The following is a 71,501-nucleotide window of genomic DNA, read 5'->3' as shown; positions in this document are numbered from 1 at the left end:
TGAGGAATAGCTTTGACATGACAGATGACATTCATATCATGTAATCTTAATTCACAGACCACTGGGTCTTTTTCCCAAAATTTCTGAGGGTCTACATTGATATTTTGTTCGAGTAGTTTCTTGATTTTATCAAGAGTAGGAATTTTCTGAGACTCAAACTTATTCTGAAAGTGCTTGAGGTTATGCTCATGGATGAAACCAGCTTCTTCATCTTCACTAGTTTCTTCTTCTTCTTCCGAAGATTCCTCAACAAGTAATTCTTCTTCTTGTTTGATTTGGAGTATCGGTTCGAATTTGGGCTTGTAGGGGGTAAGATCACCACTATTCTGTTACGATCTCTGATATTGAGTAGTGAAGTTTGGACCTACTACACTTTTTGCTTGTGTAAGTCGGTCTGCCCAGAACACCCGTTCTCCTTTTCTGAAGCCTATCGCTTCTTCATCTTGAATATATCTTTGTTGGAGAATAAAATCATTTCCCAACAAGAAATCAGACCCTTGGCCTTCTGATTGCCAAAGAGTGTTGATAACAAATGTTCCTCCACGGCTCCACCAATGGTGATATGAACATTGTTGGCGTGAGTCATACTTACCTTATTTATGTAGATATTCTGTAATATTATGTGATCTGTAATATTCTGTAATATATGTAGTATTATTAGATTTACTACTTGCCTTAGGAGTAGTACTTGTCTTATTAGGCACAATTGTAATTTGTATATAATTCCTTCTTGTAAGGTGAATGAAATATCAAAAAAGTAATTCAGCCAAAATTGTCTCTTGTTTCTTGTTATATTTTGACTTGGTATCAGAGCAGAGATCTGATCCTGGACTCTGACTCATTGTCCTTTGATCCTTGACTCTTGTTCTTTGTGCTTGGATTTGTTCGTTGTCCTTTGATCCTTTCATCACCGTTGCCTTCTTATATTTCCAAGTACTTTATTGTTTTTCCTTCCGTTGCATATTCACCATGGTGAAAGCTCCTTCTTCCCCCGTGTTCTCCTCAAGTCTGACTTGTAACTACTGCAAGAATCCAGGCCACATCAAAGCAAACTGTTACAGGTTGGTTGGTTTTCCAGTAGGCTACTTTGATAGGCCACTACCTCAGGACAACAAACCTAAGGGAAAGGCTGCTGGTCGTCTTGTTCAAGACCAAGATTACTATGCGGTGACAAAATCAGATCACACCAACTTTGCTGGTAAGGATACCACATCCGTAAGTTGCGGTGGTAATGGTAAGATTGGAGTTGCTTTAAAAATTTCTGGCTTTACTGGTGGCAATACTTGGATAATTGATTCTGGAGCATCTGACCATATGACCTATGATCGTAGTTTCTTTCTTTTTCTCAATCCACCCTCTATTTCCTCTGTTGTCAATGCCAATGGTGATTCTTTTCCTGTTTTAGGAATAGGGTCTGTTCGTCTCACCCCTTCTTTGACACTACATGATGTTCTTTATGTCCCTGATCTCTCTCATCATCTTATATCTGTGCCTCAGCTTAATACTCAATCTCGGTGTTCTGTAACATTTTTTCCTTTGTATGTGATTTTTCAGGACCTCCTCACCAGGGAAATAATCGGCAGGGGTTATCTGAGGGGTTGACTATTCCATCTGGATTGCATGTTTGCCGGAATGAAGCCGGAGAAGGCAGTCCAAGCAGCTTTGATTTCGACTGGGGTTACTAATCAAGTTGAAGAATTATGGTTATGGCATCGAAGATTGGGACATCCTTCCTTTAGTGTCATGAAGAAATCTATGCCATCCTTGTTTCTGGGCATTGATGAGTCTAAGTTGCATTGTGAGTCATGTGTCTTAGCTAAAAGTCATCGTACTAGTTATCCTTTGAGTACTACTAGGAGTTCTTTTCCTTTTGAGCTTATTCATTCTGATGTCTGGGGACCTTCCCGTGAGTCAACCTTGTCTGGCAAACATTGGTTTGTTTTGTTTATTGATGATTATACCCGTCTTACTTGGGTCGCTTTGTTGAAACACAAATATGAAGTCTTCTCTGCTTTCCAAGAATTTTTTGCTCTTGTTCAAAATCAATTTGGAGCCAATATTAAAGTCTTTCGTTCTGATAATGGGGGGGAGTTTGTCAATTCTCAGTTTCACCAATTCTTTCATTCTCATGGGATTATTCATCGAACTACTTGCCCTCAAACCCCTGAACAAAATGGGGTGTCAGAAAGAAAGAATCGTCATGTTCTTGACATAGCTCAGTCTCTTCTATTTAGTGCTCATATGCCTAAGTATCTTTGGGAAGATGCAATTCTTACTGCTTGTCATCTCATCAATAGGCTACCTTCCTCTGTTCTCAATGGTCAAACCCCCTATGTTGCCCTTTCAAATCATGTGTCTGTCCCTTCGTTTTCTAATCTCCCTGCTCGTGTCTTTGGGTGTGTTGTGTTCGTCCATGTTCCTAAGAATCAACAGTCCAAACTCGATGCCAGGGCATTAAAGTGTGTATTTGTGGGCTATGGTGTTCATCAGAAGGGCTACAAGTGTTTTCATCCTGCTACACAAAGTTTTTGTTACCATGAATGTCACCTTTTATGAGGATGCATGTTATTTTTCTCCCATCAATCCTTCACTTCAGGGGGAGAAACACACTTTTTTGGAAGAAAAGTCTTATGGGATTAAAATTCAGCCAATTGAAGCCAATGACACTCCTGCAGAAACAGAAAAGGCAATTACTGAATCGTCTACCCTTCATCATGCAACTGCCGAACAGAGCGTTGCAAGTTCCGAACCAAAAAATACAATTGTCGAATCGTCTACCCTTCAAGAAGAAGCTCCTAATCACTCAGTCTCTCCCTCTCCATCAGTGGTCTCCCCTATTCAATCTTCATCTGAGAATGCCAGAGAACACGACGTCCAAAATTTAGCAGTTCAAGAAGGCCAAGCTCCTCCACCCCTCTTAGATACAGATAACCCTTGTCAACCAATCCCTGAGGAGCGTCCCAATCTTGAGGTTAGTGGTGTTTCTTCTAACTCTGATAATTGTGATAGTGTGTATGTTTTGCCTCCTAGGTCCACCCGTGGTAAACCACCTCGTCAATATGAGCCAAGTTTAGATGTTAAGTCTAAGTATGCCATAGCTAACTTTGTATCCACCCACCGGTTATCCAAATCCCATGCTTCTTTTGTGAATCAAATATCATCTGTATGTGTTCCCAGTAAAGTGCAGGATGCTCTCAAGGATCCCAAATGGTCTCAAGCGATGAATGAAGAGATGGAGGCATTGGAGAAGAATAATACTTGGGAGTTGGTGCCACCTCCACAAGGAAAGAGAGTTGTTGGATGTAGATGGGTGTTTACTATCAAACACAATGCAGATGGTTCAGTGAACAGGTGTATAAGGCAAGACTTGTTGCAAAGGGATATACTCAAACATATGGCGTGGATTATGAGGAGACCTTTGCTCCAGTAGCAAAGATTAATACTGTTCGAGTGTTGATGTCTCTAGCAGCTAATCTAGATTGGCCTTTGCAACAGTTTGATGTAAAGAATGCCTTTCTTCATGGAGAGCTATCTGAAGAAGTCTATATGGATCTACCACCAGGATATGAGGCAAGCACAAGAGGTAGATTTGTGTGTAAGTTAAATAAGTCCTTGTATGGACTCAAACAATCACCACGAGCTTGGTTTGGAAGATTCTCTCAAGCTTGCGTCGGTTTGGGTACAAGCAGAGCAACTCTGACCATACATTGTTTCTGAAACGCAATGAAGGTAAATTAACTGCCTTGATTATTTATGTTGATGATATGATAATTACTGGTGATAATTCAGAGGAGGTTGAAAGATTAAAAGATCTGCTTGCATCAGAGTTTGAGATGAAAGATCTTGGTTCTCTTAAATATTTTTTGGGGATTGAGGTCGCCAGGGGGAGTTCAGGAATTTTCTTGTGCCAGAGAAAATATGTGCTTGATTTGTTGACAGAGACAGGAATGCTAGGGTGTAGACCTGCTGATACTCCTATTGAGCAAAATCATAAACTGGCTGAGTACCATAATCAAACTCTTACAGAGAAAGCTCGCTATTAAAGATTAGTTGGCAGATTAATTTATCTCTCACATACTCGGCCAGACATTGCATATGCAGTTAGTGTTGTGAGTCAATTCATGCATAATCCAAGTGAAACTCATATGGAAGCTGTGATCCGTATTCTGAGGTATTTAAAGTCTGCGCCTGGAAAAGGCTTGATGTTTTCAAAGCATAATCATTTGGATGTTAGTGGTTATACAGATGCAGATTGGGCAGGTTGTGTTACAGATAGAAAATCCACTTCTGGTTACTTCACTTTTGTAGGTGGTAATCTTGTTACTTGGAGAAGTAAGAAACAAAAGGTTGTGGCAAGGTCAAGTGCTGAAGCAGAGTATAGAGGTATGGCTCATGGAGTTTGTGAATTACTTTGGTTGAGAAATTTACTTCGTGATTTGGGATTTAAACCCAAACGAGCCATGGATTTGTATTGTGATAATAAGGCAGCGGTGAATATTGCTCACAACCCAGTTCAACATGACAGAACTAAGCATGTTGAGGTTGACAGACATTTCATTAAAGAGAAGCTTGATGTTAAGCTTATCTCTTTTCCGTTTGTCCACTCAGAAGAACAGTTAGCTGATGTTCTCACGAAAGCAGTATCGAGCAAGGCATTTCATGACTCACTTGGCAAGTTGGGCATTCGTGATTTGTATGCGCCAACTTGAGGGGGAGTGTTGGCGTGAGTCATACTTACCTTATTTATGTAGATATTCTGTAATATTATGTGATCTGTAATATTCTGTAATATATGTAGTATTATTAGATTTACTACTTGCCTTAGGAGTAGTACTTGTCTTATTAGGCACAATTGTAATTTGTATATAATTCCTTCTTGTAAGGTGAATGAAATATCAAAAAAGTAATTCAGCCAAAATTGTCTCTTGTTTCTTGTTATGTTTTGACATTTCTAGCTACCTTGTTCATGGTTAGGTGACTTCCATCAAACTGGATACCAGTAGCTATTCTTTTCTTATCTTCTTTCTAGAGTTCTTCTGGAATTGCAAATCTTTTTGCAACAGTAAATCTCGATCCATTATCTACAAATGCATGTAGTTGATATTTTTTAGGATCAGGGAATTTTAATCCAATCTCTATGTAGTTGCTGTATCTACTAGTAGAGACGATTTTTGACTGGTGAAGCTCATTTTCCTGAGCTTGTTCCTGTGGTATGAATGGTTGGCATTCTTCTGGAACAATTTCTTGGGTTTCAACCAGTTCTATATTTTTGTCGACTTTTTCTTCATCGATTTTTTCTTCCTTTATTTTCGAGGAAGAGGGTTCTGGTTCCATAGTTTTTTGGAACAGAGTTTCTATTTCTTTCTCTTTTTGTTCAGAGAAATATTCTTCATATACTTGTTCTACCAGTTGGCTGATAAGGCCATTCTTGGTTTTTCTTCTTGCTTCAGCTATGAAGCATTCTTTGTGATAAGTCTTTTTTGACTCTTCACAAAACATAGGAAATCCATTCTTTTCATGACACAAACAGTAGTCACAAACGAATGTACCAGGGTTCACCTTATATGAAGACGTTATTGATTCCGTCTTACTTTCTTCCCAAATTTTGACATGTAGAACATTCATATGTCTAGATTCTACTTCAGAATCTATTTCAGAATCAGATGATTCTTCTTCTTTAGACCAGGCAGAGTACACTGACCTGTCATCATCTTCTTCATCGGAATAGGCTATTTCGTAGCCTTTCATATTTGTTGTTTCCACTATGGGCTCATATTCTTCATATAGAGCTTTAGTAGATCTTTTACCCTTTTCCGGGCATTCATTTGCATAGTGCCCTTCAGCTTTACATAACCAACATCTGCAAGCTTTCTTGCCTGGTTGTTTATTCTGATGGTTGGTTTGATGATTCTACTTTTTCTTGAAGAATTTCTTTTTTGGATCTTCATCCTATTGTTTCTTGAAACTTGAACTTTTCTTAAATTTCCAATCTTTTTTCTTATTACTCGTTCTGAATTTTTTCGAGTAATATTTTTCTTTTATTTTCTTGTGAAACTTGGATTCATGACATCCCTAGTTGGTTGGCATATCCAGTATTCCATAACAGAAGTTTTCAACTCATTTGAGTTGCTTCTTGGCCATCTTAGCTCTAAGATTGGCTTTGCATTGCTCTTTCAGTAATTGCCTGATTCTGTCGGCAATTCCTCCAACTGAAAATCTTTCAATTGGTTTTTCAGCTATACTTTCTCTCACAGCTGTTCTCCATGGTTCAGGGAGTTTTCTGTGCAACAGGTTGACTAGATCAGTATTTTCTAGTTCACCAATTGTACAGTAGTATTCTTGAAATTCATTCAAGTATTCTTCAAAATATCTCATGTCACAGATTTTGAGAGCATAGATATTCGATTTGGCCGTTTCTTTAGCCTTCTCACTTAGATTTGAGAGATCTCCGCAGAACTGATCATACAGGGGTACTGCAAAATCATAAGGAGATTTTGAATTTTTTATCTCTTCTAGCCAGTCTTTTCCTCTGGCAGTCTCTTTGAAAGACAGATAATACTTTTTTGCTACTCCGGTGAGAGTAGTTTCATAGTACACCTACAAATCTGGTGCTTCAAATTTCCCAAGGGTAAGAGCAGAAGCCATCATCAGGTTATCTACCGATTGATCAATGGCTTTTCTTTTGTCTAGCGCTTTGTCTAGATTTAGCCAGATGTCATAGTTCGTGATCGGAACTCTAGGCATATTGTCATCTGGGACAAATCTTTGAAAATTTCTTTCTTCTTTTCTGCCCGTAGGGGCTTTCTGCACAGGGAGTTTTAGTTTTCCCTTTTCTCGAATGATGAAGGTTTTGGAATTAGAGCTATCTCCATCTTCCATTTCAATATCTTGGTAAGGAAGGACTTTTCTTGTCTTTCCAGTTTTGAAATTTTTCATTTCTTTGATTAGTTTTTCTAATCGTTCCGGATTTTCGCATGATTCTGCTTCATCATAGAGTTCATAGAGCTTTTCTGCTCTAAGCATATTGACTGGTCTGTTTAGATCAGCTTCTAATTCTTATTCAGTAATGGACTCTGATAATTCTTCACAGTATTTAGTACCACTGACACTAGCTTCTCTAGTGCTGTATCTTCTTTGGAGAAGATTTTTGTTTATCCTGATATTCTCAGGACAGACATCACTTTTTCTGTGATTGTCAAATTTGAGACTGATGTTTCCAGTCTTTCTGCTTTCATAAACTGTCGCTTTGGCATTTTCAGCTAGTTTTTTCGGACCAGATAATTTCCATTCAATAGGAAGAGTTACTTCATTCCAAGTAACTTTGTGAATCTGTTGAGAATGGTTCTTCTGACTGGTGAGGAATCCAGTAGTAAGACCTGGGATATTTGATATCCTTGTCTTAGGTTCTACTGTGGTACTCATCAGTTTATAGTATATTCTGTATACTATTGCGAGTTATTGCATATCTTTTTTCGTGGATATGCCATCTGTCTTGACTCTCAGTCTGAGACAGTGAGCTGCATCTTTCAAGCTGGTTGAGAAGTTTGGGAAGCAATTGAAATATGCTACTTGATTGCATAAAGATGCCTCAAGTGTTCCCAACAGACTTGCTTGAAAATCTGTCAGTCTATTGTCTTATAGGACACATAGAACTGAACAGTTTATGCTTTCTCGGGCAAGAAGTTTTATGCCTACTTGGACCGCTCCAATGTGCATAAATTGGTAATTTTTTGTTCTTGCTCTAGCAACTTCTTCAGGAATGATCATCAAGAGATCTGTTTCTCCTGTTGTAGAGCGGGTAGTAAATTCCAATAATTTGAAATGATGGCTATCCAACAGATCAAACTTTCCCTTTTTGTAGATTTGTTTAAAATCTAACTTTGGAATTGCAGAGTTTTTTACCTCCTGTTATATTTCGTTGAATTCGAATTCTTCATCATTTAGGAGTTGTACTCCTTTCTTTTTCCCAAAGATGCTCATCATTTTGACATCTCTTGCTTCTTTCGGGTTTTCATACCGAATACTAGTATGACTAGTAGATGGTTCCAGAAAAATCATGTTTGGTACAGGATTCTTACCTGGTCTTTCTAATGGTTTGAATCCATTAGCCTTCTTTGGTTTTACTAGAGGCACTTTCTTGTCCTTCAGTATATTCTTCATAGAATCCAGCATTTTTTGCTGTTCAGTGATTTTTCTACTAACAGTTGTTAGCTTTTCTTCTTCCGTTTTTGGAAGTTATTTGATATAATCTATTTTATTTTCCAATTTTTCTAATTGGTAGATTATAGCTGGTAATTTTTCTAGATGATTTTGACATATAGACAATTCTTCTTGCAGATTCTAATGTTTCTCATCAAAAGATTGAAGTAGAGAATTCAACTTCTCTAATATTAATTTAGACATTGTCCCCATTGGGGATTCCCCTTTTGAGCTCTTTGCAAGCTCTGATACCAGTGATTGGCGGATCTAACCAATGCTCAAATAGTCAAGATGACAGGACCCACCCCGGATTTCACCCTGAAATCCGAAGTGGCCCTGCGGGGCCCACCTTAGAAGAAATTCTACCAAAAATTTGGCGGAACTTCCCCTAAAATGGGCTACCCAAAACCTGTAGAAAGCATATACACTTCTAAATCAAATCATCCTTATACTTCTGGAGCCACCCTGCTCCCCAACTCAACACCAATCTCCAATTCACAAAACACAAACCTCAACTTGAAAAACATAAATCCCATAGGTAATCAGAGCAATTCTAATAGAAAGGTAAATAAGGACAACCTAACTCAAAGGCAACCGCGGAAGCCATGCTGTTGACTATGCCTCAATTCCAATGTACGCCCGACCTCAACTAATTTCGCCTGCAAACTGGGCATTTAAAACCGAATGGCCCAGGGGAAAGTAATTGAAAAACACGTTAGCGTGAGTGGACAAAAATAAATAATTTAATATGAATAAAACAAAATAAAACTTCATACTTTCCCACATTTTTGGATATATATAAAATCCGGATGCATGCAACATTTATAAAACACTTAAGAAAATAATCCGAAAAACGTTGAACTCCAGAAAACCGACTAGCCCCGCTAGTCACAACAACAGAGTAAAAGATTGAAATTTCAATACTCGAAAATATAAGTCCAGCCCCGCTGGTTAAGGAAACTCAGACTAGTCCCCGCTAGTCAAAAATAGTATAAGTAGGGGAAGATGATAGCCATACGAATAAGCCACTCAGGCTTGGGTGATAGCCTCCCAGGCTAATGAACTCTCATAACTCCCGTAATATACCCTTACGCCACTAAGTGTAGCGATAGGATACTGGGCTACAGAATTACTGTCACAGAGACAGTAACCTGCGCCACAAAGGCGGAAGGGCTACGGTGATCCCATCACCGCGCCACAAAGGCGGAAAATCAATGCTAGCATGATAAAATCACCCCTCAGTATGGCACAGGGAAACATAACCGAAAATCCAGTAAATCCAAAATACATAAGGCTTCCCCCATCTCTCGTAAAAGAATTTCCAACGACGTGTCCCACACGCCAAAAGTATCTCCAAATCAATAGCAAAAAGGCGAGAAATAATAATAAATCGTAATCCCCGTAAACCGAAACAAAACAAAATTCTAAAATCATCATCAAGGCATTCCCAATGCCAAAATCGAAAGTCGATAAATAAATAGGAAAGATCAATAAATCAACGGCGTGTCCCACACGCCAAAATATTCTCGGGTCAATAATGAATAAGCAAGGAAGTTCAATAATGAACTAATATTCCATTTTGGAAAATACCCTGGAAAATACTTTATTGAAAAACAACATAAATCATAATTTCAAATCCGAGCATAACAAAATTAATATCCGAAAATCACAACTGGAAAAATTTATAATCACTTCATGAAAATCGTCAATAAAAGTAATTCCACGAGATAAATCAAAATTTTAAACAATCCTATGCTCAGAAGATAATATGATAATTAAATAGAGCACTAATTCAAGAATTAAATGCATGCATCATTTTTTAAAACAAAAGTCCACTCACAGTATACGGCTAGAGTGGTATCCAAGCGTAAGGATCCTCGTCGAGCGATGAGTCAGTATCTCGTCCTGTACACAATTGTATTCCGTAAACAACAATTCGCTAAAACAATACGATTCTATATTGAATCCCGAAAACCCCACGTAAACTAGCAACTCCAACTCCTTTCGACTTCAAGCCAAACTTCACCATTTATATCAATCCGTCGATTAAGGTATTCCATGACGGAATAAGGGAAATCCGAAGGCTGGATTCCCACAAATCAACAACCGAAACTCCACACTTTCAAAATTCACAAACAATTCCAAACTCCTCCAAAAATTACCAAACTTCATAAACAAGCTCTACTCAAATTATAGGATTTAATGGGCTAAAAATTGGAATTAAATGTCAGCACCACGCGCCACCCACAGTGGCGGCGAGTGGGGCTCACGCGCCGGCGGCCACCACCTCCGATGGCCACCAAATTTGGACAGTAGCTTCTACTCAACAAACCCAACCATTTCTTCAACTACAACACATTCCAATTTTACCTTGAAACAGTCGAAACCGGCTGGAGAAGTTTTTCCAGAAAAACTCAAGAACCCTAGAATTTGAAATCGTCGATTCGACCTCCACACTGCAAATCGTGACTCAAGGCTAGGGGCAAAACAATCCTGGGCAAAAACCGAACCTTCGATGGTGATTTGGTGGTCGGAGACGGCCGGAAACGGTGGAATCGCCGGAAAGCTCAAACTGCCCCCGAGGACTTCCTTGCTTCGATTCGGGGTTTTCCGGCCAAATTGTTGAAAACCAAGGGCACCAGCGTGTTGAGGGGAAGGAGGCGACCCCGTGGTGGCCGGTTTTCCACCGGTTGATGGCCGGACGGCGGCAAATCGAAGGGGAAAGCAAACCGCCCGAAGAGGAAAGAGGGAGAGATCGGGGGAGAGGAGAGAGGAAGGTAGGTTTCCGGATTTGGAAACCTACCACAGTAAAATTTCCAAATTTATATATTTTTTTACCATGAACAGTAAATTTCTTAAATCACTCAAAACTTTCGCATACGAACTCCGATTTAAGTGTACCACATGTCCACGGACTCGGTTTAACGTCCCCTACAACTTACGTGAAGGAAATTTTCTCAAATTTTGGCCCGATCAAAAAGTCAACTTTTAGGGCCACTAAAAGTACTTAAACGACAGTAAAAGTGAAAATAACGGTCGTTTACCGTCCAACTAACTTGTAAATTGGTAATTTAAGATACGGGACGTTACACAAGAGGTTTTTGTTCCTTTGTAACCATGAACTTTAGTTCTTCTATATTTTTCTCAATCTTGTAGATTCTTTTCTGTACTAGGAATATTCTATCCCAATAATCAGGAGTAGCTTGGCTGAGCCTATTTCTGAAGTCCTTTGCTCTTCTCAACTTTTCTTGTTATTCTTCTAGCTCTTTTTCAAATTTTCTACAATTTGCAAGTAAATCTTGTCTAGACACAATAATATCTAAATGCGCGATTATGGATAATAAAGTTTTAACTGTTTACCTTTGAATACAGAGGATGAAGCTTAGCTGCAATTAACATTTAAACAGATAATTTCAAGATATGGGCCCACCACGCTTTATCAAAATATAAATTATGAAGATAGAAGAAAAAAGATGATGGAGAGGGGTATTAGTGGGATGAATAGTGAGTGGTTTTGAAAAGTAGAGAGAAAAAATAAAAAGTTTTGTGTGAGTGGGAAAGAAAATAAGTTGGTAGGGTGTATGAAAATTTCCCTATCAAATATTCCACTAAAAAGAGCTTAGGTAGGTATCGTAAAGGTTAGTCTTTGACCAAATTAACCAAGTACACGAGTCATGGAGAACTGGCATGGAGAAGTAATTTATGTGACACTTTCACATCCGGTTCATCAATTATATGCAAACAACTGGCATGGAGCTCTATGTATGTGATTGATAAGTCGCATATATCATGTCATGTGACACATCAAATCTATCAAAAACTTTTTGTGAGATATTCTTTGAAAAAAAGTGTCCGGTAACTTGAATAATAATTTTATCTTACTAACTAAAGAAGAAAAAATTAGTCCGTATTATCGTCATTCATTGGAAATGAAAATTACAACTTTTTCTATCAGGATAGGGACTATAAGTCAATTTCCCCCGGAGACTGACTACAATATTGTGTATAAGACTACAAGTCAATTTGCCCCTTGGAATATTGGTGCAACGCTCTCCATATATTAATTTGAAGAGAATTAATTGTAAATTATGTTAGATTTCTCAAGAAATTTAATATATTCTTCTTCTTCTTTTTTCCTTTGATTAACAAAATTTTTTCAAACAAATTAATCTAGAGCCAGACTTTTTTTTTTTTTTTTTTTTTTAATTTGAAATCCAGCTTAATTGGGAGACTCAGCCTCACGCCTGGTTCTATTTATTATAGTAAAAGTAGTATTACTTGAAATGATTACGATGGGTTCAATATTTGAGTCAAGTATCAACCCACATATTAACTATAATACGAGTATACAACTTTAATATAGTATATGTGTAATCCAAAATCTTCTAATACTAATTTTTGTTCAAAAAATGGTTACTACTTATTAATGGTCTACCCTTAGGCCATGTTTGGTTAGTTGGAAAGGAAAGGAATCACTTTCCTTTCTTTTGGGAAAGTGAATCCGGAGGGGGGAGGGGGGAATCAATTTCCTCCACTTTTTCCTTTCATTTGGGAAAGTGTTTCCCTTCCTTGGCTGTCTCAAACGCAGGAAAGAAAAGTATTTCCTTTCCTAATGCCCACTTTCTGGTAAACAAACATAGCCTTAGAATTTTTTAAGAATCCGAGAACCCTCTTTTGGCCGGCTGAGCATCTAAGTGAACAACCTAATAATTCGATCTTTTGAGTTTTGATTTTTGGAAGTTAACCAGCAGCCCGTTCTAGCTCTTTATTCTATACTTTTGATTCTGATGCCGACTCAAGCATAGACTAAGAGTTCACCTACCATTTCTATATTGAATCTAGTCACATTTCCTTGGGCCCAGCAGCACTAAAATCTAAATCAACACCTACCTCCACCAATCTCCCACCAGAATATAACGCCAAGAAAAAGTGCAGAAAATTCTCAGGGACCCCAATCAGTGTACTACTAGTAATTAACAACTTCATAGTTCATACATATAAACAAATTACTGCTTTATCGATATTGTTTCTAACAATAATGTGCCAGCTAATGAAGCATTTTTGGTGTCTGATCCAGGCTAGAATCGCTAGATGAGGGATCGTGGAGAAATAAGAATATTATAAATCATTGACTTATATTCTCCTTTCTTCACATGGTGAACCAACTTGAGGTGATGAACTTAATTATGACCAATAATTAAAGACCTGTAATCCAAAACAAGAATATTGGAGCATCTTAACTATCTTTTTAATTCAGAAGGTTTTGCAATATTACAAATCTCAACAGTTTATATATGTTTGAAAAATATCATGTACTTAAAGTACGTATATACTTATATAATCATGGCAGAAGTTGGCGACATTGAAATATAATCTAATAGCTTAACATGTCAGTCTCACAAGCGATAGAAAAATCACTCCTCCTTTGATTTTTAGAAACCATAAAAGTACTCTAATTAGCTTGACTATAAGTTGTGACTCATCTTTGTCCATGTCTTGATGCAACATCTTAATCTTATTATCTCCTTGTTTGGCCATATACCATTGACCAAATGCTTTTACTTTACATCATTTTCCAATTTGTCATGATTCATGATTCATGAAGAGCTTCTCCCCTACACGACTGTCTTAAGTTGCACTTGACAATCCTGGATTTGAAGGCTAGCTAGCTCTTTCTAAATTAAGCTTTTGTTAGTTATCATCATTATTTTTAGCGGCCTGGTCTCATCATTTCACCAACTTGTGTAATTTAAGCTCATTCTTGTCATGCTCCTCATGGTACTACAGGCAAGTTGAGCAAATGTTTAAGCTAATTAACTCTTAGTGGGCTAGCTTTTGATTAGAAAAAGATTACCACAGCAATAAAGCAAATAAGCATTTAAACTAATGATCGGAGCTATCGACACAGAAGAAGGAGAAAACACCAATGAAATAAAATGAATTTCTTTTGTACGGTTCTAGAAAAAGGTTAACTCTTGATGATTTCGAACTGCTTAGTGCTTGGTTTATGCCAGGAATGTTGACCAAATAAGACGAAATATTCCTTTAGAGATAGTGTTGTGTCTCATTCCATGTAAATGCTATCTAAGATCCTACAAACTAAGATGTTATATTATCAGTGTACAACTACATGTTGATGGTGCAACAATCTTATTCTAATACGTTTTTATGTTTCGACCTAGCAAAACTCTGCTAGGGTTGGGAGAGCGCCGCCCTCGGCCATGGCCTCTCTGTACCTTTCTCCGTCCTGAATGGAGTACACCTACGGCATCTTCTTTGGAGTTGCCCAAATCCTGTCCGATTATTGCTGGTTTTTCTTTGTCGCTTGTGTATTCTGAGCCATCGTGGATCAGAGGCGTGGAGACTTGGGTTCCAGTTCGATTGTCTCTTGATATGCATCCCTATGCATCCCCCATGGTGGTGCCGTTTTGTGGTGGCTTGTCTAGGCCTAGGCGAGCGCGACTCAAAGGTAGTGTCGTGATGCCGGAGGCGTTGGCAGATCTGGGTAGATCTTGGCGGGCGCGATTGGAGCTTTTGCAGTCTTCCGGGTCGGGTCAGATTTGGTCCGCGATTTCTCTCCACGACCGGCATCATTATGGTCGTTCGGCTTCCTTTTTTCTGCTATTCGACGTCAGGATTGCGGAGAGAAGTTGCGGAGAGATGCAGCAGCATGACTGGTCTCTAGGAGTTGCTACCGGCGGCTTTCTTCTGAACAGGTCGTCTGGGTTTGTGGACCATTGTCGCCGGCTGGTGGGTGGCTCGAGCTAGACTTGGCGCGGCGGCGGAACAGCGGCTCAGACCAGTGGTGATTGGGTGCGGTGGCTGTCGGGTGCCCAGAGAGGAACTGATGCTTGGGGGCCCAGGAGCTTAGGTGCCCTAATCAGATTCACATGGGCTTGGGCTCTTGTCAAGGCTGCTGTGTCAGACTTGACTTTGGACTCAGGCCGGATTTGGATCCGTATTTTGGATCCTGGACGCTTACGAACCCGGATCTTGGATCCGAGACAGCTGCTCATATTGCTCTGGTACTGGTTCTGGTTCTTAGGAGTTCGTTTGTTAATTTTCAAGTTTTTGACACCCTCGGTTACTTTCGAACTCCTGGTGAGTGAATCACCTCTTCTAGGTGATCATAACACCGGTTACGGCTACGGTTACTGTTACTATTACATTTACACTGCTTTCGTGACATATGCAGTGCAGCGATGTCGTTCGACATCAAGTCACATCCTGGTTACCTCTCATTCAAGATGCGTTTGTGCATCTTATTATCCTTTATTGTTTTCTCTTTATTATAGATGAGATTGTGCATCTCATTATGCTCTTTTGTTTTCTTTCGATGCTTTTGCATCGCCTCATGTAACCCTCGGTTATTACTTAATATAGTTTGTCGTCATTCATTCAAAAAAAAAAGATGTTATATTATCAAATATTGAATATGAATTGTTGATAAGTGGGTCTTATTTATTATTATTATTATTATTATTATTATTATTATTATTATTATTTTGGCAATCAAGTTTAGTCCTATTTAGATGTGTAAATCATACTATAGCATGAAAAATTGTTGTTTGATAGAAGAATATCTTATTTAGTTCATGATCGAGAACTATATTCTCTTTAAGTTTTATATAACAAATAGACATTCATAGTTATCAAACAATTCTTATATATGATCGATCGTGGACGGTGTATGTATACATAAGCAATTACAATAGCCTTAAACTTCAACCTTCAGAAACTAATTTGAACGATCGACGTAGTCCTTGGTGATATTATTGCATGTTAAGAAAGTAGAAACAGGAAAGAAGGTTGTGGAGAAAAAGAAGGTAATGGTCTATATATGCTACTACACTTGGGAGTCAAATTGGCTTTCTTTGGCCTATGTAGTCAAATTAAGGCGGTCATATGGTGACATTGGTAGGTGGAAGCCTAGCTACATCAAGACGAAAAGTCCAATTAAAAAAGGCATGGAATCCTTATTCTCCATTACATGGTAAGAGACTCCATGTGAATTTGATGTTTAGCTTTTGTTTAATTAATCCAGCAACTAAAGAAGAATCCATTTTCAACTTTTCCAGTTCTTATATAAAGCCATGAATTGGACTGAGCTCCAAACTCAAAACTTTGTCTATTTAGCTACTAGCAAAAGCTAGCTCATCCTTTTCCTTTGCCTTTCTCCCTTTGGGATTAGTAGCCTCTGCTTTCCATAACAGACACAATGGGAGTTAGAAATTCTATTGTTCTTGTTTCCTTCATGTTGCTCCTTGCTTTATCTTCAGCCTTCCCTAAACATAAAAAACAGCACAAACCATGCAAAAACCTAGTGCTCTACTTCCATGACATTATTTACAATGGCAAGAACGCTGCCAATGCCACATCTGCAATTGTAGCAGCACCTCAAGGAGCCAACCTAACCATCTTGGCTCCCCAATTCCACTTCGGGAACATTGCTGTTTTCGATGACCCCATCACCCTTGACAACAATCTGCACTCAAAGCCTGTGGGCAAGGCACAAGGCATGTACATCTATGATACAAAGAACACTTACACCGCGTGGCTTGGGTTTACGTTTTCTTTGAACACCACAGCCTACCAGGGTACCATAAACTTCATCGGAGCTGATCCCCTTATGATAAAAACTAGAGATATATCCGTCGTGGGTGGCACCGGAGACTTTTTCATGCACCGGGGAGTAGCAACAATCATGACGGATGCGTATGAAGGTGAAGTATACTTCAGGCTCCGGGTTGACATCAACTTTTACGAGTGTTGGTAAATTTAAGCATGTTTACATCAGTTCCGAGTTTTGGAATGTGAAAGTGGTGTTCAAATGTGTCCGATCTGTTACATTCTAGTGTGCTTAAATTTGAGAGTTTTGAATTGGCTCAGCTAAGGATGAACTTAGTCCATCAATTAGCAACATGATCTTAATTTTACAGTCAAAATTGTACTTTCATATCCATCAATAAACATATGATCTTAATTTTCCTAATATATGGCTCTGTATGGATAAGGAAGTTTTATTTTGCTGCTTGCTTTGACCAATGTGCATGGTATACTCTCTCTTCTTCTTCCTCTTCTTTTCTTTTAATTTTTTTTTTCCAATTTAAAAAAATTGCACTTATAATTTAAACATAATACTACACTTATATGTGTCCAATTTAAAAATTGCACTTATTCTCCTTTCTTGAGGAAAATATTTCCATTCTTTTTGTATCCCAAACGCAAGAAATGAACAAGTTTCATTTCCTAATGCTTACTTTCGGCGAACCAAACGTAGCCTTAATTTAGACACTTATAATTTAAACATAATACTACACTTATATGTGTCTAAATTAAGGCTATGTTTGGTTCGCCGAAAGTAAGCATTAGGAAATGAAACTTGTTCATTTCTTGCGTTTGGGATACAAAAAGAATAGAAATATTTTCCTCAAGAAAGGGAAAATAAGAGGGAAAGTGGTTCATTCCAAATACCAAATGAATCACTTTCTCCCATTATTTCATTGCATTCATTACTCACAAAACATTATTTTATTACATTAATTACAAACATTTTAACAATTTTCCTGATAATTTTCCTACTATTACCAAATATTTATATGAAAAGTTCTTGAGAAATTTCCCTTTCCATGAGAAAACAAAGAAATTGTTTTCATTTCCATGAACCAAATGAGACCTAACGGTTAACCATTGGGATCCGAATCCTCTCATTGGCTTCCACTAATCCTTAATTGTCCTTGACTTTTAACGTCATCCGTCGATTTCATATCCAATGGTTAATAACGCTCCACATCAGCATTTCTCATTTAAATAACCAAATATAATCTATTAAAACAAAAACGAAAAACCAACCGACGCCTTGTTCTCTGTTTTCCGTTACAAGACTGTCAGCCCATCGTTCTCTCCAACTCAGTCTCTCTCATTTTTTTCCTTCATCATATTGAGTTGTTCTGGAAATTCCATTTTCTCAGCATCTAGAAGCCTGGCAACTATGGACTTTCAAGAGATGCAAATACAAATTTGACCACTGCAGCCTTTTTGTTTCCCTTCCCTTGTAATTTTCATCTTGTTTCTCTTGGTTCTTATCGGTATGGTACGCCGTACGAAAGAATGGATGCAAAATCAATGTGAAAAACTGAACGTAGCCTTTGATACAGCTTTCTTTCTCTTTATGTTGTGAAGGTGAACAATTCAACATGCAAAGCTAGAATATGAATAATTTCACGCACTGAATTTTGAATCCATTACAGCTCACCTTTCTCATTGATTGGAGCGTTTTCTGGGTACCCAATACCCAAAACTGAGTTGGGTCCGTGAGAAAAGAGGTTGAAAACGATGAAGAACAAAGAACAAGCTCTGTTTCTGTTTGGGATTTCGCTCTCTGATTGACCCAAATGGCAGCAATTCCTGCTCTGCTCTTCTGGGTTCTTCTTCATCTATCTTGTTAATAGCCTTTGATACAGAAAATACAAAAATTTCAATGAATCAAACAATTATTCTTTGATTGACAAAAGTCCTTTAACTACCAACCATTGAAAAAATTGCTTAGTACAAGCCTGGATTTTAGGTTTACTGCATCAAACCCATATTCTAACTTCAGACGTCAGACCCATATTTTTGTTGGTCTCAATATCAATACAAATGACAAATTCCACCTCGGGATCGTGCAATTCAGTAATAGACAACTGAAAATATTTCAACTTTTGTCAACAAGAAACCAAGCACGGCCAAAAAAAATAAAAAACCAAGCTCAGAAATTACACCTTCATAAACTAAATGAAAAATTGAAAACCCATCTGAACGACAGATATACAGGAGATATGAAATTTCTCTTAAATCCATAGCTGCTATGTTCTTGTTGATGGGGAGGTTGAAATTTCTGGAAGATGAAAGCAGACAAAGATTGACAAGGGAGAAAGGATAAGAACAGAGCAATGGTGAAGGAAGATGAGTCGATGACGGAAAAGAACAGAAAACAAACGCCGTTAGCATTAAAAAAACAATATCTTCCTAAGAGAATCCAGATCTGACATATCATGATTAGCTACAACAACCCATAATTTATTCCAAATTGACTTAATTAGATTAAGGTAATCACCTTAATTAGATTATCTATGCAGTCCTTCAGATCTATATGGCATATGCAGTTGTTAACCAAAAAAGAAGGGGAAATATCACCAATGGTCACTGAGTTATGACTTATTCGACACTTAACTCACTGTATTTTCAATAATATCACTTAACTCACTCAGTTTTACATCCGTCTTTCACTTAACTCACTGTCGTTAATTCTACCGTTAGAAGCCGTTAAAATTGAGGGTATATTTGTCAAAACACTTAAAAATCATTTTTAACTAAAAAAAACTACATTTATTAGACTTTTTTTCAATTTTTTTAAATTTCTGAAATTTCTAATAAAAAATGATTTTTTTAACTTAAATATAATTTGAAAAAAATTGTCTTTTTTTTTTTTTTTTTTTTAAGTTAGAAATGCATTTTTTTAGTGTTTAGATAAATATACCCTCAATTTACATTTATTAGACTTTTTTCAATTTTTTAAATTTATGAGATTTCTAATAGGGGTGGGCGTCCGGACCCGAAAAATCGAGGGCCCGATCCGAACCGAGGAAAAAAGACCGATTCGGTTCGGTTTTAGAATTGAAATTTCAGTTCGGTCTAAAGCCCGACCCGAATTCATGTAATCGGTTCGGTCTCGGGTTTCATATTTTCAGGGCCCGAAAGCCCGAACCGACCCGATTACTGTAGCAGTTGCCACATGTCAGTTCCTAATTGGGTGTTATAATAATAAGTTAAATATAAAAAAAAAAAAAAAAAAAAAAACCCTAAAGGGTACACTCCTCGTCTCCTCTAGTCGACTAACTCGACCTCAGCCTCCCTCTATCTGTCGGTCTGTCCATGTCAGTCTAAGCCCCAAATTTCAGAAGTTGATAAACCCAGATCCGATAGGCGCCCTTCACTGAAATCTGATATCTCCCTTTCACTCTCTCAGTCCCTCTCTCACCCTTCTCTGAGTTGTCGATCTCTCTCTCTCAGTCTCTCCTCCCTCACCCTTCAATTTCTGCTTAAATCGAAAAAAAAGTCAAAAACACGATCCGTTCGCGTTTAGGGCTTTGGGCGTTTGGCTGCTCTGTTTTTCGTCACAGTCGCTGTTACAGCCTACGCGATTTCGCCGTCGCCGACTTGGCGCAAGTCCGAGCCGCTCCGAGATCCGATAGGCCTTTGCTTCGTCTTCAAAAATCCGATCAACTCTTTCGATCAGGTAAGCATATAATGCACAGAAGCGGTTTGATTTATCTGCTTTGAGAGTCTGAAACTGACATGTCCTTTTTGCAGCTCAAGATCGTGTATGCGAGACTTCCACGGTTCCACCACGCCGTGAACGGCTTGCCGGAAAGTGCATTCCAGCCTCATATGGACGATTCCAGTACTCTCTCCTTGTCCCTGGACTCTAGCATTTTCTCCGATAGTCCGATATATACACACACAATCACTTCAGTTTTAAAACCATGTTTTTGCTAGTTAATTTTGGTGGAGTTATGGCTGGTGGGAAAGTGTATGAGTGCTATGTTCTTAATTTTGACACTAACAGTGCTATGTTCTTAATTTTGGTGGAGTTATGGCTGGTGGGAAAGTGTATGAGTGCTATGTTCTTAATTTTGTTAGAATATAGAGCGCAGACTATTCTTAATGTTAGTACTTAGTAATTGTTTTTCTGTTTTTAAAACCATGTTCTAGTGTTCTTGCTTGATATGCTTGTGTACTTTGTTGGTGGAGTTATGGGTAGTGGGAAAGTGCGTGAGTCTTATATGCTTGTCTTGTCTACATTCTTGATTTTCACATCACAGTTCGTTAGTTCCGTCACTTCCGTGCATATATTGACATTTGATCTCGGCAGGGTGTTTTGAAAGTGAATCAGTTTATTGAGGTTCGTCCTGGTATTGTTGTGAAAGATGAGAGTGGAAACATCAAGTGCACACCTATATATTCGAGAATAGTCTCGCTGTATGCTGAGCAGAACGAGTTGCAATTGGCGGTTCCAGGTGGGCAAGTTCTTGGTGAATTAGGCTCACTTCCTGAAGTATTTTTTGAACTTGAGGTAAGGGCAGTAGGTGTAAAACTCTTTATGTGGCTTTTTTGAACTGAAACTTGTAGAGATGCTATTTGTTAAGTAATTGGTTAATACTTAATAGGTCTGTGATTCTTTGAGGAAAAAAAAAAGATTGACTTGGGTGTCTCTCTGCATCTATTGTTGAATTGTTGATCTTATCTGGTATCTATGTGATTTGATATTGTGTTCATGTTTGTAATAATGTAATCTTGTATGTGAAATTGGGAACCTGCATTGTTGATTTGGAATGCACTCCAGATTCAAGTTTGTATGGGAACCTGCATATTTTAGATCATTATACATTTTATTGCTTTACTTTTTAACTTTGTATAATTGTATTTGTAAACTGATCAAGTTTGAAATGTGAATGCACAGAGTTGCAGACTTGCAGATTTGTGCACTTGTCGAGTTGTCATGGAGGTTTGGACTTGTGGAGCAAGGCAGCAGGCCGAGCAACTAGAACCTAATGGCCTAGAGCAGTGCAGCTTCAGTTATTTCTTAGTTTGACAGTTTGACTATGTGTGCAAAACTGCAAATTGTGTTTATGTTTATGTTGGACAATTTGGATTGTTTTATGTTGGACAATGTATTCTGGACTATTGAGTTTGTGTTGTAAACTGTAAACTGTGGCTAAACTTGATTATTGCAAATTGATTACAGTTATGTTAATGAGTTTATTTTACAGCATTATAATTTGATATGCATTCCAGTCTTCCAGGTACCAAAACAGGCAAAACAGGAATTTTGGGCCCGAAAAAGCCCGAAACCCGAACCGGCCCGAATGGGTTCGGTTCGTATCGGTTTTCAGTTTACAAAAAGCCCGAACCGGCCCGAACCGAGAATTTCGGGTTCGGTCTCGGTCTCACTGATTTTCGGGCCCGACCCGACCCGTGCCCACCCCTAATTTCTAATAACAAATGATTTTTTTAACTTAAATATAATTTGAAAAAAAAAATTGTCTTGTTTAAAAAAAAAAAAAGTTAGAAATGCATTTTTTTAGTGTTTAGACAAATATACCCTCAATTTTAATAGCTTTTAACGGCAAAATTAACGACAGTGAGTTAAGTGAAAGACGGATGTAAAACTGAGTGAGTTAAGTGATATTGTTGAAAATACAGTGAGTTAAGTGTCGAATAAGTCATAACTCAGTGACCATTGGTGATGTTTTCCCAAAAAAGAATTATGATCTTAGGAGGAGAATATGTGAAGAAGTTTAGTGGAGATCACGGAGTTACACAAAGCTGACTAGTTTTATTGGTTGCCCTTCTGAAAAACAAAGTGGCAACACATTTGGACGTGAAATTGATGATATATGATAACATATCAAAGTTTAGGATGAAAACCACAATATATACGAGACAGCAAGAAGAGATGATCGATCAGTATAGCTAGCTACCTGATAGCTCAAATTGAGCACTCCCCGGATAAACATACATAAGGGGTTTGCAGAGCCTAAGCCCAACCGGGTTACGAACACCATAAGTCAAATCGGTCTAACTCTAATGTCTAATCACAAATCGTCATTTTTCATATACTACAGATGAAGAACAATTCTGAGAGTACATATATAACCTTATAGACAAAGACCATAAACCTTCCACACAGTGTACCAAACATACCATATCACGCGCAAGGATTACTTGCCAGCACATTGACCACAATAGCATACCAATGATGAAACAATTAAGTCCTCAAGAATAACGCCATGACCATGACACTGAAATAGAACCAAACACAAATTCAAAAATTTAGGGACTACTTATTTTTTTTTTTGAAAAGGATTTGATATTATTAGAAATCAAAGTCCTGAAACAGGCCAGAGTCTAACAAGCACTGTAAAAAAATCGGATACATGTACCAGATAGCCTATCTAAGCCTATACTAAACTCATTAAAGTCTAAAGGGACGCTCGCTGGAGCGCAAGCCTATCTAAGCAAGAAAAACTCGCTTCCTAAGGAAAAATCAATCAACTAGCCTAATTTGCCAACACTCAATTGTGGTACAAACAAATACTAGAAACATCTTAGAAAAGCTCATAGAGAAATTTCCCACTTGAAAAGACTTGCATCTAGATGTCTAGGCACCAGAAGATTTAAGAAATCACCATCTCCTTCCCCTTAGGGTTGGAGGTAGTACCATCTTCAATCCCTTCAGCAGCTAACAACCTCGGCATCAGGTTGGTCTTCCTGCTCTTGTTTGGAACCTTCTTCCCCGAGTCACCCTCATTCTTGGAATTTTTCCCTTTCCCAGCCATGCCATACGGCAACTTATTCACACTTCCTAGAGGCCGGCCTCTCTTTCTTTTCTGTTGTTCAGCTTGCTTAGACGGCCCTTCCAACAGTCCCATAGTCACTGCATCCAGATTCTTTTTGCCTATAGCCAAACTCAATCTCAGTTTTTTGGGTGAAATAAGTACCTCATCATCATCTCTAACCCTACGTTGGCCAAGAACAGATTCGACTGGTTGTCGTGGTTCTGTGATCTCCCTAATCTGTACCTGTCTCTTGGCACACCTCGCTGCGGCCATTGCCGGAGGAAGACAAAAGTCTGGAACATTGCTAGGTAGTGTTGCCTTGAAAATTAGGGTTGGGCCAGGTACCGGAACCCTAGATGCAGTGGAGCTTGTCCCTGGTTCTTCACGGAGTACCGCTAGGGCAGACGGTTGCGCCACTACTCTCGTGACCTCCTCTGCATCCTCCTCCAGTTCGGGGCCAGAGCACAGAAGACCAACGTGGGTAACAAAACCACACCGCCCACAACGCCGAAAAAAGCTTATCATATTTGAACTTGACCAGAAACTGGACGGCATCTTCAACCCAGAACCTCTGTTTGAGCAAAATAGGCTTCGCATACTCGATCTCAACCCTTATGCGCAGAATCCGTTGCCGGAACGCTGTTCTATCAAACTCTTTGAACTCTCCCAAAGTACTGCCAATGAGCCTCATAATCCTTTCAGATCGAAAAGCAGGAGGAACTCCCAATAGCGTCATCCAGTACGACGACGTCTTTAAAGGCACCGCCGAGATCTGTCCGACGCTGTCATAATATGCAAGTGCAATCGGAGCTTTGTTGAAACCCCATGGTCCTCTCTTCCAAACCCTAACTCTATCAGCCGGATCCGAAAAGGAGAACAAAACACGGTCATCTTCTCCAGTTTCCTCCACCCGGAGCATGCCATTCACCCTCCATGCAGATCGGAACATCCCCAGAACGAGTGGCGAGTATAGTCCCGCGCTGTGAGAAGCTTTCCCACCATGAAAGCCTCCTGTTGTTGTAGTCCCTTGGAAGGACGCAAATCCACAGGCCTCTTCCCCTCTACTAGAGCAAGAGAGGCAGCGAGACGCGCGGCCATTTCATCAATTGTCATTGATGTTGGAAAGAAAGCTGCAGTCACGAGAAAAAACCCTAACCCTAGTTGTGGTTAGAGAGAGCGCGGTTGCCTTGAAAAAAAAAATTTCACATATTGTCTTTTGCTTCTAGGGACTACTTATTAAATCTAAACTAAAAACCAAATCTAATAAAAAAAAGTAGGGCTGGCAAATCCAACCGATCCAAACCAACCAACCGCGTCCGTCCCGAACCAAGGAGTTCGGTTACCAGCGAAATTGGTTACCGAAAGTTTGGTACGATTATACAGTACCGATATACTGTAATTGGTACGGTATCGGTATTGAATATTGATAAAATACGGTATACCGTACCGTACCGTATATTTAATATAATATTTAATTATTTTAAATATTTATTTTATAATCAATCCTACCCGTTGATTTTATTCTGTTTTATTCCATATTTACTAACAACCGTTAGATGAAAAATTTCCAAACCCTAAAAGCCTAAATCCATAATCCCTCATTCGGTCATTCTCGATCGAGTTCAGCCTCTCTGGACTCACCTCGTCTCTCACTTTCTCTCAGTCTCTCTCTCTCTCGAACCCGATCGAGATCAGCCTCTGCCTGCAAGAGTATCCAAACCGGCAAACCCTTATCCCTAATCCGATGATTCCGATCCCTAATCCCTCAGTGGCTCAGTCCATCGATCTCTCGACCACTCCCTCAATCTCTCTCTCTCTCGAACCCGATCGAGATCAGCCTCTGCCTCTCATACTCTTGGTCCAAACCGGCAAACCCTTATCCCTAATCCGATGATTCCGATCCCTAATCCCCCAGTGGCTCAGTCCATCGATCTCTCGACCACTCCCTCAGTCTCTCTCTCTCTCGAACCCTCAGCCTCTCATACTCTTGATCAGTTGGTCCAACCTGCAAACCCTAATCCCTCAGTGGGTCAGTCCATCTCTCTACCACTCCCTCAGTCTCTCTCTCTCTCTCTGGAGTCTGGAGAACTCGAAGGAGGACAACCACCTGTAAGATTTCTTGAATTGTTGTGTATTATCTTGAGATTTAGCAATTTATTGTTGAATTCGATATTGGATATGTTATGTATTATCTTGAGATTTAGCAATTTGTTATGGGTTTTGCCACTTTTAATGGTTTTTCTTTTGTGCTTGGAGGAGCAGGATATGACAGTTTGAGGGAGAAGAAGGCAAAGTTACTGGGTTGAACTTTGAAGGACTCTGAATTGTGGCTCTCGATGGTGGAACTCTGCCTGCCAGCAAGACAGATATTCAATTGAAGGTATAATTGGTAAATTGGATATATGCATAATTGAAAAATTGATAATTCTCTGTTTGAATTTTCATGACTATGTGTTGTTCTCTTTGTTCTCTATGTTGCTTTTCTTATTTGGTATAACATGCTCTGATTAATTTTCAGGTGTTCCAATCTCAAGTTCTCAACAATTCAAGAATTCTTACAATTAAGGCTTAGAAGTTAGAACTGGAGCAACGTAGGAGCACTGCAGTTGGTCGGTTGAGAGGGGTAAGCTACTCATATTGTTTGTTACTTTGTTTCGTATTTTATGAGTCATGATATTGTTTTTAACCTTGTCTTTGTTATTTTGCAGAAAATGCTTTTAATCAAGGAATGGAGTCAACATTGACGAATCTCAGCTCTACACAAGCTGATGCATAGCAGGCAACAGCCAACATCGTGAGCTTTCTTGTTCAACGTTAGAAATTGCAATAACTGCCTAAATTCTTCTTCATTGATTGAATTTGCAGAACTGCCAACTGCCAGCATTCTTAATTTCTTATTCTTTTCAACTAAAATTTATTTGCAGAAACTTTGACTCTTTGAGTGAGGCAGGGAGCACAACAAGCAAGTATGAAGTGACGATGAGATGAAATTTGAGTCTTTGAAAGTTTGAATACTTTGTTTTCAACTGTTGTCCGCTTTGTTATTGTATGATTCATTCATTTGTGTGAACTGTAAGTGATGATATGAATTATGAAGTGATGATAAGATGAAGTGATGAACTGTAAGTGATGATATGAACTATGAAGTGTTGAACTGATGATGAGATGAACTGATTTGTTATTTGATTGTTTTTGATGTGTGATGAAGTGATGAACTGATGATGATATGAACTCTGGGCCTTTAAATTCAGATATGTTATTTCACTTATTTGATTTGCTTTCAGTTATTCAGTTGTTGACAGGTTAGGGATTTAAAATTTTCATTTGGGCCATAGCTGAAAGCTGGCCCAATCTTAAACTCGGTTGGAGGCCCAACCAACCGCTACCAACCGATACCAACCAATACCGAGCAGTCGGTATACCGACTTCGGTGGCCGGTAGTGGTACTTCATTTTGAGTACCAACAAGTTCTGGTACGGTATGCGGTTTCGGACTTGAAGGTCCGGTACCGTACCGAACCCAGCCCTAAAAAAAAATGTTTTTATTGGGACCTCCAAATTTGTTTACTTGGCCTCACTCTGTTATGAATTATTAAATAATATATATAACCTACTGTAAAATGACTATCAAGGACAATAATAATACCAAAAATATATTATATTTAGTTTCTCTAGACTTTCCAATTCAATAATATTATATTACATTCTTTATTATTTTCCTTATCTATTTTCAGTTTCCAATTTCACTACATACTCATTAAAGCATTTATATATATTTAATAAGAATTAAAACTATGATTAAGATCATGTGACATACAAATGTATGATATACATGTTGAACGCATATTGGTGAGGGACAACACCAGAAATTCCATTATAACCTAAATCTAAGCCTATCCATTATATTTGCAAAAAAAAAAAAAGAGCTATCAATTAATAAAAAAAACTAAAAAACAACTGAAACAATTAATCATGAGGTACTATAATAGAAAAAAAAAACATTAAGAAGAAATGACTAATCTTCATTTCTTTTTTTTTTTGCACAACTAAAAGAGGAAGAAAAAAAATCACGGAATAGTTCATGTTAAAGCATTTCTTGTTGATTAGAAATTAATTTTTGAAACCCAATATCTTGTGTTTGATTTTTTTTTATTGGATAAGAGATTTATGTTGTCTGATACTAAGATTTATAGAGTAATTAAATCATTGAAATGGCTAAGTTTTTTTATTGTAGAGATAATAGTTTGTTTGCTAATTATATGAGTGAGGTTATTTGAGGAACTTGAGTGAGGTTTAGAGAGTAAATTTAGTATTTGAAAATTTGATAAGAAGTGTAAAAAGTATAGGAGGTCAAGTGAGTAAATTTAGAGGTTGCAATAGAAAAAATTCAAAATTAATTTTTGAAACTCAATACCTTGTGTTTGATTCTTTTTTTAGTGGATAAGAAATTTATGTTGTCTGATTAAGGAATAGACATGTAATTAAGATTATAGAGTAATTAAATCATTGAAATGGCTAAATTTTTTTATTTTAAATATAATAGTGTATTTGCAATTTATATGAGTGAGGTTTAGTGAGAAAATTTAATATTTAAAAATTTAATGGGAGGTGTAAAAAGCATAAGAGGTTAAAGTGAGTAAATTTAGAGATTTCAAATAGAAAAACTCAATAAATAATGATAACAAGCTTTGCAATCCCCCTGACTTCCCAAAAGAGTCAACATATGACTGCCGATAGTGAACATCGGAGACCAATTCCAAACAAACATCAGTGTTTGAACTTGACCAACCGCAGCTAACCACCACTCCTCCATTCCCACCTAGATCGCATCTAGCCTCCATTCCTCCGCCTCAAGCCCTATCGACCAACCATACTCCACCACTCCCAGCCAAATTTCAAAAATAGAAAAGAAAACCAGTTTTGATCCATCTCCCATGACAGCCACCGTTTCAAATAAATAAATAAATAATAAAAATAATAACTCTTTGATCCCCAAATCTAGGCCTGGCATTTGAGCCCGTGACCCGCAAACCCGCCCGAAACCCGCACGGTAAAAGCCCGCACGAACCCGTCCATTTATTAAATTCGTGCTAAAAAAGCCCGCACGCAAAAAGCCCGCAAATTAACGGGCCTTGCGTGCTAAACCCACTGGAACCCATTGGAACCCATTTACTTCCAAACAAACCCACTTCGACCCCTTCCGTGATTCACCAAAACGCAACTCTCTCTCTGCAACGCAACCCAATCTGAGCACAGCAACCTCCCATTCATTTCCGTCACCCAAATCCCAACTCTCTCTCTCTATATATCTCTCATCTCTCTCTGCGCGCCCAATTTCTCAAGGTATTGCATGGATCTGTCTTTTGCTTTGGGTTTTCTTCGATTCCTTGCAGTTTTTGTATCTGGGTATTGCATTTTATAATCTGAAATCTGAGTGTGTTCTGGGTTTGAATGATGGAGTTTTTGTTGTGATAGATTTCTGGGTTTTTGTTCTGGGTTTAACGTCATAGATTTCTGGGTTACAAAAATGATGATGAAGATGGTGATGAGGGTTTGAAGATTGGCCTATGCGTATGCGACGGTAAGGTTCATTGATGCTAGTTTCAATGAACCAAAATAAACCCCTTCTACTAGTTTCATTTCATGGCATGCTGATCGATGTAGGAGTAGGACTTTCCTTTTTAGAAACTATAAAACAATATCCAACTGACTTTCATTGATGCACATGCAAGAAGGGAATAAGAAGCTTGAAACCGACATATCCTCACTAGAGCCATTTTCGTTTTTTTCTCTTCATATTTGATAGATTCAATTCATTTGTTCTGGGTTTTTGTTCTGGGTTTAACGTCATAGATTTCTGGGTTTTTGTTCTGAAATCTGATTTGTGTAGAAATTGACGAGAAAGACATGGTGTTATGGAACCCTTGTACTGGACAATCCAATTCAATGATTGAGGGTAACAGAGTACATCAAAGTCTGCAACTTTCTTTTAGTCCATTGCTTTGATTCTCATGAACTTGGAAAAATTTAACAAAAACATGTTCTTGCTCAATCAATCATATCTTTTACTGGGCACTATAGCTTTTATTCGATAAAAAAAAATTATATACATAAGTCTGTTCTAGTTGCTTAAAAAAAAATAATAATAATAAAAAATTTGTTAACGGGTTTTAACGGGTTCCACCGGAAAACCCGCAAACCCGCCGGGTTTAGCCCGCGAAACCCGTTAACTTAACGGGTTTTTACCGGGTCGGCCCGTTAAAAACCCGACCCGTTAAGAACCCGCACCGTACCCGCACTATACCCGCACGTTGCCAGGCCTACCCAAATCCAATCTCCAAGGAGCAACCCATCTGAAAAAGTCAAGAGAACAACACGATCTCTAGCCTGTGACTAGAGATGCACCCCCATCGTCTGTACCCAATAGGAAAACTTCATCTCGCTCCCGAAATCGCTGTCAACATTGGTTTGAGAAGAAATATATTGCGACCAACCGCCTTAGCAACTAAACCACACGACCACTGGAGAAACATAGTAGCCTGTCCGGTCACACAAGTCATATTGACAAGGCCAAAAGTTAACGCCAGCGCAGAGGCGCCACCAGATAAACAAAAAACAAACTCTTTTTATTCCAAATTCTAGATCTTGTTTTTGTGGAGCTCTAGTCAAGTATGATGCTCATATTACTTTATCATAAAATTTTGGAATATTAAGAGCATCTCCAACAGATTTCTTATAAAATTTCTACTATAGGAACTGAAAAAAACTTAAAATCTCTATTATATTTCTTCCATAATTCTAACAGGTTCTCCATCACATATATTATATTATTCATAATTAAATATGGTAATAGTTTTTAAATTTGAAAATGTAATCAAATAACTAATGATGGAAATAAATATTATTTGAAGAGAGAACATAGAGGAGTGTTTCTGCTCCCCCTAACTTTGTTTGGGATGTAATGGAGAAGGAGTTACCTCCTACTTACTAAAGATTTGACCTTTTGCTTCAACAAAAAATAGAAGAGTGTTCCTTAAAGATGATTCCCTATAATTTTAGAGTTTTCTGTAAATATAGAGATCTCTCTTCACTTTCTCTAAAATATGGATATGTATATGGAAGTTGTTGAAGCAAAAAAATGCATTTTTTCATAATCGAAATAGGTCAGTCCGGTTTTATAATTCAGCAAGCAGGTCCTTTAGGACATACAAATATCCTATTCTAGAAAACAGAACCCCGTAAACCCAGAGTATACCCACATTTTAGGAAGTCTACGCACCATTATTCTAACAAAAACTAGATGCTCAGAAACTAATTAATAAATAGGGAAAATCGTCCGAACAGTGTCTGAACTTTTCCAGACTATTAATTTTCATACCTATACTTCAAAAAATATCAAAATGGTACCTGAGTGTTTGAGCCCGACCCAATTTTCGTACCTAGTAACAGTAAAATCGTTAATGGAGTTAACTTTTGAAGGATATTTTCGTCATTTTACTATTCATCGTCTCCAACCTCTTCTTCTCCTCCACCCCATCACCGACACCTCTCTTAGTGAGTAGCTTTCGACCTCAGTAGAGTATAGTCCATACTCAACCCAAACATGCTAAAGAGGGAGGAGCATGTAGCCAAAAGATCGAAAAGAAAGAGAAGCAACGAAAAGTTGGAATGGATGCCGTACCAAAATTATGAGCCATGTAATCCCCAAATACATGGAATCACAAACCCCGAAATGAAAGCACCCACATTCAAACTCAAAGGGGTTGTCTTCGCGGTCCAGCTTGCGTGGAGTCCTTGTCGGGTCTGAGCACCGGTGGTTAGGGAGAATGAGGGCATCGATGGTGTCTCTCCATCTTAGATCGGAGTGCTGTCGGTGGGAGATGTGGCCGTATATGGGGAATGAGAGGGTGGAGGTGAGATAGAGCTCTGAGGTTGGCAGATCCGTTTGGAGTTTTCCGATCTGGTTAGGTTTTTTTGGAGACGGTCTGTGGAGGAAGGTGGTTGGGAGAGGTGGCACTCTTTGCCGACGGGATGGGGATGGGGATGGTGAAGAAAGGGAGCGACTTCCAGCGATTTGCCCAGATGGTGGCGGCGGTGCTACGGTCAGTGGTGAGAAGACAAGAACGCAGAGCATACTGGCGTGGTGCTGCACCGGCGAAGATTTTGATAGAGCATGTGAAGGAGATGAGGGACGAGATGGACTGAATGGCTTGCCAGAGACTTGATTCTCTGCGACGGAGGGTTGGTCTGGTTCTTTGCCTTGATTGCTGCTCTGCTCTTCTTCCCCCATTGTGGTTGTCTCACTGGTTTTGGAGAGAACCCATTAACCGGCGGCGAGGTGGGTGGGTGCGAATATTCACACCAATTTGATCCGAATTTTGTAATGAAATATGGAATCTTATCATGATCAACAGAGGAGAAGATGTTCAGATTGCTCCTAGGTAGCAGCCAAAGTTGATTGATTTATGGAGTTGCGAGTGGCGTGGTCGCTGTGGCGAATGGCCAAGCGGTGTGACGATAGTGGACGACAAGCCACAGCGGTGGCCTAAGAGAGATGTTGGTGGTGATGGTTTCGGTAGAGGAGAAGGAGAGGATGGAGACGAGTGGTGGCCCGTGGATTTCAGAGATGATGAATAGTAAAATGACGAAAATATCCTTCAAAAGTTAACTCTATTAACGATTTTACTGTTATTAGGTACGAAAATTAGGTCCAACTCAAACACTCAGGTACCATTTTGATATTTTTTGAAGTATAGGTATGAAAATTAATAGTCTGGAAAAGTTCAGACACTGTTTGGACGATTTTCCCTAATAAATACTTTCAACCTAGCACTAGTGTTTGCGACCAATACAGAATTTAAATAAACTAGTAGTTGAGGATGCCATGGCACCCTCTGTACCTCCTCCATCAATTGGAATTTGGAAGCACTTCCATGTGCACATAACCAAAGTTGGGGTGATAAGGCTTTGGTCTCATATAGAAGAGGTCAGGAGTTCGAGCCCCATCAAGAGTGGGAATGGGGTGGGGTTTTTTTTAAAAAAAAAAAAAAAAAAAAAAAAAAAAAACCAAAGTCATCTCCAATCAAGTCTTAAATTTGAAAAAGAAAAAAAAAACCTAGCGCGCTTGGCTTTCTCCATTGTGCCGTCAGGCCTTGTCCGACGGCACGCCCTCGTGGCGGCGTCGTCGGACGGGCTATTCAAGGTGTAAGGGTCGATCGATGGTCCTCTAGTATGCCCAGTCAGTGTGGAGATCAGATGTTGCCGGAATCAGGTGTTGGTTCACTGGGTTCCGGACGCTATGGATGGGAAGGCCGGTGGGGATTCATTGGTTTGCAACGGCGGTTCAGTGGTTTGCAGCGGTGGTCGTGGTCTTCAGGGTGCGATCTGGTAGGCCTCCGCCTCGGGGTCTTGTCAGTGGGGATAAATCTGAGCGGTCGGATTGGGTGGGAAGCGGATTTGGATAAGACTCGCCGTTGGTTTGGCCTGGTAATTGTAGGTCACGGTGAAGCGCCGGTGTTGGGTTTGGTCTGTTTGGTGCTGGGTTGGTCAGCACAGGTCGTGGAAAGCAGAGGTAAGGGTGTGGATGGCGGAAGGCTGGCGGCAGGTTTCCGAGGGAGCAACTGGTACGGTGGCTGCAGATCTAGACATGGGCTTGGGTTAAGAACTTTGTGGGCCTGGGCATATGCTTTGGGCCCAAACTATATTAATTTATATTTATGTTCTTTGTTTTTTAATTAGAATTGGCTTTATGCTAGGTATAAGTCCCTACCAATTTGGGTTTGGGCTTATGGTTTAGGATTTTGGTTTGTGGTATTAGCAGGTGTTCTAGTTGTGTTAGGTATTAGTTGTTGGGTCAGGCGCACTGTAAGTTGTGGCAGAGACAATCTTCTCTTTGGCTGTCTAGAGGGTCGTTCCTGTTCTGGAGTTGGGTCAGCAGCGATGGCGAAAAAGTCTAGCCGTGGCATAGACAATCATCCTTGGCCTTCTAGTGGGTCGTTCCTTTCTGATTTCAGGTCGGAGGCGATGGCGATTTGGAGCATCAGTGGATTGACGGTGTTGACATTAGGGCGGTGACGGTGTTGGGTTTACTTTAGTCCCATGTCCGACGGTCCAGCAATTCACTTTGGTCGGGTTCGAAGTCACAACGAGTGTTGGCTTGGTCGATCAAAGGCAGGTCAGGTGGACTTTGGGTGGCGAGTTAGTGTTGACAAAGTTGAGTATTAAGGATTCACTGCTCCTGCGCATGTTGTCTTTGCCATATAGTTATTGTGCAAGTTTTTTTAGTCGGAGCCCTTCTGGCTTCTTCAGTCAGTCATTATAGAGTTCCAGTGTGAAGTCTAATGGCAATTTCTGTGTAAGAGATGTTGCCCAAATTCATTGTAACCAGTTCATTATTAATGAAGTTTCTTATTGATCAAAAAAAAAAAAGTCATCTCCAATCTTCTCATCCGTTGGATCGGCCTTGTATGACCATCTCCTGCATCCTCCTCCCAGCCTTGCAAAAGGCCAACCATCCAGTAATAGGCCCCGTTGGAGAAAGCTGTCAAAAGATTTAGCCAAACACAGCTCATATGGCCCAAGTGGTCCAAACGACCCTCCACCAGCAACCTAGAACGGAAACTGCTAAGGGCACCCCGTGTAGGCTTAAGCCACCACCACCGGCCAGCTCTGCCACCGCTGTAGAGCTCCAGCCCGCCGAGAACTAATCACCACGATCAGCAAAGCAAGCAGACCCACTTTCACCAATAGAAGGAACCCGACCTCGGTCAGCACTGACCCGATCTCCATCGTCCTGGGCTCAAAAGCCAGTGATCACTTCCGGTGGAAGCCCAAGTGCTCGAGCCGCCCATGGCGCCATATCCCAAAATCGATCCGCCCTCGGGACAGCCGTGAAGCATTGCCCCAAGTCCGACCTCATCAAATCTCGGGCCATCCCATCAAATCAGAGAAAGACATTCTCCGTCAAAACTGAAAACCAAACCGTCCATCACAAAATCATCCCCAAGTCGAACGGACTCCGAGATAAGAAGGGAGCGAAGCCTCAAGTGTTCAACGCTGCTGACTCTAATTGGAAGATTTATCGAAGTAAAACCTAGATGAGCTGGGTCGTATTTAGGTACTAGAATTACCTGAAGCAAAAAAATGCATATTTTCTCATAAAATAGAGAAAATACAAGTTATAGAGAAACTGTTGGAGATGTTCTAACCAAAGTTGTATTAGAGGACTTTTATATATGTATTCAATCAAAAATCTCATTTCTCAAATTAAAAACAAAAATCTCCTAAATTTCCCTATACCAAAATCTGTAAATGTGAATAGATCCATGGACAAAGATAAGATCATATCTGTGAGAATCATATTCTACAGACTAGTAGACCGGCCGTGAACACGCCTTTACAGATCGATCAGGTCTTATATCTACTCAGAACTCAAGACCCTGTACATTTGAACAAACTTTTTAGCAATTATTGATAAATCTAAGAAAATCAACTATATATATGATGCATATCTTTTTCTCTGATACGTAACCACTCGAGACTGAAGACTGAAGACCCTGTATTTCTCCTAATAATCATCATAGGGTTGTCGGATTCCAACTGGCTCTCGATCGAACTTGCTTGTTTGAATAATCATGGCCGGCCTCGAGTTCCAAATTATCTGAAATTCTGAGTTGTGCCACGACCATGCTGTAGTTTGGCTATAGTTTGTCAAATCCACTTATGGCTTCCACAAATCTCTGACTCCCAATCGTATATCAACAAGCAATTCGACCTCTAAATATGTCAGATGTAAATGACATCATTTTCTTTAATCAAAGCAGAATTATATCTACTTATTGGTTATTTTAGATTTTTAGGCACCACATATCACACATCCAAGTTTTTTCTTCCTTCCTTTTTGACGGATCATGTTTTTGAAGGTGGTAGCTAGGTTGGTGCTGATATGGTGGCATAGCTAGCTACTAGTGTTAATAATTTGGGGAAAAAGTGAGAATCATAATTGGTGTTAGTTGAGTTGGATTTGTAGGAGGATAAAGCCGGAAAGACTTGGATATGAGGATGATTCAGAAACTGGAAAATGCAATAATTGATGATGGCAAATATTGGTTGGCATGGAGTTGGTGTTTCACCCCACAAATTTATTTGCCCGGGCAGCCCGGCTATCGAGAAAGTAAATTTTCACCGTTGAATTAAATTTTTACCAAATTCAACTATGTTAAAATATAAAAGGGTTTTTGTCCATTTACACCATTTTTAGAGATATTTTTCTCACTTACCCCATTAAGTTTTTTTAATTCTCTCTTACCCAAAATACTCTAAGGAGGTCTTCCCTAATACCCCATTAAGATTTTTTTTTTGTTTTTTTATTTTTTTTAATACCATTTTACCCTCACCCCTTTATTACTTAGAGAGAGAGAGAGAGAGAGAAAATGGAAGAGAGAGAAACCATGGGAGACTTCGCCGGAGCCCCGTCACCGGTCGCCGGAATCCGGTCAACTTTCGCCGGAATCCGGTCAACGGTCGCCGGATTCCAGTCACCGGTTACCGCCCACCGAAATTTGCTGAAAATCTCACCGGAAAGTTTTTTTTGCACCCAATAGACATCTATTGCCCCCTAATAGACGTCTATTGCCCCCAATAGACGACTATCAGCCATGTATTGCCCCCCAATAGACGACTATTGCCCCCTAATAGAACTTTCGGTAGCCGGACTATGAACTAATCTTCCTAAAATTAGACAGATAAAACTTTGATTAAAGAAAAAAACGAAGAAATTATATGAATTTTAAAACGTCTATTGCCTCCCAATAGACATCTATTGCCCCCCAATAGACGTTTCGATTACCGAAATGAGAACTAATTTTTCTAAAATTACACAAATATAACTTTAATTAAAGAAAAAAAAGAGGATATTACATTAATTTAAAACTTCTATTGAGGGGCAATAGACGTCTATTGCCCCCCAATAGACATTCAAAACAAAATTTCTTTCATTCTGTCCGGTTACTTACTTACTTTAGAAAAAAAAAAAAAAAATCTGATATGGTCACCCAGAAAATGATCTGGACACCCAATCTTCTTCTTCCTCGATGACCGGAACCCTCTCTTCTTGCTGCACCAAATCCCCCAGGCTATCAGAAACCATACACAACATACAACAAGACTAGACTAATCTTCAAAGCTGATTCAGAATCCATGGAAACCAATCTTCTTCTCAGAGCATTTGAAGTTCAGATTGAGATTTGATGGCCTGAGAAGGTTCGAATCGGCGGTGCTCGAGCAGAATTCGGCGATATCGGACTCGGTCATCGGCGCTAGCTCCTGCGTTCTCGAAGGCATCGAAGATTTTCTGGTCGTGGTTGAAGACGACTGCGTTCTGTTCTGCAAAACGGAGCTGAGGTCTTTGCCGGATCAGGTCCTCAGGTCCGGCGACGAGTTGAGGCTGGTGAAATCGGAATGGGTTGCCTCATTTAAGAACCAGAGGAAGAAGAAGCTAGGTCCAGGGTGAGCTTCTCCGATGAGTTGGATCTGGCCAGGTCGGAGGGGAAGAGGAAGAACACGGCGGTGGAGAGGGGGAGGAAAGCGACGGTGGTGGATATACAGAGGGAGTCTTCGGTTCGGCGGAGCGAGAGAGAGAGAAAGTGATCGGAGAGCAATGAGAGAGAGAAGACAGAGTACTCGATGGCATTGATGTAGTTTTTTAATAAAGCTGAGGTCAAAATTGTTATTTCACTTCAAATTGTGTCAGTGGGAATACAAATTTGTTGCTGGGGTAAGTGGGATGATTTTGGTCTATTTTTGTGCATTTGGTCAAGGACCCAATATAAAATATATTAAAAGGTCAAACGTTTAAATCATATATAAATTTCAAGAGGGCGGTGAGTTTTTAAAATAACAGCTTAATTTCTTTTAAAAATGATAAATAATTTGTGCAGACTGCTATTTATCGAAAAACTAATGTTATCGAATATTTTTTTTTTTTTTTTTAAGTTTTTTGTTATTTTATTTTATTCTTAACCGACGCCCAATTGTCTTAGTGGTTCCCAAGCCTCCACTACTAGGTCCCCAGAACTCGAGTAAATACTGATTATGTTAATCTTAGACTAGAAGCTAACAAAATGAACTAGTCCACTATCTGAGCAGTCCACCTAGAATGTCTTTCAAGCCAAGCTTTTGCCAACACTAGGCACGTTAGTTTCATATTCTCCAATCTCCGAGTCCTATATAATAGGCTCACATGATCACAACCCCTTCATTACTCGGAGCACTTCCCACTTCTCTATACTAAACTATAGCAATGGAATCAAAGAGTCTAGCTTCAACTCTCTTCCTCTTCTTCCTTCTCTTTGGAACCTTAGCAGCTTCCCCCACCCTCAAATCGAAGCCTCATCCTCGCCGTCCTCTCCCTTGCAAACACCTCGTTTTCTATTTCCACGATATTGTCTACAACGGCAAGAATTCCAAGAATGCCACAGCGGCGATTGTGGGTTCACCCGCTTGGGGCAACAAGACCATATTGGCAGGGAAAAGCCATTTTGGGAATGTTGTTGTGTTCGACGATCCAATCACTTTGGACAACAATTTGCACTCGACCCCGGTTGGTCGTGCGCAAGGCTTTTACTTGTACGACAAGAAAGATATATTCACTGCTTGGCTCGGCTTCTCCTTCGTGTTCAACTCGACCCAACACAAAGGGAGCATCAACTTTGCTGGGGCTGATCCATTGATGAACAAGACTCGGGACATTTCAGTTATTGGTGGAACTGGTGACTTCTTCATGACTAGAGGGATCGCCACTTTGATGACTGATGCATTTGAGGGTGAAGTCTATTTCCGTCTCAAAGTTGACATTAAACTGTATGAGTGTTGGTAAAAAAAATATTGTGACTAGCTATTGGATGTTGCTAGTTTTTGAGTCCGTTTTCCATTTGATTTAACTTTTTACTCGAGTTTTATGCAGCTAAAAAAGCTGAGTTTAGTCCTTTCATTTTGGCTCATGAACCCATTCTAGTTTTTCGGGTATATGAGCATTTTTATTGTAATCCTTTCCCGTTTTGATCATCTAATGACTTTCCTTTGAACCAAATAAGAGATGTGCATGAGCTAGTTTTGTTCATTATATTATACAATGTGATGCAAGGCTATGAGTCCTCCATATAGAGTAATATTTCTCAAAACATTGTGTTGTATTAACTATATTAAAAATGTGATGAATTATATTAGATGACGTTAAACACGTGAGACTATTTAGTTTGATAAGTAATTAATAAACTCCCATTACACGTAATTACCTCAAATCATTCGGCATCATATTATACAATCATATGCAAGACTAACACAGAACTCCTATGTGAGATTCTATTGGATCTCAACTTCGATTGGAAGTTTAGTTAACTGGGTGGGTGGTTTGGGTGTCAATGTCTGAGTGAAAGGTGAGTAACTAATGAGTCCATGATGTCTGTTAGTACGTGCTTGTTGTTGAATTATAATGTATTGGGTGTGGTCATAATGCCCTACTTTCTCTTTCCTGTTGAGGGAATAAAGTGCATGGGTCAACATGATATAATTGAGTAGGTACTAGGTAGAAAGAAAAAAAAAATCAATAGCCAAGTTTCAATCATAAATCTCTTTGTTATATTGTGTTGCTTCGTATGTGAAGCTTATTTTTCTTTTGTGTTAATTTTAGATAGCAAACTTACTTAGTAAATTTTGCTTTAGTTTTGCTTTACTCCTATTGTGTACATTTCCTACTTTGTACTCTTTGTATCTCATCAATATAGACAATACTATTGATCATACTACACTCCTTAGAAAAAAAGGGAAAAAAAAAAAAAAACCATACTTTATTACAAATTAATTACTTTTGGATTTATACTAATGCTCGAAAGCTGTAATTCTTGATTTGATTAGGAGGTGCCTCCTAATTAGTCCTGTAATAGCATGATGATTCTCAGTTTTTGGCAGGTTACCAACTACACAAAGACAAAGGGTGCCTAAACTAAAGTGGATTAACATACAAGGCAAATCCGTGACTATGCATATGACTATGCATATAATCCGTGACTATAATGGGTCCTTGACCAAAAGCCCCAAAATGAGTCAAAGTTATCACATTTACTCCAGCAACAGATTTTTATTCCCACTAACCCAATCTAAAGAGAAATGACAATTTTGCCCTTAGTCTAATTAAGAAACCACTGCCACTCATCTCTCTCTCTTCCCGATCCCCACCTCTCTCTCTCTCTCATCACCAATCGAATGCAGCTGTACCAGACCATCTCCGAGACGGCCTCCGTCCTCGGCTAGAACATCGCCGTCACCTTGAACCTCTCCACCGCCTTCAACATCCCTTTGAAATCAAACTGCTTTGTCAGAACCAGAGTCGTCGCGGGGTCGGGTTCCATCTGAGCGCATGCATCCCGGCGACCACAGCTATGAAATTCCGGTGGAGGCGAAAGCGAGGGTTGTAGCCGGTGAAGGAGAGCTTGTGATTGTTGGAGCTCGAGTCGAGGAAGTGAATCAGAATTGGGGACGTTGACCCGGTCGTGGTAGTTGCTAAAATAGCCGGATCCGGCGAAGGCGCTTGGCCGCGTAGTTGGTGAAGATGTCCTTAGTGTCAATGGGTGTACCTGGTGAAGTGTTTGATGTGCGAGTGGGAGGCTTCGACCTCGCCGGAGGAGGAAGAGTAGAAGCCGGTTCGATTCCGGCCAAGTCTCCTTTGTGTCTTTTTTTTTTTTACTGGATTTTGGGTTTTTTTTTTTTTCCAGCTGAGATTGAGCATGAGAGGGTGAAGACTCTTTTTTTTTTTTTGATAAAATAGGGGCAGAATGCCCAGAAGGAAAGAAATTGAAAAAAAAAATGTTCTATTAGGGGACAATAGACGTCTATTGGGGGGCAATAAACGTTTTGAATTAATGTAATCTCCTCGTTTTTTTTCTTTAACCAAAGTTTTATTTGTGTAATTTTAGGAAAATTAATTACCATTTCGGTAATCGAAACGTCTATTGGGGGGCAATACATGGTTGATAATCGCCAATAGACTATTAGGGCAATAGACATCTATTGGGGGGCAATAGAGGTCTACTGCCCTTCTATTGGGGCAATAAACCTTTCCGGTGAGTTTTTCAGAAAATTCCGGTGGGCGGCGGCCGATGACCGGATTCCGGCTGCCGGTGACCGAGCTTCGGGGAAGTCCCCTATGGTTTCTCTCTCTTCCATTCTCTCTCTCTCTCTCTCTCTCTCTCTCTCTCTCTCTCTCTCTCTAAGTAACAAAGGTGAGGGTAAAATGGTATTAAAAAAAATCTTAATGGGGTATTAGGGAAGACCTCCTTAGAGTGTTTTGGGTAAGAGATAATTAAAAAAACTTAATGGGGTAAGTGAGAAAAAATCCTCTAAAAATTGGGTAAATGGACAAAAACCCTATAATTAAAGCTCTCATTCAGCTTCCTAAAACGTTGTTATAATAGAAGATTAATTACCCCATTATCACATTCTGAATTTCAACTACCCTTTCATCCTGAAACTACTGGGGGGTATCTTCTCAAAAAAAAGAAACTACTGGGGGTAAAGTACGTCTTGCTAAATAGTGTTGGTAAGTTTACTTTAGTAGTTGTGAATCACATTATTGTGGTGATATGAAATACCTAACCAATGGTAAGATATTTATGACAATCATATCATTAGAAACTAGAACTTCTATTATACAAGATTGTTGGAGACATTTTTGTTAGGCAGGCACCAAACAATTTATGTGAATATTAGTACTTGAACTTAAGATGGGCATCAAACTACTCCTTAATAATTAATAACTAACCAATAGATAGATTTCATAGCATACTGTGAGAATTAATAAATGATATGATGCTAGACATCATTCGCTTCAAGAGTACGAACACAGTGATAACATGAAATTAGGAACAAATTAAAGTACCAACTCATTGATGTCCTAATATACGCACCAAACAACTTCATTCGCTTCATGATGCGTACTTTAATTTGTTCCTAACTTCATGTTTTGGGTTGTAATATAAATGAATCAAAATGGCTCTCTGGTCTCTGCTACGTACGTATCTTTGAAGCGAATGAAGTTTAGCAAAAAAAGGTATAGGTCCTTTGATTCAGTGAACGAAATTCACTTTCTTTCTGTACTCTACTTTGCACTGCCATGAACTAATGATTAAATAGTCAGGAAGAAAATTCTTAGTTATTTTGCTGGGTGACCCCAATGAGTATGTTAGTCGTAAGTATGAAGTGAGCATGCAAGAAAATACAGCCATGCCAGTGGCCACGTTCCGAAAAACAAGAAACAAATTCCTTTCCCATTTGGTTTAATCTTTAAAGAGTACTGTGCAAGTCAAGCTAATTACTCATAATTTTGTAGTCGAAGCATGCAAACTGTCTTAGAAACCTTTCTACAGTTTGGATTTATTTAAACCATCCGTACCCACAATACTTGTCAAAGCATGAACTTGTTACGTACTACGTACATTATCTCACGCGCTTCTAAACATGGCTAGTTCAACACCAATTTCAGCGCTTTTCCTCTTCTTCCTCCTCGCATCTGGCTCTGCGGCCACAGCACCCAGCAAGAGAAGGTTGGTGTTTTACTTCAATGACATTCTTTACGATGGAAAGAATGCAAACAGAACCACTTTGGCAGGAGAAAACCATTTGGGTGACATGGTCGTCTTTGATGACCCCGTTAACTTGGACAACGATCTGCAGTCAACCCAAGTTCGTTGTGCACAAAGCTTATATTTCTATGGCAAGAGAGATATATTCACTGCTTGGCTTGGCTTCTCCTTCGTGTTTAACTACACCAAGCGCACTGGAGGAAGCTTCAACTTTCCTGGTGCTAATCCTTTGATGGGCAAGGCCGAGGACATTTCAGTGATTGGGGGTACTGATGATTTCTTCATGGGTCAAGGGAGGGCAATTTTGATGATTAATTCATTTCAGGGGAAACTGTACTTCAGGCTTCGCCTTGATTTTAATCTTTATGAGAGTTGGTAGACTGGTAACCATTTTGCTTGTGGTTCTTAATATTTTGAGTTGTAATTCTACAAACCCGGCCACATTGATTTCAAGTTCCTGCAATCCCACAATATTTATTCTAAATTAAGATGGTACTCAACTCAAATTTGGATGCTTCAATTCAGAACTCAGTTGAGTTACTTCAGTAGTTCAGTTAGGTTTACTTTAAACGGATCCTATTTGAATTTCAGTTTCCGAAATTCTAAATGCCCTGATACCAATAACGCATACACAACAACTGGGATCAAACCAAGTCATCGAAACTTTTTGTTTATTGTCATTGCCGAAACAGGTCAGTTGTTCTTTTACAAGATGATAGAAGGAAAATACCTCACAATATTTACAATAGTCTCAAGAGAATATTGGCAATCTCTGATCCCCTGATGCATATGAGATTATACTCCTTTTAAGGGGTGGAATGTACTGTGCTCCATGGAATGCAGCAGCGCGTAGAACATTTAAAGGTCCAAAATCAACTGAGTAAGCCCTCTGGAAACCATCTAGGATTGCCATCATTGTAACATTAGCCGTTTTTCTCTCTGCTTCATATTTCTTCAACAAATTGACCTGCATAAGATTAGAACTACTATCAAATGAATCCCATGAAATAATGATGATGAATGTAAACCTGTTTTTCTGCACAGCAAAACAAGCATCAGCACATACAGACTCAAAAAACCAAGTTAAAAAAATGGAATCCACATAGAGTCATTTCCTACTGCATATTACACAAGGAAACAACAGATAAAAGTATTATCCAACTCAAAATGCAGCCATGGTTAAGCACTACTTGAATAAAGCCTTAGTTGTAATCATTATAAACTGATATGATTAACTGCCCAACATGTGATTCCTTTATATATGGCTTCAATGCAATTTATTTTCACGCATTCAATAATTAGACTCTTGATTCTTGTTAATGATTTGAAAGACTACTAAATAAACGTCCATGTCTCCTTGATAAACCAACTTTGATTTACCAGTTCAGATGAAATTCACCAGATCAAAAGAAATGCATGTGATGCGGCCTCAAATATCATAAACTTTCAATGACCAAAAAGCAGATTTGTTATCTCAACACAAGAAAAAGCAGAAAACCACCCACCTCAGAAATATCTGTTCCCACTGCAATGCCCTCAGAAATGATTCTTGAAAGAGCAAATGCATCTCCAAAACCCAGATTAACTCCTTGCCCAGCCAAAGGGTGAACAGTGTGTGCTGCATCGCCAATTAGAACCACATGCTTTGACACATAGTTATTGGCATGCATCAAAGACAAGGGAAACACCATTCTTTCAGATGCCAACTTCATCACTTTCGGCGGAACTTTGAAGTATTCATTAGCAGAAATAGTTGTGTCTGTCTTAAACCAAGAAAAAATGCCTCCACTTCCGAAGTTGCTTGACTTAGGATGAGGGCCAAATCCATAATCAAGAGCAGAATTTACGGCTTTCACAAAATCATCCTCGACCATTGATTTATGGTCAGTTGCTTCTTCCGGGTTCATAGTCCAAACAATGTTACTAAAATTATCACCAATAGGCAAAAGTGCAATTGGTCCGGTAGGTAGAAATCTTTGCCATGCACATCGATTTTCTGCATGATGCTCTACTGTGCAAATGATTGCATTCTGTGAGTATTTCCATCCAGTCGTCTTAAATCCTGCCAATTCCCTAACACGTGACTTGGACCCATCAGCTCCAACCTGCAATATTCAATATGCAATTTGATGACAATCTGTAACTTAAGGATGAGATACACAACTTCATCATAACAGACATTTTTGTTGATCCTATTAACTATAAAAGGGGAGCACAACTCTTTCAAATGTAATTACTTACCACCAACTTTGCATATAAACTATTGCCATCACTTAGATCCAGTTTTGCTAAGTTTCTACGCTCATTCAACCCAGATGATGTGCTGTTCATCCCCATAGATAGAATGCCTGGATTTAAAGCCATTGAGGATAATCTGGAAGGGTAAATAGTCTTCTGGAAATCTGTATCCTGTTCAAGTTTAACCTTTTTAGCTGTAGAAAGTATTAAGACTTGAATGCAATACATCAAAATCAAACCATAAAAATTAATACATACACCGGAGACTGTTAAAACAAGAATAGAAGCTGGTTAAGTTTTTCATTCAGAAAAAGAATGTAAAATACGAAAAAAAATAAGTAAATCAAAGAATATAGGAGTGTTCAGCCACCAACAAAACAATAAGAGAATCAGAAACAAAAAATTACACTAATGATTATGTTTTTTTGCTTATAACAAAGTAATGTAATTAAACATACGGCTATGTCATACCTGCATGCATGACAAAAGAGAACTGTGCAGCACTTTATTCTCCACTACACACCTGATCAGAAGTCAATATCAACATGTATCCTCCTAGTATAGATAAATAACAAATATAAAATCTTTCTATTCTTACCCCAGATATTCTTTATGGACATCTCTAGCATCGTATCTCGTATATCCTAAGCCAGTATAGTCCCAAACCTAGAAAATATCATGAAGGAATAAGTTAGATCAGTAAACTTAACTTCAAAGACATCATCAATTATAGTGAAAAATACCATGTCAATGGGACATAGAATATATTATGAGAACTATACTTCATTTTCAGAAAAAATAAGATATATGCGTAATAAGAACTATGCTTTCTATTTCCTTTCTCTAGGGTAATTCTTTTGGATTAGGAAGTACTAATTTACTTGTGAGAGAGTATGGGTGTATCTTAATGGTTCTCTTGCAAATTATTTGACATTCAACTCTCCATTATCACATCTGTAACACCCATAATGATTACAGACTCACATACTGGCAATGATGATCAACTTCTATCATTCCACCATCTCAGAATGCACTAGTCCGATCAATCCCTCTATCATTATTTGTAGTCCATTATAACATATTGGCAATTTCCACTGTGACTACAACATGCATGCCCAAGCTTATGAGGGCACAACTATTGATACTTCATTCTTCATAACTAAATATACAATAAATGAACAGGATAAACATAATTAATTGGCAGACAACTGATTGGAATCATAACTCTTCTGTAATTAAAGATTGGACTATTTGAATAAGATTTCCGCAAATAAAGCAAGTCGATGGACAAAACGAACAAATGTCAATTATTTACACACAAAAATTGCAAAACAGAAAGTATATCACCTGCATTTGATCAAAATATGCATGTCGATGCTGTTCAACATATTTCCAAGCGCCAATATCTGTAATAATCTGTTGTTATTGCAAGTTCAAAACAAGTGCACCATTTGTTTCTCTCTACTTAAGATATAAGTAACACTTCTGGCATCATTGAATCAAAATAGACAAGGAAGTAGCTAACATCCTATAAAAATGGGGAATACAAGCTAACCAGATTCGCACAGCATATAGTTTGAGCTCTTAGCAATCTTAGCATGATGGCCAGTAGATGAACATGAGGAAATGATGCTGTTACAGAACAAACTGAAAACCCACACTTTAATATAAATACCTTTGAAGAGAGATATGGTTGCAGGTGTTACTGTACTGACCCTTGCATCAGGGGGGTCTTCTTTCTTGATTGAGAGTCCATTAGATAATGCAGGATTGCTATCAATGATGGCCACCTTCAAGTGCTTTGTCATCGGCATTCTAGCTAAAAAGACACAAGAATAGACCATAAATATACAAAAAAATATATATATTAGTATGTCGCTGTAGAAATCTGCAGATAACAAACTGCACGACAAAAGTAATTGTTACCAGTTCATCAAGCTATCCACTCTAAATGTCAGAATACACATTAGAATCTCAGAGAGACAAGCACATAAGAGGCCAAAAATTCATATTCATGAAGTTGTGAGATGATATTAACCATAAATCCAACTAGATTATTAGAACAACTTGCCTACCAAATCTAACACAATAAACTACACAACACACAAAATAACCAAAGTGATGAAAACACAAAAGGCTACCTACCCAAGGAACAAGCTAGGGCCATGCCAACCATGCCTCCTCCAACAATAGCAATGTCATACGGTTCGCTTTTATTTGAAGATTTCTGCTGCCCCACATGATCCTGCGGCTTAAAAAGAATCATCAAATCCCCAACCACGAAACAATATCACAATTCTTGCAAGTTACTAATATGTAGTAAAGAACACTAACTTCCAGTTCAGCACAATCGATAGCTAAAAATCCATGAAACAAAATACCAAGTACAAAATCTAAACAATGGTGAAGAACTCAAGAGCTTTACATGGCTTGGTTGGGCACCATTGGAGCTGGAAAATTTAGCAGCTGCACCAGTACAGAAACCCTTGTGTGAAAGTTTCAATCTGTATGCATTTTCAACGAGCTTTCTTCTGATCAAGCTGTTACAGCCAACCACTCAGATCAGACTAAACCACAACGTAAGTATGTGAAAACTTCAATTTTCTATTCAATCAGTAAGAAAGAGATTATAGCTAAAGCTTTTGACCTTCAATTTGCATAGCCTAGCATCATATCAGCAAAAACAAAGAGGTAAAGGTATAAACTTTGGGCACAAACCCTAAACCCTAAACCCTAAATTAGACACAAATGCGTACCTGTTCATTTTCTAATTGCTGGAGCTCACTGGTTCGGAGCCTTCAGACTTCACAATGGAGACGTTGGAGAGAAGAAGAGGGTAGGTATATGCGTTGCTTTGATGAGTTTGATCAAGGAGGAAAACGACATGTCGGTTTGGGGTCAATTTTGAATTTGAGGAAAATAGAGAGGAAAAGGTGTAATTTTGGGGAAGTAGATAAAATGGTTACTTCCCTCCTCTTATTGCTTATCTATCTGCCGTGCAAAAGTTTCAGACTTTACAGAGTTCCAATCCCAAAAGGCCAAAGCTTTGAGAGATAGGGTGACAGAATGAGAAGCCTAACGCTCTCAGAGAGCGTTCTGGGTGGTGCACATTCACCGTTTTCCAAACCACCCAATAAGCCATTATGTTCTTCTTGCTATTTGCAGTCTTTCAAATTGCGCTCCAAGAATCCCTCTCTTCAAAACCCAAGTGTTGTTTCATCCAGGTGAGACTTTTAGTGAACTCCCATCTCATGTTTTTTCCAAGAAGATTGATAAGTTTTGTTGTTCTTGAATTTTAGGAAATGCTGATGTGCTAGCCAAGTAACTAGTGTCACTTTGCATTTGTTTGTGATTTGAAGTACATGTTCTGAGTTTGGTTCTGACTAATATGTGTAACAAGGATTGAATGTTACATGAGTTAGATGTTATTATTATGAACACAATTTTGAAGTGGGGATTAGAAATAACTTAAATAAGCATATGAAATGGAGACTGAAAGCAGGATTCTTGTGTTTCAGGTATTCAAGTATGTGGCTTGCAAACAAATGTGACGAATGGTTCAGTGGCCTTTTACAAACTTCTGATAATTTAGATGGCCTTGTAATGATCTTAATCTTATGTAGAAGTTTATAAAAGTAACAACTTGTCTGTGTTTCTTTCAAGTATAAATTTTAGTGGACATTACAGAATGTATGCTGCATTAACTAATTGGGAATGTTAATTTCGACTCAGGAGTTCCGCGACCTTAATTACAAGAGGTGCAGGGTGATCAGAGAACCAATTGATACCATGGATGGTTCTGTTGCTTTAGATAAGGCGCCTGTGTCCACTCATTTTTGGAAAGCTATGCTGCTGTTTGGATTTCTTACACTTCAAGGCTCTGAGCCGGCACTTGCTCTTCCTGATCTTGCTAGTGCATTGCAGTCAGTTCCGTTTCTGGGGGACCTTGGCGATATTAGCACAGGTTTTGCTTCAGTTAGGAAAATCTCCCTCTAACTTCTGTAACCTGGCATTTTTGTTGTTGTAAGTGAAGCCTGAAATCTAGTCGACAAATCAGTCTTGAATTAGAGATCATGTATTTCTTTGGGGGACATTGACCTTTTAGTTTCTGATAATTTCTACGATGCACATTTTCTTTCTTTCTTTCTTATAAACTCTGTCTAACTATTAAGCAACATGCACCTCTGACAGGACAACTAATTATATGATTGCGTTTCTTCCTGTTTCAGGCCTTCTTGCTGATTTTTTTCTCAGAACTAGGGGACAAAACCTTCTTTATTGCGGTAAGACTAAAACTATCCATACTTCAATAGTACTAAATTACCAAATTTTAGTAAGTAGTTCATACTAATGGGTGAACAGGAGGATTGTGCATATGTGCTTTGTCTATGTTCATCTAAGTACAAAGTCTGTTTGGGAACTGCATATGCCAGTTTACCGTGAGTACTGGCAACTGTTTATCAAATACCTGACCCAACTGAATATGTACCATCAGAAATTGCATCTTCCTTATTTATTTCCCAATTGTCTGTCAATTGACTTAAGTATTTTGTCCTGGTCTAGTGAAAGGGTAGAAGTAAAGAGGCATTTGACTTTAAGAGCAAGCTAGCTCCACATAATCCTCATATTTGATACAGTTATCTCCTATTTTATATTTTCTTTGGTAACATATGTATATGATTAGGTTTTTAGCATTACGTTATAGATAGAATGCTTTAATCACTCATAATCTTGAGTTTTCTGTTTTCTGCAGGCACTTTTAGCAGCTAGGAATTCTGCTGCTGTTGTTTTTGCTGGAACCTTCAGTGCACTTGCGTATGTTATCTGTTTGTGCATGGTGAAACAAATGTTTTGGGCATGATCACTTCTATTTTGCTCTGTTTTTTTTTTTTCCTGACAACTAAACAGTATCTACATATGTTTTGGTAAGTTAATAAAACAAAGACAATTGGACAGCCAATATAGCAATTCAAATCTTGTGAATGTAGCAATAATGTCCTGGGCCAAATATATTTTCTGGTTATAAAGTTTGTAGGCCATTATAGAACGCACAAACTAGACATACTTCAAAAGTGATTTACCTTATCCTAAAGGGGGTGAAATTTTTCACAAACCACAACACCCCCCCCCCCCCCCCCCCCCCTTCTCCTCCATGCATATGTCATAAAAGACTACTACTATTAATTTTTGCAGTTGCACCCCATCCTTAAATCTTATCATTGTTTTCTTACAGGGCAATGACCGTCATATCTGTTGGTCTTGGGCGAACTTTTCACTACATCGATGAAATCCTACCATTCAGGTACTTGAGATTTGCATGACAGTAAGGATCTTGGGGATATCGTGTCATGTCAATGAAATCCTTAATTTGAGTAATCTGGGCATCTGTTGTTCAACTTTTTTTGTGAAGCACGCAATTATGTGTTAGTGTACCAATATTGTTTAATTGTATTCCCATCGTAGCTTAACTACATAACTGCATGCATCTTTTCTGAGAATCTAAACAAGTTGAGCAGAGAGGTATATATACTTGATTGAAATATTCTTGCTGGGGAATTGTCGAATGTTACCCATAAATTTATGCTTTTGTTTTCTTTTTCTTAAACCTTACTCCCATAGTCCCATTACAAATCTGGGTTGGTGTGGGCTCTGTTAAACATCAGTTGGATCTATTTATCCATTTTGTACGTCATATTTACTTATTATTTCTGATGTATATGGTCTTTTGCCACAGGTTTGGCGAGACTGATTTACCCATTGATGATATTGCTGCAGTTTTACTTTTGGTAATTATTTTTATTTCAAAACTCGAAAACATGTATCACCCTCCTTTTCCTTTTCTCGTGCAATGGCAAAACCATCAACAGTAGAATTCCAGAATTACCTCTGATCTTGCCTATTTTCAGGTTTATTTTGGGGTTTCAACCTTGCGAGATGCCACCTCAAGTGATGGTTTGAAAGCAGAAGATGAACAGAGGGAGGTAATATTGCATACTTTCTTGAGACACAACCTGCAATGCATATGTCAAGACTGATTAATAAAATAAAATCTGTCTTCTTGTCCTTTTATGGCCGATTTTTCTTGGAAGAGTTAACCTAGCTATCACATATGCATTCTGAATCAGGCAGAGCTAGCCGTTTCAGAGTTTACAGGAAATGGTGCTGGAATACTAGCTGCTGCTAGCACAGTCATTAGCACTTTCGCTTTAGTTTTTGTTGCTGAATGGGGAGACAAATCATTTTTTTCTACAATAGGTGAGTAGCAATGGTCAAGATCATATACTGACTTGATTTCTACTTGGTTTTGAAGTAACTCTAATGTTTAAGAAATCATTCTTTCATGCTGTATTTTAAAAGGCTGGAGATGGTTCTTCCCCTAATGGCAGAATCACACTTAGATTTCCCTTTCTTTTAGCCTAGAGAAAGTAATAGGATGTTGTAACAAAAACTGAGTTGGCAACTTGGCATATTGAGTTTTCTGTCTTGAAGCATTTTTCATTGTTAACTTACTGCATATTGTTAAAGTCGAGCAGTAGATAAAAGGATGGAAGTCAAAGTTCATATCCTAATATGAGCACGAATCGGTTTAAGGAAATGAAGGGAATATCTCAAATTGTATCTGTTATAGGTTTCTCAATTCTTATTTTATTTTACAGTCTATATATCATCTCATCCCACTTTCTTTCTATATTTCAAAATTTGGAGTCAGCTCTACTCACAAATCACAATGGATAACTAGATCTGTATTTTCCTTTTCTTTTTGCCTAGAGATAGTAAACTGAAGTTAGGATATGGAAACTAAAGAGCTTGTGAGGATAAAGAACAATGGAGCTAGCATTCTGCATTGAGAATGGTTAACATTTATATTTGCCCAAGTTCCAATAGGAAGATTTTGTCATTTAATCATTAAAAAAAAACAAGAAATCAACTCATTGCACTTTGTAAAGGTCAAGTACTAGTTTAGTTAATGGAAGTGTCAAATTTCGCATCCTAAAATGGATGTTGAAAACCCAAGAAGTGAGTAGAATTTCTAGGAGGAAAGCGAAAGTGAGTTTATCTGAAATGGGCTGATGTGTTGTTGATTCTCTTACTTATTTCTTCTGGTCTATTTAACAGCTTATTGCTTTGAGTATTATGGTTAGATACGTACTTAGGAGTATTTTAATACATTTACCTCTGACTTTATATAGAGTCAAAGTAATACAGAGTCCAGCTATTGATGCATACCTCACTCTTTGTGTTTAACTTAATAAGACAAACGCTTTGCTTCATATGCAGCACTTGCTGCTGCCTCTTCACCCCTTGGAGTCATTGGAGGAGCACTAGCTGGTCACGGTGTTGCAACGTTGGCAAGTTTCTTTCGTTGTTTACAATAATTTGATCTAAGCTGTACTACAGTGACTTAAAAGCTGCATTCAAACTGAAAAGTCTTTGTTCAAAGTAAAAATCCACTTCGTTTTCAACTTATACCAAATCAACTTAGATTAACTTTTCACCTTTATTTTTTACTTAGCTGTGTGATATAGTTAAACATTTTCTTTCTTTTTTTCCAAATTTTTGGTGGGCAGCTTGCTGTACTGGGAGGTTCTATACTGGGCACATTCTTATCAGAGAAGGTAAAAATTGAACCCGTAACCTTTCACTCATTAACCAGTCCGCGTCCTCTTGTGAGATTTTTTTTAAAAGCAGAACCCACATGGGGCAAAATGGTTGAAATTTTCTTTTATTTTTCAAAGTTTAGAACCCACTTTGTTCAATGAAGATAACATCATTATCTTGTCTTTTGGATTTGACAAGTTGTGAGTGGTTTGGGACAAGCGTAATACATTAAACTTCATATTGCTCACACTAAAGTAGAAAATGTGACAAACAGATGTCCTACATTCAGAATTTTCCTCATTCTATTTAGCTACAAAGTTCTTTGAAAACAACTTGTCAGCCTTTTATCGACTTCTGCCTATTCTATATTTGGTAGAAATCGTAGTGCAGTGAAGGATTAGTTTCAACCATATGATATATGTGACTTAGCATGGATGGATCATATTAAAGGCATCTCTACTAAACAGTTTTCTAGACAGACAAAAAAAAAAAAAAAAACTTCAAAGGAATTTTCTGGTGTTACCCATTAATATGAATTTTGAGCCCCAACTGCTTTCTCTTTTGCAAATAGCTAACTTGCATTCTAAGGAACTCTCTATAAATCTCTTATGTTTCCTTATGCAGACTATTGCCTACGTCGGGGGTGTTCTTTTTCTTGTCTTTGCTGCTGTAACAGTGGCAGAGATAGTAAGTTGAGTTATAAACGTGAAGAGGTGCCCACATTCTTTCTAATCCATCGGAAACAAGTGGTGCATTGCTGTGAATTTGTAAATTTGACCATAACTGCTCTGATCGGAGTCAGAATTTTGTTGATTGTAAATTTGTAATGATTGTCATACTTGCTCTACTTGATGAGATGTTGCACAACGTTTGATTCTTTTGGCATGCTTTGTAAATCAGCAAGGAAACATTATATGCTTTTTTTCAATGTCAGTTTTTAGGTGTTTACCAAATACACCGTGATTACACAAAATCTACCATACTTTTTAAGATTGTCACAGGGCATGGAATTGGAAATGATTGAAGCCATGTTTAACGTTTGATATTAAGTTATAACTTATGATGTTTAAGTTGAAGGGTGTTTTATTCATCGTTAAATTCGTATAGGTCACTCATCGTTTAGGCATTTAGTCATAAGGGTTAATTCCCACAAAAATGGCTAGGACTTTTTCCCAATCTCCTAATTAATTTTCCTTAATTTTGCATACTGGGATCTAAATACTGGTAATTTCCAACATTAATTTGTTGCTTCAGACCAAAAAAAAAAAAACAAAAGGGTGGAATCCACACTCTATTTCTTTTTTTAGTATCTTAACATAATATGTTTTACATCCATTCTACAAAAAAAAAAAAAAACAAACAAACCCTAAGATACTAAAAATATCAGGGGTTTAGGCTCTATGTCCCCCCCTTGTATTCGACAGTTTCATTAATCAAGGCTTGAGGATAGCCGCATCAGCCCTTTATTCAAAAAAAATATATATATATATATATATATATATATAAGAGAAATTTTAAAAACACACCCCTAATCACTTAATACACATCCTTATTATTTTATATTTCAAATTAGATTTTGTAGGTAGGTTAAATGACCAAAACAGACATCTATGCATTAGAAGAAAAAACAAATAGTCATATTTTCCTTATATTATTCTATTTATGTATAAATAGTTAGATAAACACAACAAATTTCTATGCACAACCTCCCAATTTAATACAAGAATAAAGTTAGAAACTATCTAAGGGAAATTATGGAAAAGGTCAAATTAGAGTATGAAATGATAAAAAGGTCACCTAGTTTCCCACTTGATAAAAAGGTCCATCATGAATTGTTAGTAATATTAATTTAGTCCTTGTTAATAATGAGGTAATGTTAAAAAAGGTCAGTTTATGATATTTCGTTTCTGATTTTACCCCTATTAGTAGCCTACCCGATTTGTGTTTCAATTTCAAAAAAACCAGATCAGTTCTCTCTCTCCTCCCCACGCTACTCTCCGACTCTCCATCGACCCCCTCGCCGTCTCCGAAGTCGATGTCGTTTGCGCCTATTCTTCTCCGGCTGGAGCCGAGTCGCTGGTGACCATTGGACCTCCATATCCGACTGGAAAGTGACCTAGAGACGAACTGGAAGCCGACGACAATCATGAAGACGACGGGAGCTGCGGTTGAGATTAGGCGCTTGAGACTCGATCTGTACCTATAGCTTCTTCTTCCTCATCGCAGATTTTGTTCTCATTTCCCGCTCCCAAAACCCTAACCCAAACAGACAATGGGCCAGAAGAAAGGACCCCCTGCTGACGACACTCTTCTAGCCTAAGAAACACCGCGGCGTCGGCTTCTCCAGTGTCGGTGAGTCTTCTCAATTTTCAATTGCAGACCTATTTTTCCTTTAATTTCTTGAACCATTTTTATGCGTTCCACTTGTTAATTTTGTTTCTGTTGCTGTTTCTTTTGTTTCGATGCTAATTTGTTGATATTTTGCGTTTGTTTTCATGGATTTGGGAGTAGAAGCTGGAGTGGATGCCAAAGATTGCATCAAGATCAAGGATTCGAGAACGCGTGCTGCAACCCACGGTGTCCTCCTCTCTACTGGTTTGGCTTTTGTTTTTAGTATTCTTCAAGTAGTGTGTGTAAACAGTAAAAAATAAAGGACTACTCTCAAAATTTAGATGCATCAACTCCAGAAGTTCACGTACCAATTTGATGAGGCTAGCTAGTTTTATGATATTCCTAGAATGTTGGCAAGTTGGAATCACAAAAACACATTCATGTATGAAAGTACATGTAACATTGAGTCTGTTAGCAAAACTGCATATCATTTAATTTTTATAACAATCCAGTAGTTAAAATTGACCCATTTGGGGAAGATGAGGTGGGTGGTCTAGTATTTCAGCAGTTAGGATGGATTACAGATTCAATGAATTTTGTTTTGAGTGAGAACTTGTTTTATGATTTGGATTTCTCAAACTATAAACTGTAAACCACTCCTGTGATCTTCCTCGTTAGGTTACTAATTGACCCATTTTCAATGCAGCTAGCATATCTGCCTGATAAAAAACGGGAATATGTGATTGATGATGATGCTCTAAGTCATGCTTCCGAGCTTTCAGTGGAAGGAAGAGATGATATCACTAATCTTGATGAGTTGGTCAAGGATTACAAAAGAAACAGAAGACGTGGAATGCTCGGATGGTTTAAACTGAAAGTAAGTACTCATTTGTTTCTTTAGTGCTGACTTCAGTATGGCTTTGATATATTTAGAGTTTGTTTCAGAAGGACAAAATATAGGATTTAGTTAATGCAATGACAGTCCCCCTTCCCCTTTTTAAGCCAATACTTACTTTCAAGCTACACCATGGTTGTCTTCTTTACTCTGCTTTCATTCTGAGTTTTGGGTAAAACATATGGACTGATATATAAGTCAATGCCCGTGAACTATACTATTTTGTAACATCTATTTTTCAAGAATTTTTATCACTAATTTGATTTGGTAATATCTAGAAACCATCTTTTTCTTTTTGTATGCTAATGCCTAGACTTCATCCTTTATATGTTAGGAGCAGCTGTAAATTGGAAGAAATGATTGCATGTCTTGTTGACTTGAGCTTCATATAGTTAGGTAGGCATAACATTAAAAGGATGCATTGTTGTCGGATGATTAAGTTGAAAGCTCAGATATATTGTTAAGCCTTATTATTTCTTCCCCAATAAGATATTAGTTAGTTCAGTCACTATCTGTATATTACTATATATTCATCACTCTCCGAGTCTCTGTCAATATACACTACTAAAACTCGGTTATTCATTTAAGTTATACAAGAGGAAAATATACTTTTATTGTAGTAGCAAATGATTAATACTCTATGGATAAGATGTTATGGACGTGTGCTTATCATTTGGGTGCATGATGTATGGAATTTCAACTTATTATTTTCTGATTATTACTAACGAGGAATTTTACAGGGTTTTAGTTACTCTCCAGAGATACAGCAAAAAGTAACTAAAACATTTTCTGGAGCATGGAGAATGAGAGTAGCTCTTGCCTGTGCCCTTTTCATTTCACAATATAATGGACTGGCAAATCTACAGGAGCTTATGATGCGCCTATTCTCTCAAGAAAATGATCTTGAAGCAATGGCCACCGCAAATAACTATATCATGAGAAACTATTGTGATTCAGATTTTTCTAGATTTTGTTTTAAAAAGTCTGTCATTTCACTATCTATAAGGCCAATGTTGTGGTATATGGTTTTGACTGAAAATCTAGCAGTCTTTTTCCTACTTGTTCTGGTTTTTGTATGTATATTTGTTAAATCAGAGGAGTATAGTTATGATTTTCGCAATCAAGCCTTCTTTGATTTTCATTAAGCCTTCTTGTAGTCTTTCCAATAATATCTATTGTTTCGTTTGTCCATTTTAATACCTCTTATAGTCGCTTTCTTCTCTTTGTTATCATGAATGTGACATGGCCAGTGACATAACCAGTGACTTGGCAAGTGACATGTGATTAAAAGTGATTTGGCAAGTGACATGTGATTGATAGTGACTTAGTCAGTGACTTTGATAGTTACATGATCGATGACATGGTCATGACTGTGACAGGGCCAGTAACATAGCCAGTGACTTGAGGTTAACAATGACTGCAGTAACATAGCCAATGACTTGGTCAGTGACTTTGTGTATAATAGTAACATGACCAATAACATGCAATGCGACCTGGCCAGTGACATGGATCTAACAGTGACTTGGCAAGTGCCGTGATTGACAATGACTTGGCAAGTGAGATGTGATTGGTGGTGACATGGTCAGTTACTTAGTTAGTGACATGTGATTAACAATGACTTGGCTATTAACTTGTGACTTGGCTACTGATAGTTACTTGGTCAGTGACATGGTCAGTTACTTAGTTACTTGGTTGTGACTTGGTTACTGACAGTTACTTGGTTAGTGACATGGTCAGTTACTTAGTTAGTGACATGTGATTAACAATGACTTGGCTATTAACTTGTGACTTGGCTACTGACAGTTACTTGGACAGTGACATGGTCAGTTACTTAATTAGTGACATGTGATTAACAGTGACTTGGCTATTAACTTGTGACTTGGCTACTGACAGTTACTTGGACAGTGACATGGTCAGTTACTTAATTAGTGACATGTGATTAACAGTGACTTGGCTATTAACTTGTGACTTGGCTACTGACAGTTACTTGGTTAGTGACATGGTCAGTTACTTAGTTAGTATAGTGACTTGGCTACTAACAGTTACTTGGTCAGTGACATGATCAGTTACTTAGTTAGTGATATGTGATTAACAGTGACTTGGGTATTAACTTGTGACTTGGCTACTGACAGTTACTTGGTTAGTGACATGGTCAGTTACTTAGTTAGTGACATGTGATTACAGTGACTTGGCTATTAACTTGTGACTTAGCTACTGACAGTTACTTGGTTAGTGACATGATCAGTTACTTAGTTAGTGACATGTGATTAACAGTGACTTGGCTAGTGACATGGTTAGTTACTTGGTTAGTAACATGTGATTAACAGTGATTTGGCTATTAACTTGTGACTTGGCTACTGACAGTTATGGTTAGTGACATAGTCAGTGACATGGTCAGTTACTTAGTTAGTGACATGTGATTACAGTGACTTGACTATTAACTTGTGACTTGGCTACTGACAGTTACTTGGTCAGTGACATGGTCAGTTACTTAGTTAGTGACATGTGCAAAAAGGTAAAATCCCAAGTTCATATCATCATAAATTCCCTGCAAACAGAGACAATTGACCAAGATTAAATTGAGTCACACTTGATATCTCTTTTGAATCCACCATCGGGTAATAAGAAATCAAGAGAAGCAAGCGAGAATAAAGCAAAATCAATCAATTTCTATCTCAAAGTTGGCTGATTATGTTCCTAAAAATGATTGATCCAACAGTGCCCATTAGTTTGAGAATTATACCAAACCAATTCAAAGAATGATAAGCATCAACTATAATACCTCCAAGCACTAAAAAATTGCTTCATGTAAATAGACTTCACTCATAACAAAAAAATAAAATTCAAGTATCTGAACTGTCAATACTCTAATTCAAGATAGAGAGGAATGTTATTGGGAAAGAACAGGATTCACCATAGCAAAAATCATTACATGATATATGTTGCAATGCTATTACAAACTAAAGTCACACTAATTCATTGTCAAGACTCAGAAGATTCAGAGAAAGGAAATGCAATTCGACTCAAATCTCTGCCAATTATAATTGAACGTCATTTCTTTGATTAACCAAATCGGAGGATTGCTAATAGTAAACTAAATCTTCTTTTCTTTCACTGACTTTTCCAAGTTGCATGTCCTTGCTGATAGCATCGGACAATTCCTTCCACTCTTTCAGTTATCTAACCGCTGACTTCATATGTGCAATTGGCTCCTCTAATTCAAGTATCTGAACTGTCAATACTCCATTAATACCTACCAGAGCTCAAATACATACTTGAATTGAATCAGTTAATCAAATACTAAATTCCAGAAAGTGATGAAATTTACTTTGAGATAGTCAAAGACCCATGAACAAGCAGCATGTGCAAGATGCTATGAACCAATAATTGAGCAAGCCAGAATTGTTTAGTGGCCACAAAAACAGTTGCTGGAAGTTTCTGGACAGCCAAAAAAAGGAAATAGTTGTTTAGTAATTCTTTCACATCTTTACCCGCAGCCATATTCCTCACTCCCATAATCACATGGGCACCACGCAGTGCAAGAACACGCGTAGTTTCAGTGCCAATGCCACTAGATGCTCCTATAATGACAACATCCAGAGCGAAAACAAAAGATTCCCATAAGACCATGTAAGAACTACAAGATCTGTTCATCCTTATTTACTAACATGAAAATTGTCGTTTCTCAATAGATAGGCAAACAAATCCAGCAGTATTAATATTTGAATGCACAAATACCAACTATTGATCTGAAAGAAACCAAAGCAGACTGAGTAAAAGCATTGATGTAGGACAAAGCCAAAGTTTCAACCTGAACCAGCATTACTTTATGCATTGACTGATCAAAAAGTTTAAACTTTGATACAAAGAGTAGGAGTAATATGGAATACGAAACAGTACAATCACGTCAAAAGTAGTCAAAACAATATCAAACCAGCAAAATCATAAGAAAATGAGAATTCGAGAACACCAAGTGGCCAGATCATTGCTTTTGTGCATAACTCTCATGTTACTAAACAAAGAATAAACTGAAGACAAATCCTCATCCATATAAGAATTACTAAAAGTTTAGATGAACCTCCATCGTTCATGGTGGAATAAATCACTTTCACCAAAAGGATTAAAGATTTAAGAAAGAAAAGGCCGCCCCTCCTTCATTTGCAGTATTAATGCGGGTTTCAACAATAAAAGGACCAATGTTCCTCTAATCTCTAGAAGTGAAACAAACAAAATAAGTTTCTCCAATTCACAATTAATTCAGGGAGAAGTACCAATTATTACTCTTACTGTTGCATAAGCATTGAAAATATTAATAATATGAAACAAATTCAACAACAAGCTTATACTCTTAACAATCTCTCAGACCGTCGGCATCACCAGTCATGGTGAGTAACAATAAAATATACCTTAGATCAACCTTGCCAAAAACAGCGAACAAAGAAAAAAAAAATTGCAATATTTCCATGAACAACTTCACAAATCATGTAAATTTTCAACTAATTGAAACTATAGGAAAAGTAATTCTTATGATAGTAGAGATAATGAAACCAAAAATTCAATCAAGTTTACAAACCTGCGGGTGTTTTCTGTTTGCGAAGATGAAACTCATGGCGTGGATCGGAAAAACTCAAGACGTCGCTACGGCGAATCGGGTTTTGAGGCCGCGGCGGCTTTGCGATCGACGGCAGTGGCTGCAACTCGAGACTCGACCTGTATTGATCTTATCTCTTGATCGAGTTGAGTTTCCGGTATGGCGACTGGTTCACTTCTGGCGTCGCTACTCGTGGAGTTGTGGCTCCGCATTTCGAGCGTGACGATTCCGACGGACATGGCTGGCTCCGATCACAGAGAGAGAGAGAGAGAGTAATGGCCTGAGTTCGAATGGAGAAGGGTTCAGACAGGCTTGGGTAACAGGAGGGAGAGAGAGAGCCGCGGTGGTAGTTTTTGTAATTAAGTTCAACTCTAGTGGTAGGTTGTAAAGTGGTGACCTTAATTATCATGGAAACATTTGTGTATCCTGAATTATAATAAGACACTTTAAAATGACCTCTTTTATCATTGGCCCAACTATCTAATTTAACTTTTCCTTAAATAAATTGTAATTAAATGACGTTAAAGACCACAATATTTAGAATTTCAAAATCAATGGCATTAAATGTTTTAAAAATATATTCATTTACTCCCATTTTTTAGTTAATTTCCTTTTTTGTTCTAAGAGTTATGATTAATCAATTTATTTTCTAATATAAAACATCAAAGGTGAAAAAACTTTGTAATTGTTAATTTGTTTGGTCCCTCTAATGACAACTATTTAGTTCCGCCACTATTTCTCTAGTATAGTTTTGGTTGAATGTTAAACTCATAATTTTATACTTGATTAACATGGTGTTTGGTGGATGAGAGCTCAAATAACACAAAACCTATTTATATGCATCGATCTATTTAAAGGGAATAGTAATGATTTTTTTTATGGATTTCTCAATAACTAACACAAGTAATCAATATGGTCATTTAAAAAATGTCAATATACTAGAATATACTAATCATATTAAATAGTAACCTTAATATAGTCAAAAAGTAGGATATTTCATTATTTTTGAGATTAAGGGTATTTTAGGTACTTTGGGTTGTGTATTTAGTAAAATATTAGAATGAGAAATTAAATGGGTAGTGTATTAAGTATGGAGTGTGTATTAAGTAATTAGGGTGTGTATTTTTTTTTTTTGAAAGAAAGGAGGGCAGTGCAAGTGCCCTTACACCTTTTTTTTTTTTTTTTTTTTTTTTTTGGTAAGCAAGGGGTCAAAAGACCCAGAAACAAAGAGACAAACTAAAAAAGAAAAAAGCTAGCTTGGCCTATCATCAGGCCTAACAGGGACTCTTCTTTGCCGAGTCACACCGACAAGATCATCAAGATAAGCAGAAGAAGCATGAATGGGAGGACCATCAAACTCAATTATCCCATAGTCATGGTTGATGCTCTCCTTGGCAAGGCAGTCTGCTACCATATTACTTTCTCTGTAAATGTGCTTTAGGGAGAAGCAAAGAAAGCCTTTGATCAAATTTTTGCAGCAACAAATAAGAGAGCCCATGGGATGAAGAGCAACATCAGATTGAGAGATCAACTTCGCTAAAATTGCAGAATCTGTTTCAACTTCAATATGAGTAATGTGACATTTAAGAGCTTGTTGAAGACCATAAAATAGACCCCAAGTTTCAGCATCTAAAACTTCACCTATGCCCAAGTTTATCTGAAAGCCCTTGATCCATAAGCCATTAGAACATCTGATAACCCCTCCAGCACCAATTTTTCCAGAATGTCCATTTCTACTACCATCAATGTTGAGTTTATGGGATCCATGGGGAGGTTTCATCCAATTCAGAAGGTTAAGACAATAAGTTCTGTTCAAGTCAGATTTCAACTGAGCAGTGTTCCATTCAGAGATAGCAGCATTAATGGCCATACCTGGATAATTTGGTTTTCGAAAGTGAGACTCAAAAATATGTTTGTTCCTCCATTTCCAGATAAACCAGCATATGAAAACAAAGATAGAACACCACAGATTTCCGGCATTGCATTTGGCTTTGCAGAAGAGATTAGCCTGTAACCAACCTTCCCAATTCATAGAGAAAGTAAGTTTAACAGACTGAGGCAAGGTGAAAGAATTCCACACATTAAGAGCAGCAGGGCAATCTTTGAAGAGATGAGAAAGGGACTCACTATTGCAGCGGCATATAGGGCAAGTATCATCATCAGTGAGATTTCTTTTAACTCTGTGAGCATTGGTGAGAAGTTTACCATGACAAATAACCCATAGGAAGGTCTTGAGCTTTGGGGGAACTTGCATTTTCCAAATAAATTTCCAAGGAGAGTTTCTGTGATCATAGTCCTCAAAAAAGATGTTGTAAGCTGACTTGACAGAAAAGGAACCATTGGAAGTGCATCCCCAGATTTGGGTATCATCTCCACAACCATCAAAACCAGGAGGAATTCGCAAAATCTGGTCAGTAATATTAGTAGGAAGACAAGCAGAAAGTAAATTCAAGTCCCAACCATTATCATTCCAGAAACTACAAACAGTAGCCTCAAAGTTAATAATAGAATCAGGCAGAGCATGATTGATAAGAGCAGTAGGAGGGAACCATACATCAGTCCAAAACTTAATTTTCCTACCATCACCAACCCTCCATATAAGACCTTTTTTCAAAAGATTGACACCATGAAGAACACTTCTCCAAGTACTAGAGCAGTCTTTAGATTGTTGATAGTTTTGGTCAAACAAATAGCCCCGCTTCAAATACTTTTCTCTATAAATTGAAGCCCACAAGCCAGCATCATTTTGGAATAACCTCCAACCAGTTTTAGCAAGCATAGATTGATTCATATCAGAAGATTTCTTGATTCCTAAACCACCAAGGTTCTTAGGCAAGCAAGCTGTATCCCAGTTCACTAAATGGATTTTTTTTTTATTTTCAGTATCTCCCCACAAGAAGTTCCTATTCATTTTGTCCAAGTCATCACAAATATACATGGGCAATCTCGCAGTCTGCATAGCATAATTAGGAATAGCAGCAGTAACTGAATGAATTAAAGTTAATCTGCCAGCTAAACTTAAAACTTTGCATTTCCAACCAGCCAATCGATTCTGAACTTTATCTAAGATGCTAGCATAAGTAAACTTAGTAATACGAGAGTGAATGAGAGGCATACCCAAGTATTTTCCCAGATCGGTGGTAAGAGGAGAGCCACAAGTGGAACTGATATCAGAAGCAATCTCATTGCTAGTGTTAGGAGAGCAGAAAATGAGAGACTTCTCATAACTGACAGCTTGTCCAGAGAGAGAGCAAAAAATATCAAGGCATTGCTTAATAATACAGGCTTGATCAAGGGTTGCTTCAGAGAATAACATCAAATCATCAGCAAAGAAGAGATGAGAGATTTTAGGACCTGATTGAGAAGCTCTTACAGATTTCCAAGCTCCAATATCAACAGCAGATTGAATTAAATGGGACAATTTCTCCATGCAAAGAACAAAGATATAAGGTGAAAGGGGATCACCTTGTCTTATTCCTCGTTGAGCATTAAAAGATTGAGTAAGTTCACCATTAAGACAAATCTGGAAACTTGTGGAGGTAATACAACTCATAATAAGTTTCACGAGAGACTGAGGAAGAAGGGATTCATATAAAACAGACTCAATGAACTGCCAGTTGAGACGGTCATATGCTTTAGATAAATCCACTTTCCAAGCAAAAAAGCCTTTCTTGCCAGCAGATTTTTTGAATTTAAAGAGAACTTCCTGAGCAATCATTATATTGTCAGAAATCTGCCTACCAGGGACATAACTGACCTGATTAGGGCTGACCAGTTTTTGCATGAAGGGTCGAATTTTTGCCACAATGATTTTCGAGATTACCTTGTAAACAGTGTTGCACAAGCTGATAGGTCTGAATTGCATCATCCTTTGGGGTCCACTGACTTTAGGGATTAAAGAGATAATGGTGTGGTTCAGACCACAAGGAATTCCACCAGCAGTAAAGGCATTCCGCACAATTGAAAAAACTTCTGCAGCATAAAGATTCCAAAAAGTTTGATAGAAAGCAGCAGGAAAACCATCAAAGCCAGGAGCTTTGAGTCCTCCAATTGAGAACATGGCAGTTTTAACCTCACACATATTGATTGGGAGACATAAATCATTCAGCTCATCAGAATCAAGAGAAGGAAAAAGCTGAGGAATAACAAAACTAGAATCCTGTGTGATGGAATTAGAGAAAAGCTTTTGAAAGAAAGCAACAGCAATATTCTTTAAAGAATCTGTCTCCGTTTGCCAAACCCCATTTTCATCAAATAATCCTTCAATTTTATTTCTCCGCCTTCTTACAAGGGTGCTCAAGTGATAAAATTTGGTATTTCTGTCACCTCCTTGTAACCAATTGTTTCTCGATTTTTGTTTCCAAAGAAGATTTTCCTGGTCTCTCAAAGTTTCATACTCAATCAAAAGCTTAGCTTCAAGTTTGAGAAGAAAGGGATTGCTATACCTGTCAGTAGCTTTCTGGATTCCACCAATGCGGGCAAGTAATTGTCTTTTTTTCCTGAAGACATTGCCAAAAGTGTTGTGATTCCAGTCCAGGAGAGCATGTGATAGAGCTTGAGTTTTTTCAACAAAGGAACCATGAGAGTTTTTCCAGGTATTATCAACATAAGGGGCAAAATCATTGTGGGTCATCCACATAGCCTGAAATCTGAAGGGGATAGCAGCTCTGTTCACAGAGTTATTAGAATGAAGCTGTAAAAGAATAGGACAATGATCAGATTTCATTTTAGCCAAATGTCTTATAAATGCTTCAGGAAAGTAAGATCTCCAATCACAAGTGCAAAAAGCTCTGTCAAGTCTTTCTTTAATTCTATTATTAGACCAAGTAAAGTTGGACCCAATAAATCCCATATCAATTAAAGCATTATGGTCAACCCATTGCTTAAGCCCTCCACATCTTCCACGCATAGAGCCAAAGTTTTTGTCAGCAGAGGAATAAAGCTCATTATAATCACCAATAAAAATCCAGGGCAACTGATGTGTTGCGATCAGGTGATCAAAATAATTCCATAGATTGCTTCTAACAGAATTAGTAGGACTAGCATAAAGCATAGTAAGCATCCAAGTGATACCACCAGAGAGAGTAACTTTAACTGTGATTGATTGACAATTTTTATCCACAAACTGGATATTAAGGAGATTAGAGTTCCAAAAGAGCCAAATTCCACCAGAAAATCCATTGGCTTCAACGATAGTATAATCAGAGAAACCAAGAGATAAAAGTGAATCTTTAGCTTTAGAAAATTGGACACGAGGTTCACAAACAGCCAGAATATCAATTGAATGTAATTTAACAAGATCTGCAATGTCAGATCTAAACTTCTCACTTCCTGCACCTCTAGAATTCCAAAAGAGAACTTTAATCATTGAAAAGCAGGTAAAGAAAGGGTTGAAACCCAAATTCAATTATCAACCATATCCCCCACATTGGAGGATAGGTTAGTATTCTCACCAGAGACAGTAGATATCATGTTGTTCAAGTTATCAGAAGCAAGGGCAGAACACACCTGGCCATTGCAAGTAGAACCATCGTTAGTTGAATCCATTTCAGTGCAAGATGACTCCAAATTTGGACAGCTCTCAAGAGGAGAATTCCCAAATTTGGCAGAGAAATTGAAAGAAGGGTGTGGATCTTGAACTGAGCTGGAAGGAGCTGAAGACTGATTCTTGTCAATGGAGATAGGCTGAGATATTGCTGTAGACTTCTGTGCTAAGGATGTCACAGTTTGTTTTCCAGAGGGCTGAGTAGGACTTTTTCCCACCTTGAATTTATGAACAAGTGGTCTCGAACTAGACTTTCCATTAGTTATGTCTTTGAGAGGCTTTTTCTGAGATCCAGAAGGCTTGCCAATTGAGGTTTTTTTATTGGAAGTAGAAGCATGCTGTCCATTGTCAGCATTGATCATATTGGCTTTCTTTTGAACTTGTTTCCATACACGCACCACTGCAGGTTCATAATTGTCTTTAACATCTAGAGAATCAATAGGAGTAGGTTGTACCTCATTGAGAGCATTTTCCTCACCTTCAACAAATGTCTCAAGTAAAGCAAATCTTGAACCAGATTGCACATGGGCACTGTTGGCAGGAATCTTGCTGGGGTTGGCCTTCTTGTTTTTGTACGACATGAGCATCCATGGTCCGTGGCCGGTTTGAGTTGCTTGCACATTCTGATCAGCAATTTCCATGTCATTACACTGATGGTTGGTTGTGATATGGACAGCAGTTTCTGTGGGATGCTGAGAAGAGTGAACTACAGTAGAGTCTGAGGTTGTGTGAGGTTCAGGATTCATATGAGTTTCAGCATCAGGAACAGGCTGAGAAGGAGCAGAATGAGGGCAATTAACTTTGGCATGTCCATAGCAACCACAATTAAAGCAAATTAGTGATATTCCCTCATAAACAATTCCATAGGCAACTCCTTCAATCTCCACAAAAGGTTTCAGAGGTGTCTGTAGATCAATTTCAACACAAATTCTGGCAAATTTTCCTCGAGCTTGAGCTAAAGTTAACTTATCAATTTTGATGACGGTTCCCAGAACTTTCCCCACCACCTTGAGTGTATAATCCTTGAAATATCTAACAGGTAGGCCGAGAATTCTCACCCATACAGCCATATTGTTTATTTTTTCATTGGTAGGATCAAATTCAGTACGCCATTTTTGCACAACCAAGGTCTGTCCAGCCAGAATCCAAGGACCTCCACATAAGGCAACATTAAGATCAGATTCCAGAGTAAATTTAACTATGTAGAAGTCATTGGGCAAGTCAATGAGCTGCCATGGACCTTGAGGATTCCATTTTCGTTTGAGACCACTATGCATAAATGTATAGGCATTCTTGACATTGGGTTTTCCCATTAACTTCACAATCACAGCACACTGCCATTCAATATCTAGTTTATCATTGATTCGCTGAGAAAAACAGATGTTTGGAGCGATAGTACCTTGAGTGATAGTGTAATCCTCTTCAGTCATTTCAACATCTTCAAATGTAACTTTGCCATATTGACTGAGCGGGTTGAGAAGACGAGATGCATAGCTGTTCGAATCAAGGGAAGAGGCAGGTAACGGAGATGCAGGTTCAGCCTCAGTGATTTGTGCCGCCGTGACTTTGTCGCAGAGAGCATCGTCGGGTCGGCATCGCTTGTTTTGATTTGCAGGCATAGAGTCCACTCCGCCACTTCCCGATGGGAGGGCGGAGAAGGTGAAAACTGGAGAGGTCGCCGTTGCCAGAGAAGGAGCAGAGTGCTCAATCGGTGGTGTAGGCAGCTTTGATGATGGTGGTTATACAGTAGCTGCGAAGGAATTCCAGATCCGGAAAAATGGAGCGCGTGGAGCGCGTTCCAGAAAGCAGCGTTTTTACAAAGCCTCAATCACCTAACAAAGCAGCGTAAGTGCCCTTACACCTTATCCATTAATGAAACCATAGAATACATGAGGGGGACATAGTGCCTTAACCCCAAATTACAATAATCACAAAGAGAATCACCTGAGATAATAACAGGCATCTCACCTAATAAAATGCATTCTAATAAGCACCATTTAGCGAAGAGTGCACTATAAGTTACTCCAATCGCTTTACAATTGTGGTAACAAACTGGAAAGACAATGCAAAATATAAACATGGAGTGTGAATTGTAAAATAAGGAGTCACTCCAAAACAAAAAAACATTAATTTGTTGCCATATATTCAGTGATGCAAAATATGTAGTGCACAAACGAGTTCATAAATTATTTAATTGTTGCCATATAAAGCCATTGACTAATCCAAGGATCTTCAAAGCGATTAATTATGGGTTTTTGTCCATTTACTCTAATTCTAAGGTCATTTATCCCACTTAACCCATTAATTTTCCCTTTTTGGGCAAATTACTGGTCCCCCCCTGTACTTTCAAGGCGTCGACAGTTTAGTCCTTAACATTTCAATTTTAACAAATAACTCTCCAGACATTCAAATTTCACACAGTTTGGTCCAAAATGACCATTTTACCCCTCACTTCTTCTTTTTTTTCTTTTTTTTAATTCTTCTCGCTTTTTTTTTTGTTATTTTTTTTCTGCTTCCGTCTCATTCTCTTTCTCGGCTCAGAACCAACAACACACACACACACTCTCTCTCTCTCTCTCTTCTTCTTCTTCTTCTTCTGATCTTCTTCTTCTTCTTCTTCTTCTTCTTCTTCTTCTTCTTCTTCTTCTTCCTACTGCACCCACTGGCACGCCATCTCGATCTACTCCACCATGGCCATCATCCTCGCCTCCATCCCAATCTCCATGATCCTCCGCTCAACCTTAATAGCATATGTAGAGGGACCTTGGGCTCTTCGACGACTGCGGAGATGAGATCGAAGCAGAGGCTGAGTGATGATTCCGACGATGGTGGCGAGGAAAATCGCCAGAAGCTGCCACGCGTTTTTGGTGACGCCAACAGGAGTCAGCACGAACCAGAGGATCACCCCTGTCGCGATCGACGCGATCAGAGGCTTCATCGCCACGCCTTGCCATGGCTGCTTCGCCGGAGTAATGGAACCACCGCTGGAAGCAGCGGCCTTAACGGTCAAGCAGCGGCTTCGGAGGGGAGCGAACTCGCGGGCGGAGTCGCGAGTTTGGGGAGGGCAATGAGAGGGCTTAGGGTTTTGTTGAAGCCGAGAGCGGCGGTTCTGAGCGGGCTTGGGTTTGGAGTCTCGTACTCGGTTTTAGTGATAGAGATTTCGGGAAGGCGGTTCGGGATCTGAGAGAGAGGAGAAGGGCGGTGGTGAGAGCAAGTGACCCCATTGGGAGAGGGGAGGTTGGGATCTGCTGCGGCGGAGCTCTGAGCTCTCAGAGAGGCAGCAGCATGTGAAGAAGCGGTGACTGAGTGAGTGAGACTGTGTGCGTCGATGGGCAGCCATGGGAGTGGAGAAGAGGAAGAGAGAGAGAGTGTTGTTGGTTCTGAGCCGAGAGAGAGAGTGAGACGGAAGCAGGAAAAAAAATAACAAAAAAAAAAGCGAGAAGAATTTAAAAAAAAAAAAAATGAGGGGAAAATGGTCATTTTGGACCAAACTGTGTGAAATTTGAATGTCTGGGGAGTTATTTGTTAAAATTGAAATGTTAAGGACTAAACTGTCGACGCCCTGAAAGTACAGGGGGGGACCAGTAATTTTCCCTTTTTTTAATTCCCACTTACCCATAAAGACTCTAATGAGGTCTTCCCTAATACCCAATTAAGTTTTTTTTTTTTTTTTTAAACTATTTTACCCTCACCCCTTTGTTACAGAGAGAGAGAGAGAGAGAGAGAATGGAAGAGAGATAAGCCATAGGAGTCTTTGCCGGATTCCGGCCAACGAGCGTCGGATTCCTGTCACCGCCCACCGGACTTCTCTAAAAACCTCGCCGGATGTCCCCAAAGAGGTCGTCGGAGATCTCATAGGTAACCGGAAAGGTTTATTACTCCTCAATAAACCTCTACTGCCCCCTAATAGACCTTTATTGGGGGGAGCAATAAAAGTTTATGAAACCTCGCCGGATGTGCCCAAATAGGTCGTCGGAGATCTTATAGGGAGCCGGAGAGGTTTATTGCCCTCGCCAATAGACCTTTATTATCCCCCAATAAACCTTTCAGTCGCCGGAATGGGAACTAATCTCCTTAAAATTAGACAAATAAAACTTTGATAAAGGAAAAAAAAAAAAGAGGAGATTACATCAATTCAAAACATTTATTTCCCCACAATAGACTTTCAATAAAGGTCTATTAATAAAGGTCTATTTCCCTCAATAGACCTTTATTGCCCTCCAATAGAACCTTTTTTTCTTTTTTCTTTCCTTCTGAGCCTTCTGCCCCCATTTTATCAAAAGAAAAAAAAATGATTTGGCACCCAAAAAATGCTCTGGGCACCAAATCGGAGCAAACCCCTAACTGTTGCAAGCCGTCTTCCTCCACGGCCAAAACCTAAGGCTCCGAAATAGCAACCAGATCGAACCTCCACGTTGCCGGACATAGTGTACTGAGGCTCGATCACGGCCATACAAAGCGGCGGGTCCTCGATCCCCGGGTCGGCGAGCTGGTTCGGGTTCAAGTTCTGGAAATCTGATATGCAAAAGAGTTGATTCGACTCAGTGATGCAAACGACACCATTCCCCCCAGAAGACGCAGTCGACGAAGTTGCGCTCGAAGCACTCCTTCCCCATGGAAATGCTCGGCTCGACGATCTCGGCGTGGATGGTGTAGCGGAAGACGGTGCCGTCCTGGTCGAGGCAGACTAGGGTTTGGTCGTCGGTCCAGGCCATGCCGATTAATCTACCGCCGAGGTGTTTCTAGATGGTCTCGCTTAGTAAAAGCCCGGAGAAATTGAAGATGTGGAGCTTGCGCAAAGCCAGGTGGCGACGGGGAGAGAAAGAGCTGATGTCGTGGGCGTCCTGCTGAAGAGGGAGGGAGAGAGAGTGTGGCAATGCTGTAGTTTAATAATTAGGCTTAGGGTAAAATGGTCATTTGCTGTTATATTGTGTAGGTGGGAACAAAAATTTATTACTAGGGTAAGTGAAATAATTTTTGCTCATTTTAGTGCTTGGGTCAAGGACCCATTAATTATCTTAATGACCTAATTATGTTAATAACCGACTCAATAGGATAATTTTTGGTAAGTATTTTCAGTTTTACATTGTGCATATTTTTGGTAAATACACCATAATTACGTTAACCAAACGAAAGACTTTTGGAAAATGAATTTTTTGCCTCCATTACGCAACTCAATCAATATAAATAAGACCATAGCACCACCCGTTCCACCAAAGATTCCACAACTAGGTTAAAATCATTCCCAAGAATGGCCACCATTGCCAAGTCGCTTATTTTGATTATCCTCTTCAATCTCATTAGAGCATCTTTGGCAATGTCAACCATTTTTTAGTCAAATTTTAGCAAAGTAGCTAAAAAGTCATTTTGGCTAGCCACTTTAGAAATACGTCTGTATCAGTGCTCTCTATTTTAGCTAATTTTAAATTTATATTATTTTTAAAATGAAGATTAAATAGTTTAAATGTATTTATAAATTACATAAAATAACTCAAAATGAATGTTTTAAATTATAGAGTCTCATCTCGCTCTCTATATTTAGGAACGAAAGAGCTAAAAGTTATAATGGAGAGCCACTTAGGAGTCTGGTGCGGCTGCTAAAATAGATAAAAAGTTAAACATACTCTCTAAAATAGCTGAGCCAAAATAGAGAATCTGCTAAACATGCTCTTAGCAAAGGTAAACATTCATAGTTAATTTTAGCATATAGTGGATGTATATAGTATAATTCTCATAGTAATTGATCATGTAATCAACATATTAAGAATGTCAATGAAAAGAGCATATACATACACATATTGTATACTATAATATTGACCGGAATGCTTCATTTCTGTTTAGGGTTTTGTGATAAATGTGTTTTGGGCAACATTGAAATCGGCACTACCCGGAGCGGAGCTGTGATTGCAGGCAAACCCGAATGGAACGTGGTTGTGAAAAACAACTGCCAATGTGCTCAATCACTGATAACGGTGAGCTGCCAAGGGTTTCAGTCGTCATATCCGGTTGATCCAAAGAAACTAGTGAAGCATGTTGACAAGTGCATCATCAACAGGGGAGAGGCCTTGCCCGGCAGTGTTTCTGTG

General features: G+C 38.6%; 5 protein-coding genes and 2 long non-coding RNA genes across 9 annotated transcripts; 6 read left to right on the top strand and 1 right to left on the bottom strand.

The window, feature by feature from the left end:
• The first annotated feature begins 16,302 nt into the window (after positions 1-16,302).
• LOC133745587 (disease resistance response protein 206-like) lies at positions 16,303-17,193 on the top strand. The gene has a single exon (XM_062173683.1). It carries the CDS (start codon positions 16,418-16,420, stop codon positions 16,973-16,975), a length of 558 nt encoding a protein of 185 aa, XP_062029667.1. The 5' UTR covers positions 16,303-16,417; the 3' UTR covers positions 16,976-17,193.
• Positions 17,194-25,885: 8,692 nt separating this feature from the next.
• Positions 25,886-26,754, top strand: LOC133742969 (uncharacterized). The gene is made up of 4 exons (XR_009862844.1): positions 25,886-25,962; positions 26,101-26,205; positions 26,291-26,376; positions 26,507-26,754. It is a non-coding gene; the product is annotated as an uncharacterized LOC133742969 (long non-coding RNA).
• Positions 26,755-37,704: 10,950 nt separating this feature from the next.
• On the top strand, positions 37,705-38,689 carry LOC133745922 (dirigent protein-like). The gene has a single exon (XM_062174083.1). The coding sequence runs from the start codon at positions 37,881-37,883 to the stop codon at positions 38,454-38,456; it is 576 nt and encodes a 191-aa protein (XP_062030067.1). The 5' UTR covers positions 37,705-37,880; the 3' UTR covers positions 38,457-38,689.
• A 3,402-nt stretch (positions 38,690-42,091) lies between these two features.
• LOC133744906 (dirigent protein-like) lies at positions 42,092-42,595 on the top strand. Its single transcript, XM_062172933.1, has one exon. The coding sequence runs from the start codon at positions 42,092-42,094 to the stop codon at positions 42,593-42,595; it is 504 nt and encodes a 167-aa protein (XP_062028917.1).
• A 275-nt stretch (positions 42,596-42,870) lies between these two features.
• LOC133743446 (uncharacterized) lies at positions 42,871-47,353 on the bottom strand. Its single transcript, XM_062171385.1, has 10 exons — positions 47,211-47,353; positions 46,880-46,994; positions 46,600-46,699; positions 46,130-46,273; positions 45,802-45,860; positions 45,053-45,120; positions 44,926-44,977; positions 44,458-44,625; positions 43,722-44,321; positions 42,871-43,183 (listed from the first exon to the last, which is right to left on the bottom strand). Exons 1-10 carry the CDS (start codon positions 47,216-47,218, stop codon positions 42,968-42,970), a joined length of 1,530 nt encoding a protein of 509 aa, XP_062027369.1. The 5' UTR covers positions 47,219-47,353; the 3' UTR covers positions 42,871-42,967.
• Positions 47,354-47,432: 79 nt separating this feature from the next.
• On the top strand, positions 47,433-52,981 carry LOC133743447 (protein PAM71, chloroplastic). 3 transcript variants are annotated; one of them, XR_009863101.1, is made up of 12 exons: positions 47,433-47,678; positions 47,973-48,054; positions 48,187-48,429; positions 48,684-48,737; positions 49,208-49,269; positions 49,688-49,756; positions 50,189-50,240; positions 50,361-50,435; positions 50,580-50,709; positions 51,733-51,894; positions 52,023-52,070; positions 52,678-52,769. XR_009863101.1 is itself a non-coding variant. In XM_062171386.1 (12 exons), exons 1-12 carry the CDS (start codon positions 47,521-47,523, stop codon positions 52,747-52,749), a joined length of 1,116 nt encoding a protein of 371 aa, XP_062027370.1. In that variant the 5' UTR covers positions 47,433-47,520; the 3' UTR covers positions 52,750-52,981. The 3 variants fall into 3 exon arrangements, 2 of the variants coding, with proteins under 2 accessions (XP_062027370.1, XP_062027371.1); XM_062171386.1 differs by having other exon boundaries at positions 51,733-51,803; positions 52,678-52,981; XM_062171387.1 differs by lacking the exon at positions 47,973-48,054 and having other exon boundaries at positions 47,449-47,678; positions 51,733-51,803; positions 52,678-52,981.
• A 1,091-nt stretch (positions 52,982-54,072) lies between these two features.
• LOC133742544 (uncharacterized) lies at positions 54,073-55,256 on the top strand. Its single transcript, XR_009862615.1, has 3 exons — positions 54,073-54,405; positions 54,565-54,648; positions 55,091-55,256. It is a non-coding gene; the product is annotated as an uncharacterized LOC133742544 (long non-coding RNA).
• Positions 55,257-71,501: the final 16,245 nt, after the last annotated feature.

This window comes from Rosa rugosa, chromosome 4, assembly GCF_958449725.1.
Source record: "Rosa rugosa chromosome 4, drRosRugo1.1, whole genome shotgun sequence".
Taxonomy (NCBI): Eukaryota; Viridiplantae; Streptophyta; class Magnoliopsida; order Rosales; family Rosaceae; genus Rosa; species Rosa rugosa.
The sequence above is the reverse complement of the archived record's forward strand: the minus strand, read 5'-3'. Positions and strand labels throughout refer to the sequence as shown.

Coding starts and splice junctions, on each gene's coding strand:
- LOC133745922 (XM_062174083.1), top strand. CDS start 37,881: ATGGAATCAAAGAGTCTAGCTTCAACTCTCTTCCTCTTCTTCCTTCTC.
- LOC133743446 (XM_062171385.1), bottom strand. Junction 45,121..45,801: donor CATATTTTGATCAAATGCAG/GTGATATACTTT, acceptor GATATTTTCTAG/GTTTGGGACTATACTGGCTT. Junction 44,978..45,052: donor GTCCATAAAGAATATCTGGG/GTAAGAATAGAA, acceptor ACTTCTGATCAG/GTGTGTAGTGGAGAATAAAG.
- LOC133743447 (XM_062171386.1), top strand. CDS start 47,521: ATGAGAAGCCTAACGCTCTCAGAGAGCGTTCTGGGTGGTGCACATTCA. Junction 47,679..47,972: donor CCAAGTGTTGTTTCATCCAG/GTGAGACTTTTA, acceptor CTTGTGTTTCAG/GTATTCAAGTATGTGGCTTG. Junction 52,071..52,677: donor GCACATTCTTATCAGAGAAG/GTAAAAATTGAA, acceptor TTCCTTATGCAG/ACTATTGCCTACGTCGGGGG.
- LOC133745587 (XM_062173683.1), top strand. CDS start 16,418: ATGGGAGTTAGAAATTCTATTGTTCTTGTTTCCTTCATGTTGCTCCTT.
- LOC133744906 (XM_062172933.1), top strand. CDS start 42,092: ATGGCTAGTTCAACACCAATTTCAGCGCTTTTCCTCTTCTTCCTCCTC.